At 36.2% G+C, this 63,624-nt stretch overlaps 1 protein-coding gene and 1 pseudogene across 2 annotated transcripts; both read right to left on the bottom strand.

Moving 5' to 3' along the window:
* Window positions 1-3,376: 3,376 nt before the first annotated feature.
* Window positions 3,377-3,848, bottom strand: LOC308344540 (centrosomal protein of 19 kDa-like; annotated as a pseudogene). The gene has a single exon. The product of its transcript is annotated as a centrosomal protein of 19 kDa-like (transcript).
* An 8,105-nt stretch (window positions 3,849-11,953) lies between these two features.
* Window positions 11,954-53,874, bottom strand: TTK (TTK protein kinase). The gene is made up of 22 exons (XM_080806140.1): window positions 53,786-53,874; window positions 52,204-52,344; window positions 47,322-47,544; window positions 46,861-46,967; window positions 44,473-44,616; window positions 43,381-43,495; window positions 43,153-43,219; window positions 42,973-43,064; window positions 41,465-41,555; window positions 40,436-40,556; window positions 36,183-36,331; window positions 31,774-31,910; window positions 30,317-30,443; window positions 26,565-26,657; window positions 22,151-22,308; window positions 21,877-22,028; window positions 20,256-20,380; window positions 18,351-18,431; window positions 14,719-14,895; window positions 14,279-14,363; window positions 13,873-13,970; window positions 11,954-12,452 (listed from the first exon to the last, which is right to left on the bottom strand). The coding sequence occupies exons 2-22, from the start codon at window positions 52,340-52,342 to the stop codon at window positions 12,369-12,371; spliced, it is 2,565 nt and encodes an 854-aa protein (XP_080662266.1). The 5' UTR covers window positions 52,343-52,344; window positions 53,786-53,874; the 3' UTR covers window positions 11,954-12,368.
* Window positions 53,875-63,624: the final 9,750 nt, after the last annotated feature.

A 63,624-nucleotide genomic window follows, 5' to 3' on the forward strand; every position in this document is an offset into this window, starting at 1 on the left:
CCAGGAATGATCCCAAATTGCCAAAGAATTGTTAAAAAAGAAAAACAAAGCTGGGGGCATTACATTGCCTGATTTCAAGCTATATTACAAAGCTGTGATGACCAAAACAGCATGGTACTGGCACAAAAACAGACACATAGACCAGTGGAACAGAATAGAGAGCCCAGATGTGGACCCTCAACTCTGTGGTCAACTAATCTTCAATAAAGGAGGAAAAAAATATCCAATGGAAAAAAAGACAATGAATGTTACTGGAAAAATTGGATAGCTACAAACAGAAGAATGAAACTTGACCATTCTCTTACACCATACACAAAGATAAACTCTAAATGGATGAAAGACCTCAATGAAAGACAGGAATCCATCAAAATCCTAGAGGAAAACACAGGCAGTAACCTCTTCAACGTTGGCCACAGCAACTTCTTTCAAGACATCTCCAAAAGCAAGGAAAACAAAAGCAAAAATGAACTTTTGGGACTTTATCAAGATAAAAATATTTTGCACAGCAAAGGAAACAATCAACAAAACAAAGAGGCAACCCACGGAATGGGAGGACATATTTGCAAATGACGCTACAGATAAAGGGCTGCTATCCAAGATCCCTAAAGAACTTCTCTAACTCAACACCCATAAAACAAATAATCAAGTCAAAAAATGTGCAGAAGATGTAAGCAGACACTTCTCAAAAGAAGACATACAAATGTCTTAACAGACACATGAAAAAATGTTCAACATCATTAGCCATCAGGGAAATTCAAATCCCTATCTTTTGTTCTTACCACAAGCGGGCCCTTTCCGGCCCTACAGAGAATATGGGCCAGCCTCAGAGTATGAGGAAGGAGCTTCCAGCCTGGGGTGGGGAGAATATCTGGTTATGACAGTCAGCCTGTGGGAAGTCTTCACCAGGCAAGGAAGCCAGGGATCCCCTCAGAGATAGCAACAAAGTAGCGAAAGAGGACAGCACTCTGCATCCTGCCCTCACCAGCCTCCCAGAGCCTGGTTATACATGGGCACACTGCTTGCCCCTTGTGTTCTGTCAACACTTCCATATACTTGCTCTAAAATGGTATCAGTTAGAACTAGAAAGTCAATGCAAGGTCATCTGGGCTACAGCCCCCAAAAAAAATTTTTCACAAGAAGAGTAGAAATAAACACCTGGAGGACAGGAACTTCAGTTTCCTTCATTTATTTGAACAAAGACATACTTCATCTAGGACCATGTATCATGTGACACCTCTGTGGAAAGGCAAACCCCTAATTCTGCATGAAATCCTGTCAGGGGCTCCTGGGTGGCTCAGTCTGTTAAGTGTCTGCTTTTGGCTCAGGTCATGATCCCAGGATCCCAGGATGGAGCTATGCTTCAGGCTCCCTGCTCAGCGGGGAGTCTGCTTCTCCCTCTCCCACTGCCCCTCGCCTGCACTCATTCTCTCTCAAATAAATAAATACAATCTTAAAATCAATCAATCAATCAATCAATCCTGTCAGTCAAGGGCATGTCTAGAAAAAATCTGCCTGCATGAACAACCTTCATTCCTAAAATCCAAGTGTTGCAAAGTAGGTAACTTGGAACGGGTGGTAGCTATAAAGGACATCTTTTTTTGAAAGAGTGAATAATATTTAGTTTTATTTAATGAGTATTAATCTCCCGGCTGAAAACATCGAATATCTGCCAATTAAACAATATTCTAATAAGAAGAAAGATGTTTTCTGTACACATACAACCTAACTGGTTCAATGAAGATCTCTTTGTAGATCCAAATTGACGAATAGGCCTCAACTGGCAGTGCCTATTACTCATTCATTTCGGCTACATTTCCCATTTTACAAACAAACATCTTTATTTATGGGAAGAGCTTCAGGGTTTCAGAATATCTTTATTACCGGTTTCCTGATCCTGGAGCAGCAGAGTTCCCTTGTGTCCGTCAAATGACATCTACTTGCAGCTGCAGGGCATTCTGTATGGCTGGTCTCCCACTCCATAGTTAAATACATATAAAGACATAACGCACACAGGATAATCCATCCCCTAGGAACCATATATGCCCTCCAATCTTACCAAACTATAATTTCTTACTGTTCCTCAAATAAAGTATTCTAATCCCTATCTCTGTTCCCACTACCCTCCCCCTCTTTTTTTCTCTTAGTTTCTCTCATCTGGAATTCTATATACACTTCTATCCAAACATTTCAAGGGCCAGGCAAAGTCCCATCTCTCTACTAAAGGACAAAATCTTCCTGACTATTCTACCCTATGGTCATCTAGGCACTGACCCTCTTTAACCTTTATCAAGCATATGGCTCTAACTTTTTGCTGCCTAATTCTGTTAATTAGCTTTTCACAAGTTTTTGAGCTATCTTCCAATTAGACTATAAGTTCCTTAAAGGCACATTCTTATATTCTGGTTTCATATATTCCTCATGCATCCACCTAGTAGACACTCTACCTGCCCTTGCTTTGAAAAGTAACAGTTAGGGACACCTGGGTGACTCAGTTGGTTAAGTGGCTGCCTTCAGCTCGGGTCATGATCCCAGCGTCCTGGGATCGAGTCCCACATCGGGCTCCTTGCTCCGCAGGGAGCCTGCTTCTCCCTCTGCCACTCTGTCTGCCTGTGCTCACTCTCTCTCTCTCTGACAAATAAATAAATAAAATCTTAAAAAAAAAAAAAGTAACAGTTGACCCAACATGTATATTTAATGTTCTTTACAGATTTTTCTAGAACAATGTTTATACATCCTTTGTATAAACATGGATTTTTTAAAATTATTAGTCACCATACAATACATCATTAGTTTTTGATGTAGTGTTCCATGATTCATTGTTTGTGTATAACACCCAGTGCTCCATGTAAGACGTGCCCTCCTTAATACCCATCACCAGGCTCACCCATCTGAAACCCTCAGTTTGTTTCCCAGAGTCCCTAGTCTTTCATGGTTCATCTCCCACTCTGATTTCCATCCCCCCTCCTTTTTCCCTTTCTTCTCCTAATGTCCTCCATGCTATTCCTTATGTTCCACAAATAAGTGAAACCATATAATTGTCTTTCTCTGCTTAACTTATTTCACTCAGCATAATCTCCTCCAGTCCCAACCATGTTGATGCAAAAGTTGGGTATTCATCCTTTCTGATAGCTGAGTAATATTCCATTGTGCATATGGACCATATCTTCTTTATCTGTTTGTTGAAGGGCATCTCGGCTCTTTCCACCATTTGGCTATTGAGGACATTGCTGCTATGAACACTGGGGTGCATGTGGCCCTTCTTTTCACTACATCCATATCTTTGGGGTAAATGTCCAGTAATGCAAATGTTGGGTCATAGGGTAGCTCTATTTTTAACTTTTCCTGCTAGCCCAATCAAGTCTTTGAGATTTTGATATCAGAACTCATCAGCTGACTGTGTCCCAGCCGCAAGACTACAGTTGTTCATCCTGTAGGAGCTCAACTTCAACATCATTAATGCAATTTGGATCATCTCTCTTCTGATTTTTCACAAAACGTTCATCCACGATGCTCTTTCTTTAGCAAGTTCCTTTTCATCTAGTTTGTTCAGGTCTTCCTCAGCATCAGTTGTTGTTCCCTGTTGAATTTGTTCTATAGTTTGTGCTGAACTTTGTCTCCACAAATAACCTTGTAAAAAACTGAGTAACTTCTCTAGCTCCCTCAGGGACACTTGTTCCAGGTAATTCTTGTGTCGTAAGTTATTCTTTAATTGTTCAGCAGCTCTGTTGTAATCTGAAGACTTTGAAGTTTTCAGATTGGCATGATGCGTCGGCGACTTTTCCCCTTCATTTCATTCTCATGGATAGGAGCTGGAGGCTGGAATTCCATTTCTTGGTAGTGCACATCATTCTCACATACGCTTTAGGATAAATCAGTGGAAATCTGATGAAAATGTGTTAGTCACATAATGATTTTCTGCTGGGAGTGGACGTAGAGACAGGAAGCTCCCCGATACGGCTTGCAGGACTGAATCTGGGGTCGGGTCTCCATAAAGGACGTTTTATTTTGTCTACCACTCTAGGGCTTACATCAGTCCACTGGGCTAGCCAGTTTGCTGATATAGCTAATACTGTTTCTCTATAAGAAACCTAAGTCCTTCTTTCCAGGAAGATAACTTTTATTCATGCATTCAGACAATATTTAACAAGTGTCAGCTATAGACCAGGCATTACATTATGCACTGGGAATACAGTAGTGAACAAAACTAATAAATGGCTTTGCATTCTGGCAACTGGTATTGGAGAGAGAGGGAGATAAGTAGTAAAAAAAAGCAAACAAAACAAAAACATACCTAACTCAATTATAGAGAATGTTAGAAGGATAAATCCTACAAAAAATAATAAAGCAACAAGGAAGAGGATTATGATATAGAGGGGCAGGGGGATTATGATTTTAAATATGTTATTTAAAGAAGGCCTTACTAGGAAAATGACTATTTGAACAAACATAAGAAGATAAGGAAACAAGCCTAGTGACTACTGAGGAAAAAGCATTCTGGAAGAGGGAACAGCAGCCCAAGGGCCATAAGGTAGGAATGTGCCTACTGCCTTCAAGATATGGCTGCATACAGCAGGTAACCTATTCTCCAAGGACTTGGGCATTTCCTCTGAATTAGATGGGAATCAGTTGGAAGGTATCAAACAGAGGAGCAGAGTGCCCTAACTCATACTGGAGCAAATCGCTCTCGCTATCCTATAAAGAGCAAAATATGTAAGGACAAGAGTGGAAGCAGAGAGAACAGTGAGGAAATTATTGCAGTGATCCAAGGTGATGTAAGTGCTGGTGGTGAGGACCGAAGTCTAGCTATATCTTGAAAGTGGAATCAACAGTACTTTCCGGTTAGATAGTCTTCATCTCCTCCCTAAAATATTGTTTGATGCCGCCACACAATAGGGGTATCTTAAATGTAAACTTAAATTTCAATTGCCAAATCTAATTGTTGATAATTTTAAAAAATCCTATGATGGTATCATGATATCTATTTATCTGTGGATTTATGTTATTAGCTACATTTTAGGACAACTATTAACTTCCATTTCCATTAATTCCAGATTATATACAAAATTTTAAAAATTGGGAAATATTCTTGTACATTCATATCATAGGATATTACTAAAAAAATTTTGATTTTTATTTATGAAGGGTTTAAATGACTTAGGAAAATGCCTGAGAAAGGTAGGTGGGAAAAAAAGAGTACTAAATTATAAATATGTTATCTCAGTGATACAAATATGCCAAATGATAATAGTAATTAACTTGTTATACTTTTCAAATAGATTAAAGTGAGACTATTATCTTTCTTCAATAGTAAGAAAGATTCACAAGATGTGGCAAGATTCACAAGCAAAAGCCTCCATCTATGGTTGCTTTTCATTTATCCAACAAGATGAGATGGAGGAGGCAACGTGCTAGGTTTACTGAGGCAGATCAGAGTCCCACCAAAGGCAACATGCGAGTCTCCACAAATATGCTGCCCCAGCATCCCTAACTCTTCTCCAAAGGTGTCTCTTCACAACACCCCATTCCCCACCACCAAACTCCTATTCTTCTCCAGAGCAGGGCTAACTAGTCCATGCCAGTGCTCCATGACTGATTATTGTTTCCCTCATTTGCACATGCTTTTTTTTTTTTTTTTAACTAAATAGAGACTCTGGAACAGAGCTTCTGTTGGATCCTCTGCTCCACTTGATGGAAATCCAACTGTGTTCTTGCCTCTTGCAGTAGCAAGAATGTGAACAACCATCCATAACCCCCTTCTCATTTCACCTGTGACTACAGGGCCTTTCTGACCTTATTCTCTCAAATATTATCTATCTAATTTAGTAGATTTCTAATAACAGCGAAATATTAATTCCATATATAGATACACATCTCTATGAACAGCCAATAAACATTACTTTACTAAAAAACTAAGTAATGTAATTGCTAATACATTTCGCTCTTCAATACAATATATTCTCTTTCTGGCAGTAAAAGGGGACAAGTAGAGCAGAATGGAAGAAAAGAAGAAAGAGGAAGGGTGAAGAACCATGGAGAGCATCCCAAAGTTATTTGTAACTACTCTGGGAAGAGAGCATCAGTTAAAAATCCTCCAAAATGTCATGGCAAGAAAAACAGAATACTTTTGTTCCCTGTGTCGTTCAACACCTAGTAGTCCTAGGAGGCCCTGAACTATAGGGTAAGAATCCCTGATTGAAGAAAAGTAAGAAAGAGTATTGCTGTGTCTTCTTAATTTTAATTAGTGCCATTCATCATGTATTTTTAGCCCTCTTTCTAGCACAATCATTACATTAAACCACACAACTTCTTTAGCCAATGAATTGTGAGATGTCATTTCCAAGTGCTAACTTTTAAGAAACTCTATCATGCTTTCCCTTTCTGTCTGTCTCAGCAAACAGATTGTGAGGCACCAGATAGCCTGGGTCCAAGAGTGATGGCAAGGCAGAGCTACAATCTCCTCCTTCCTCCACAGGCATTAGTGAGAACTAAAATTTCATTGTTTAGGGACACCTGGGTGGCTTGGTTGGTTTAACATCTGCCTTTGGCTCAGGTCATAATCCCAGAGTCTTGGGATCAAGTCCTGCACAGGGCTCCTTGCTCAGGGGGGAGCCTGCTTCTCCCTCTGCCTGCCTTTCCCCCTGCTTGTGCATACTCTCTCTCTCTCTCTGACAAATTAACAACAAATCTTAAAAAAAAAAAAAAAGCAAAAAAAAAAAAAACCCAAATAAAATTTCATTGTTTAAAGCTACTGATATCTTTCAGGGTTACTTGTTACCATGGCAAAACCTAACCTGATTGATACTGATACTGGTTTAATGTAATAACATATGCTAATGTGAAAATTAAAAGGAAATCCCATTTAGAATGGAGTCAGGAGATTCCCAGTGGGAGCTCTTATACTCTAACACTGTTGTCAAATACAGATCCAACAGGAAGAGATGGACCTTGCACGTAGGCACTATTTTGCTATCCTAGTAGGAAAAAAAGCTTTCTTCCTTTCCGGCAACAGCTCAGCCAATGAAAAGTCACTATACTTCAAACTCCACTTAAACAGAATGGATTTGTTGTTTATATCAGACTTCCTAATGTCCCCCTTTCCTCTTTAAGTGTTCCTCTGCTCTGTTCTGTGGACTTGCCTACAGTTCTGCTGTAACTTGCTTGTTTCAGATTGCAATTCTCTGATATTCTCAAATAAACCCAGCTTTGCTAGTAAAACAACTGGCAGTTTTATTTTTTAAGGTTAAATTAGGTTAGCTAATTTTAGATACAAGGAATATATAACATGGTAAAGGTTTCTGTGAATCTAAATAAGTATTTCTGTATATAATGATAATAATAATCTGTGGGATTATAATAGGATAAAACTAAAATACACCATAGGTGTCAGACAAGTTGTGGTAATATAGTTAAAATACATTAAAATCTTTCCGGTTTGGTTGAGTTACTTATTTAACTTGATTCTTTGTCAAGCTAAATAACTTTGTAAAATTTAAGACTAATTACTAAAAACAAACCAAAAAACCTCCAAGACTCTAAACCTTCTAAGCCAAAGAAAAGAAAAACAAACACAAAACCAAAAGAAGAAAAAAAAAAAGAGAGAAAGAGGGGAGGAGCAAGCAAAGAATAAAAGAAGAATATAAGTGGATTAAATAGAAATCCAAATATATGATGGTAGAAACAAATTTACTATAATCATAACAGATATTAATAGATTAAACTTGTCAAGCAAAAGAGACAAATTACAAGTGGCTGGATATAAAGTAAAATTCAGGTATGTTATTTACAGGGGATATTCCTAAAAGGCCATAAAAATGTTGAATTGTAATTACACTCACATACCAGGGACTATTAACCAAAACCAGAAAGCTGCACATTTAGAAGAAATAAATACCTATTCTGAAATTAAAGAAGATCCCTATGAAATGGTAAATGGTAAACATGATACTTAACCATGAAGATAAAAAAAATTCTAAGCTTGCATGCACCTAGTGAAACAGCCTTAAAATACATAAGACAAAAATAAACAATTTAGCAAGCAAAAAGTGGTATTTTAAACATATTTATATACTGTCATGTTAACTTGATAGCTTGTCCCTTACCTAAGAGTGTTTTTATTGTTTTAGGAAACATGAAATACATTGTAGTGTTTCCATTTAACATAACAGTTAGGAGTTATTTTTGCACAGAATATCAGATTTGTAAAAAACTGACTAAATACAAGACACCAACATTTTGTTCAAAAACACAAATTATTTTTATCACATGAACAAAGGAAAGGTAATTTAGATCAACCATCCTAAGGATAAACTTTAAAAAACAGGAAAAAAATAAAAAAAAATAATCATAAAAAGAGCTAATATTTAGTCGCAGGGAGTCTCAAAGATAGCCCGTTATGATTTCTGTCTTCTGGTAGTCATACCCTCAAGAGAAATTAAAAAGTACTTTGAATAATAAACTTTGAATAAATAAAAAGGAAAACACAACTTAACTAAATTTGTGGGATGCAGCAAAAGCAGTACATGGAGAAAACTTTATAGCTTTATAGCTCTGAATGCATATATTAGAAAAGAAGTTCTATAATCAATTATTATCAATTATCTAAGTTTCCACTTTAAGAAACTAAAAAAAGAAGAGCAAACTAAATCCAAAGTAAGAAGAAAGGAATAACAGAATTAGAGAAGTCAAGCAGAGAGAGTCAATTATCATATGGTTTCACTTACTTGTAGAGCATAAGGAATAACACGGAGGACATTGGGAGAAGGAGAGGAGAAGTGAGTTGGGAGAAATTGGATGGGGGAGATAAACCATGAGAGACTGTGGACTCTGAGAAACAAATAGGGTTTTGGAGGGGAGGCGGGTAGGGGGGTTGGGTGAGCCTGGTGGTGGGTATTAAAGGCGGTATGTATTGCATGGAGCACTGGGTGTGGTGCATAAACAATGAATTTTGGATCACTGAAAAAAAAATTTTTTTAAGTAAGTAATAAACATGAAAAAAAAAAGAATTAGAACAGAAATAGATGAAACTGAAAACAGTTAATCAAGACAGAAAAATCATGGAACCCAAAACTGACTCTTTGAAAAGATAAAATCAGTAAGCTTCTAGTCAGACTAAGGAAAAAAAGAGAGGACACAAATTACTATAGTAGGAAAAAAAGAAAGGACATAACTATAGATTCTATAGACATTAAAAGGGTACTAAAGAACTACTATGAACATCTCTATGCTCATGAATTTGATAAACTAGGTGAAATAGGCCAATTTCTTAAAAAACACAATTTGCCAAAACTTACACAAGAATAAACAGGGTGCCTGGGTGGGTTAGCCGGTTAAGCATCTGCCTTCAGCTCAGATCACGATTCTAGGATCCTGGGATAGAGCCCCGCGTTGGGTTCCCTGCTCAGTGGGGAGTCTGCTTCTCCCTCTGCCTTCCCTAGCTGTCATGCTCTCTCTTTCTCTCTCTCTCCCTCTCTCAAAGTAAAACCTTTAAAAAAAAAAAAAAAAGAATAAACAACCTGAATAGGTTTCTATCTATTAAAGAAATTGAATCAAGGGGCGCCTGGGTGGCTCAGTGGGTTAAGCCTCTGCTTTTGGCTCGGGTCATGATCTCAGGGTTCTGGGATCGAGTCCCGCATCGGGCTCTCTGCTCAGCAGTGAGCCTGCTTCCCCTCTTTCTCTGCCTGTCTCTCTGCCTACTTGTGATCTCTCTCTCTCTCTGTCAATAAATAAATAAAATCTTTAAAAAAAAAAAAAAGAAATTGAATCAATAATTCATTACCTTCCAAATGGGTTCCCAGGCCCACAGGGGTTCACTGGTGAATTCTACCAAATATTTAAGGAAGAAATTATATGAATTCTCTACAAGCTCTTTCAGAGGAGAGAAGCAGAAGGAATACTTCCTAACTCATGCTATGAGGCCAACATTACCCTAATATCAAAACCAAAGATATTTCAGGAAAACAAATATCTCTCATGAATATAGATATGAAAATCTTCAGTAAAATAATAGCAAATCAAATTCAACAATGTATTAAAGGAATTGTACACCACCACTAAGTGAGCTTTATCGCAAGTAGTCAAGGCTGGTGCAACATTCAAAAATCAATGTAATCAATCACATCAACAGGCTAAAAAAGAAAATTCACATGAGCATTATTAATAGATCCAGAGAAAGCAACTGACAAAATCTAACATCTATTCATGATAAAAACTCTCAGGAAACTAAGAATAAAGGGGAACTTCCTCAACTTAGAGTATCTGTAAAAAAACATACAGTAAGTCACCTGGGTGGCAGAGTAGGTTGAGATGAAAAACTTCTGCACTATGAAAGACAGTATCAAGAAAATTAGAAGACAAGACACAGACTGAGAAAAATAATTTGCAAAAGACATCTGATAAAGGACTGCTATCCAAAATATATGAGGAATTCTTAAAACTAACTTAAGAAAACAAACAACCCAATTTAAAAAATAAGCCAAAGACATCTCATCAAAGATGGTATCAGCTCACAAATAAGCATATGAAAAGATATTACACATCATGTGTCATCATGGAAATGTAAACAAAAAGAACAATTACATACTACTCCATACCTATTAGAATGGTCAAAATCTGGAACACTGACAACTCCAAACTCTGGTAAGGAAGTGGAGCAACAGAACTTTCATTTACTGCTGAAAGGAATGCAAAATGGTATAGCCACTTTGGAAGACAGTTTGGCAGTTTCTTACAAAACTCAATATACTCTTACCATCAATACATCAAACATGCTCCTTGGGAAGTTGAAACCTCTATACAGATTAGAGCAGCTTTATTCATAATTGCCAAAATCTGGAAGCAATCAAGATGACCTACAGCAGGTAATGGATAAACTGTGGTACTTCCATACAATAGAATATTACTAGGCACTGAAAAGAATTGGAGGAATTTTTCTAAGTGAAAGAAACTAATCTGAAAAGGCTACCTACTTTATAACTCCAACTATATAATGTTCTGGAAGAGGCAAAACGATTGAGACAATTAGATCAGTGATAGCCAGGGATTATGGGGTAGGGGACAGATGAATAGGAGGAGTACAGAAGATTTTTAGGGCAATGAATATACTCTACGATAGTATTATGATGGATACTTGTCATCATACATTTGTCCAAACATATAGAATGTATACCACCAAGACTGAACTGTATGTAAACTACAGACTTTGGGTGATTATTATGGTGTGTCAGTGTAGGTTCATTATTTTTAACAAATGTACCAGTTTTGTGGGGGATGCTGATGATGAAGGAGACTGTGCATGTATGGGGGCGAGGGCTATATAGGAAATCTCTATACATTCTCCTCAATTTTGCTGTGAACCTAAACCACATCTAAAAGGCTTAATTTTTAAAAAGGTCTATTGAAATCTAAAAAAAGAAAAGAAAAGGGGTTGGGAGCAAAGTCTACTAGACTCAGTCCTGAAGACTCCAAGACTACATTTGTAATTACCAAGCAAGTCACATAGTGAGGACATGTCCTATATAACTTATACCACAGAAGCCAGCATGATAGGGGTGCCTGGGTGGCTCACTTGTTAAACGTCTGCCTTTGGCTCAGGTCATGATCCCAGGGTCCTGGGGTCAAGCCCCACATCAGGCTCCCTTCTCTTCGGGAAGCCTCTCTCTCCCTCTTCCACTCCCCCTGCTTGCGTTCCCTCTCTCACTGTGTCTCTCTCTGTCAAATAAGTAAATAAAATCTTTAAAAATAAATAAATAAAATTAAAGAAATAAAAAGCCAGTATGATACTCTAAACACCAAGCAATAGATATCATGAAGAATCAGAGAGAATTAAAAGAATCATCAAAGTACAGCCCTAAAACTCTGGACTGTATCAGTACCATAAAGCAATTAGGAAATCTATTTTAGAATTCAAACCCTTTGGAATTTTCTTCTTGAAGTTCATTTACTAAATTCTACTCTTGTGTCTTCCCTTAATTCAATTTTTATTAAGAATTAGGCTGCCACACCAGCAATACATTTGCTTAAAGAAAATAATTATACAATTTTTACATTTTAGTGTCATTTTATGCTACAAAGCTTTATTTACATAGTTCTTCAGAGTATATTTCAGTTGTTCACCCACTATTCTAAATGTGAAATGGTGTCAAATAGAGTAGATTTACAGGAAAGAATAAGAGAAAACAACTTAATATATACAGTATCATTAGTGGTTATTATTTTTACAGTTTTCTTTTGAAGTTAATGCACTGAATTTTTCTGCCATTGACATCTTAGGGTGAAGTTGTCTTTAAAAGCAGATTTCCACAGAGAATCAAGAGTACAATAGTCCAGTATATTTTATAGGTGATATCTGACAATTTATGAGTAGCTGCAAATCATTTTTTCTCCCATTTTTTTTCAAAAGTCTTGGATGAAGAGGAATCATGACTTTCACCACTACTATAGCGGTCATATAAAGTCTGAAATGAAAAACACACACCTGTTTTGTAACTTCTAAAATTCAATGTATTATCAGATGAGTAAAGATAACTACATATATTCTAACATGTAATGAATTTCTCTCTTATTCTTAAAACTAGAAAATTATTTTATAAATGATTGAAGATAATTAAGAATAGTAAACACCTAGCTTAACCTAAGAATCCACTATCATGAGATACAGCTCCATCATTCTATGAAAGAAATGTAACATAGTCATTAATAAGCATATATATACATCCTAAAGGCCTTACTCTCCCATATTTTTTCTTAAATAAAGCCAGTCTTAGATAAATTGCTATACCTTAAAATACACTCATCAGATGTATATCAGATGATATTTCAACTAATAAACAGTTGACCTTAAAAAAAATAGTTATATAAATAAACAGAATTAGCTATATTAAAATCTACATATTTTAAAAGATTTAAGACTAAGCCAACCTTTATAAAGATAACACACATCTCTACCCTGAAGGAACACATAACATAACCTTAGTAGTAAAGGTAATTCATTTCAATTTTATTTACAAAAGGCTCTAAATAATGTAATGGTAAGAAATTTAAAACATGGAGATATGAAATGGAGTAAAATTATAAAACAAATTTTATCCAATTTGAATTGGTAAAGACACTGATTTAACCACAAGCATGTAAGAAAATTTAAGAAAAAATTGACCTTAATGCCATGAATGCAAATATAATAGTGAATATATAGTAAATTCCTCCAGAATGTGTCAAAAGTTTTTGACATCTTAGATTGGCTTTAGAGAGCTAAGAGTGTTTTTAAGCTACCATAATTTTATAGTAACACTATAACGGAAATAAATAATTAGTAACTGCTTGGTAACTAACCAGTTGGTCAGTAAGCATATATAGGGTTCTAGGGGTGTGATGGCAATGAGATTAAAAAATGGTGGTGTAAATAGAAATAAACACTGGGAGGCTGAACGGAAGGTCTGAGACATTTGCTTTGAGAAATGTTCTGACTGCTATATATAGCTTTAAGCCATTACATATAACAAATACAGAAATTCTCCAAGATGCCTTCTGGAAAAAAAAAATGACTAGAAGAAATTAATTCAAAAGCTGTGTTAAGAATGTTGTTGATTTAAATGACAAATTCCTTATGAAATTTATTCCAGTTGAGATCTGACAGCAATTTTAGGAATATACCTAATATGACAAAATACTTTCAATTATGCTGTCTGCAGAATAAGAATGTAAATCAACTAAGTCTGTATTTGTCAAAAAGCACACATTAAGTATTTAAATGTAGAAATATGTTTCATAGTTGATGTGATGATTAGACCAACTTTTCTTTGGATTACCTAAGTGTCTTATTCACTGAACTATACAAAACATTTAAAAGCAATGTAGGAAGAGAATAGACATTCTTACTTTAGCAGCTTTCAAAATGGAGTTAGGAGAATTCAGACCAACGAGTTGGCCCAGAACATATTTCATTTCTTCAGTGGTGCCCTTAGCCATCTGGTTACCTGCCAAAAAATATAATCAGTAACATGCCCATACCAATAAAAAATATAAAATCAGATACAAACACATACTGTTTAACAGCACAGTTAACTGGCTTCTAATCACAGCACTTACCTAGGATAAGTAAATGTGAATGCCAGCAAGTAAAAAAAAAGGAATTTCATTTATGTTAGTATTTTAGCATAAAAGGAACTTCCTTATGGAAGGAGGCAGGCTGGGAATGAGAAGCCAATTCATATTCTGTTTTTTGTTATAGCTAGACATCTCTTTGTATTAGTAGTTACTAATAAACTGATTTTCAAAGAAGTACCTGGGTGAGTTTGAATTTGAACATATGGATGTGTCAGAAGCTCAGGAATGGATATCCTCTGCTTAGGGTCCCTTATTAGACAACACTATAAAAATAAGAATTAAAAAACAATCAAGTTTCTTATGTAATATTGATATAAAGTGTTATTCAAGATTGTATCATACCACAGAAGTTGCTTTCTAGATAGCCTACTCAGAAGTAACAAGATTATTTCACAAGTCATTTTTGCAGAATCCCCAAGTACTCGTAAGTTTTAAAACACCTTCAAAGTGAACTTATCATGACTTAAAAAGTAATTCATTCAGGAATTCCTTTCAATAGACCAGATATATCTATTGAAGCCAGTTACATAATTCCAGTGAGTTCAACTATTTCTTCTAAGCAAATAATTTGAGTATATGAAATATTGTTCTTCTATAGTCGTATACTATTAATGTTACCTTTAATACATCTTGAAGATCTTTCTCTGGAATATCAGGAAATTCGATTTCATGATTAGGGTCGATTATGGCATGTAATTTAGAAATCTGATTAATTATATGCTGAAATGGTGTCTTCCCATAAGTCATATAGTACAAAATGCAACCTAAGGACCAAACATCACTTTTGGGGCTTATCTAGTTAGGAGGAGAAAAAAAAAAAAAAAAAGAATACTAAGTTGCTATAATCTTAATATAAAATTATATGTAAGAATATTTCATACACACATGTACACATAAAATCCCTAACATTTAAAATCATAACTAAACCTCAATGAATGGGCAAGTACTAGATCAGATTTAAATGAAAAAAATATCTTTTTCTAGTTTTATATAGTTGTTATATTTGGTTAGTATATATATCTAGTTGTTATATTTGGTTATTTTATTAAGAGATGAGCTTTCCTTTACATCTCTTAACAAACTCATAATTAAAATATTTCAACTGAAACATATTATGTTCTTGTCAGCTTGTGAAAATATTAAAAACTAAAGAGCTGCAAGTTTTAAATTTACTTGTTTTCTCCAAAATTATTGGATTACAATAAATAATTTTTAATATTTTATTTATTAGAGAAAGATCAAAAAGGTGAGAGCGGAGGGAGGAGCAGAGGCAGAGAGAGTGAGAGGGAATCCCAAGGAGACTCTGTGCTAAGCACAAGGCAGGGCTTGATCTCATCACTGAGGGAGATCATGACTTGAGTCGAAATCAAGAGTCAGACGCTTACCTGATTAAGCCACCCACATGCCCCAGGATTAGGATAAATTTTTATATAAATTCATAACATATAAGTATGCATAGATTTTTTTTAAAAAAGGTTAAGTTGAGCTATCCTAAACCCAAGAATACATGTTAGAGCCAGGCTGGGCTAGATTTGATTCCTGGCCTTATTACTGGCTAGTAATTCTATGTAGATCCATTTCCTCACCTCTAAAATAGAAATAATAAAAGTACACTGTCATGGGCATTAAATGAATGATATAACCATGAGATACGTGTAGCCATAGAGAGTAATTTCTGAGTATAGTAAGTAATCAAGGAATGTTACTTCCTATTAAGTGTTCTTTGCATTAAATACTCTCATTAGAAATAATGCAATATTAAAACAATCATCATTTTGACTTTAAAAAGAACAAGATAAAACACAGAAGTGGGCATAATAAATGAGAAGGGTTAAATTCCTTTTAAAAGGTAGATACTCAAACATACATTAAAACAAAATATATATGCTGTCAAAAAAGATGCATCTAAACCAAATGAGGAAAAAAAGAAAAATTATACATATATATATACACACACATTATATATATAATATATAAATATTATATATATAATGTACACACACATTATATATATAATATATAAATATTATTTATATATATAATATATAAATATTATTTATATTTATATATATAAATATTTATATAATATATAAATATTATATATATAATGTGTGTGTATATATATATTATATATATATAGCAGAATACTTCTAAAAGCAGAAAAGCCATTTTAAAATGCCAATTTTAAAATTAAAAATTTAAAATGACCAACTAAGAGGAGAGGATAGCCACAAACATCTATGCATTGAAACTACATTAATAGAACTATATTAAGTAAAAACTATATTAAATTCTCTTGGGGGGAGTGGTAGAGAAATTTTCACATGCCTTTCAGAAAATGGCAGAAAAAACAGATCCCACTATCTGAACACAAAGAAAACTAAAAATGAATTAATAATAATTAAAAACCTTCCTCCAACTTAACCATCTGGAAATTAAATCTATTTCTAAGTAAATCATGGATTTAAAAGGATTTTAAATTATGGAAAAATGGCAGTAGCTGTGGCAACATAGTTCTTATTTATTTCTTTAATTGATGTATGGTTGACACACGTTACATTAGTTTCAGGTGTACAACATAGTGATTTGACAACTCAACATACTATGCTATGCTCACCTTAAGTGTGGCTGCCACCTGTCATCACACAACTGTTACAATACTACTGACTCTATTCTCTGTGCTGTGCCTTTCATCCCCTGACTTACTCATTCTGTAAATGAAGTCCTGTACCTCCCACTCCTCTTCTCCCATTTTGCGCAATCTCTTAGCCTCCTCCCCTCTGGCAACCATCACTGTTCTCTATATGTATGAGTGTTCTTTTTGTTTATTTGTTTTACTTTTTAAATCACAGCATTGCTTTTCAATCTGTCCAAATCCCCAGATAAAATAGAGAAGTCTGGTAGCAAAACCATATACATACAGAAAACATTTACAACAAAAATAAGTGAAAAACTACTCATGAACCCCAGAATACGAATGGACACAAACTACCAACAGCTACAAAAACTGAATGGCAGAGGTAGCTGAAACAGAAAGCAGAGGGAAATAGTGAATGTGCCTGATAGATCTCAGAACAGAAACTCCAAACAGCCAACAGATACTCAATGGAAAGTAATTTGAGAACAGCGCTAGACTGGGAGGGGTCTGAGCTCTTTACCAGGAGGGATTACCTCACACGTTGAGATAAAAAAAAATTTGTCTTCTATTCAGAATCACTAAGGCCACAGGATAGCAGGTGTTTCAAATGACTGGAGATTTACTCATAATATTAAAGCACTGAGTTGACAACTGAAAAAATCTGAACTCTACATGCAATTCAAAATAAATCTTACTTTAAAAAATCTTATTTCATAGTATTTTAAAACTAAAATTGCACATTTTAGAATTGATCTATGGCTTGAAAGCAGGTCCCTGGACAACATGTGCTTGCACACACAGTGTGACACTGCTCCAGAGGAAGAAGGATTAGTTTGGAAGCCAGAGGCATCCTGGCAGGCAAAAGGAGCCCAACAAGGGACACTAATGAGGCTAACACAAAGCTCACTGAGGTAGTGAAATAAGGTAAGTAGGAAAGTAGCCTGTGGCAAGCTGGTAAAAAAATTACAGACAAGGGGCGCCTGGGTGGCTCAGTGGGTGGCTCAGTGGGTTAAGCCTCTGCCTTCGGCCCAGGTCATGATCTCAGGGTCCTGGGATCGAGCCCCGCATCGGGCTCTCTGCTCAGCGGGGAGCCTGCTTCCTCCTCTCTCTCTGCCTGCCTCTCTGCCTACTTGTCATCTCTCTCTCTCAAATAAATAAATAAAATTTTAAAAAAAATTACAGATGAGATTTATACTTGGTAATGCAGAATTCACAAATAAATAAATGGTAAGAGATAAAAATGTAAAGAACCAAAGAAGAAACAAAAGACTTCAAACATCAATTCAATACCATTTAAGGTGTCCAAATCAGAGCTAATTTAATCTTAATTTCTACTTTTAATTTTAAAACCTATAAATATCCTGGTAACATTTCTTATTGGAGTACACTGTTGAGACATCATAAAGGCACAATAGTAAAAGAACAGTCTCAAATCAATAAATAACAGTGAAATTGAATCCCATGACAATTTGCTTAAGAAAGCAAGGTCTCTATAATGGCCTAAAAAGTTTTAGAACTTAAGCAACTTTGAGTTAGCTGTTAAGTTTAACCAGCATATAGCCCATTCCCTATTGATGGCCAATAAATGGGATGTAAATAACCTTCATAGTACCTTTGACTTGGATTTCCCATTCTCTCTTGAGGAAGACATATCTTTGATTGCTTCTGGTGGCATATAATTAACTGTACCAACCTGTATGCCAAATCATAGAAAACAGAAATCAATGAAAATACTTTATTTTGCCTTCGATTTTTTAAAACACAAATGTTAGACTCTTGGAAACGTGAATGATTACAAATGTTGCAGTAAGTTTTTAAAAACTCAAGTAACTGACAAGAATACTAGGACATAAATTTCTTCACAACTCTAGCAAATTGGATTCATAATCAGAAAAGTTATTCCTTTCAGAATGCTGAGCTTCTTCTGTGATGATGAAGAGTAACTACCATAAAAACTACTGATGCTAAAATTATATTAAAAGTCATAAACTTTGAAGGAATTAACATCAATCACTAGAATAGACCCAAAATATTTTCTTAAAAAAAAAAAAAATCAACCAACCAACTTATCAAAATTCTAGATATGTATCCAAGTATTCCCTGGACCCATGTCCAGAGTGAGATGGGGCAGGTATATAAATCACGCAAGAGCTTCCACAGTCAGATTATGTCAACCTTATAAGGCATTTGTTTTAGAATAAAACAATAGAATAACTGTTTTTAGAATAGAATAGAATAGAATAGAATAACTGTAATTTAGAATAACTGTTATTTAGTACCTTGCCATAGAGGATATCTTCAAGCTGATTTACAACTAAATGTTCAGCCATATATTTTTTAAAGATTTATTTATTTATGTTAGAGAGCGAGAGCATGCTTGCATGCATGTGAGGACATGAGCAGGGGGAGGGGCAGGAGACCAAGAGCAGCAGATTCCCCATGGAGCAGGGAGCCTGACCTAGGGCTCCATCCCGTGACCCTGAGATCACAATGTGAGCTGAAATCAAGAGTCGGACACTTAGCCAACTAAGCCACCCAGGAGCTCCGACGTTCAGCCGCATTTACAATACAAAGAGAAGTCACTGTCAAATAGAATTTTTTCAAGGACACGCTGTCCATCTATTCCTCCTAAAAAAGGTCTAGTTTTACTTCTAGAATTGTGGCAGATCCACATCAAAAATCTGCATATGCGGAACACATCATCTTGGCTCCAAGCAGGATTATATTTAGTTATTTTTTGGTGTCATCGCCTTAGTTTTTATGGGGACAAATTTATTAAGTTTGTGACTGCATATCCTATTAGAAAAATGGAGTTGGGTACAGTATTCATTATGGTGTTTCCAATATGAAGGCCCACTTGAGAAATTTTTTTCAGGGGAGCGTGAGTGGCTCAGTCAGTTAAGTGGCCATCTCTAGATTTCTGCTGTGTCATGATCTCAGGGCCCTGGGATCAAGCTTCCCACTCATCGGGGAATTTGCTTAAGGATTTTCTCTCTCTTTCTCCCTCTGCCTCTCCCCTCACCTGCACTTGCTGCTTGCTCGCTCTCTCTCTGAAATAAAAAAATAAATCTTAAAAAAGTTACTAAAAAAAGGATTTTTTCAAATGCAAGTGATAGGAAAAGCTTTACTTCTCCAGAAGAATGAAATAATCTTACCTCACAGACAATGAAAAATATGTAACTGAAATTTCCTCTTTGGTTGTTACCAGGAATTTCTGAGACGGTTTCAGGTGAACTCAAGATCATGACCAAGATGATCTCCAAGATAGGTATTAGTGCTTCTCTACCTCAACTATAGGAAAATCATTCAAAATTGTTCAGTTTATTTCTACCTGATATTGGCTTCCTATACTAAAGTGTATTAAATATGGTTTTGATTCTTAAAGTATTTATTCTTTTACAAAGGTTTCAAATCCTTTGAAGAATGAGGAGGGAAAAAATAAAATCCCTGTTAGCAAAATGCTTTACGGGTAAAAAGGAATTAAACTGTAGTGTGTGGTAACCAACCATTCACTTACCTGAGAGTCTTTAACAATACTTGTTGTATCTGGTTGCATTTGGTTTGCAATTCCAAAGTCAATTAACTTTAGCATTCCATCAACTATCAGAAAGTTAGCAGGTTTCAGATCACTGTGAACGATGCCTTCAGAATAAAAATCCATTGTAATATTAGACAATGTAAAACATTGTAAGTACCAAAAAGTTTCACAATCTACTGGCCAAGTTGATTCCTTTTAGTCAATCAAATTAAATGTTCATTTTTAATATTTCCTGAAAAGAAACAGCACCTGCTATGTGCCAGATACTCCTCTAAGTTTGCAGCTTAGATTGAATCACTTAATTTTCATACAAGCACTGGGTAATTACTGTACTATTATTATCCCCACTTTTAAGAGAGGAAGCTAAGACAAAGAGCTTGAGTAATTTGTTCAAGGTCATATAGCCTAAGTGACAGGGCCAGACTTGACCCAGGCAGTCTGGCTTCAGAGTTAATGATCTTAAAACCACTGTGATTCACCAACTACTATATAACATCGTAAATTATACTGCCAGGTGTTAAGGCCCTAATCCCTACAACCCTGACCTTAATCACTGATGAATTATCTTTTAATTTACAGGAGACATGAGGGAAAAAAATTACAATTATCTAAGTTAAATGTTATTTTTAAAAAAAGGATACAGTAAAGGCAGAGAAGTCCTAAAAAGAACCTAGTCCAAGTAAAGTAAACAAACAAACAAACAAACAAACAAAAAACCAAAAAAACCTTAGGGCTAACAATTGAAAAAGAATGAAACTAACTCCCACACAGGGTACACAATACAAAATGACCAAGAGAATGAGAGAAATAAACATCTCAGATTTTTGAGATGCCCAAACCCCAAAGTCTCAGATCTGCTATCATGAACTACTTGGAGACCCAGGATAATGGACTATGTTAATACTAAAAAAGATATGGGGGCGGGGCCCTGGGTGGCTCAGTGGGTTAAGGGGAGGGGATATATTGGGCAGAGGCTTCTGCCTTCGGCTCAGGTCATGATCTCAGGGTCCTGGGATCCAGCCCCACATTGGGCTCTCTGCTCAGCGGGGAGCCTGCTTCCCCTTCTCTCTGCCTGCCTCTCTGCCTACTTGTGATCTCTCTCTGTGTCAAATAAATAAACAAAATCTTAAAAAAAAAAGATATGGGTATATTTTGCATTATGGATACATTATGGCTGTGGGGACTTGAGTTCATGCACTATATCCTTTGGTTAAAAAATGTTTTAAAGAAATGGTTTTTTGGGGCACCTGGGTGGCTCAATGGGTTAAAGCCTCTGCCTTCAGCTCAGATCATGATCTCAGGGTCCTGGGATCGAGCCCCGCATGGGGCACTCTGCTCAGTGGGGAGCCTGCTTCCTCCACTCTCTCTCTCTGCCTGCCTGTCTGTCTACTTGTGATCTCTGTCTAATAAATAAATAAAATCTTAAAAAAAAAAAGAAAAAAGAAATGGTGTTTTGTCCCTTCATCTTTAAATGAGCTTCCAAATATTTATCTTGTCTAAAGGTGCCAATAACAAACACCTAAAAATTAATGGTGTATTTCTCTAAGATGACAATATTAATGATTATTATAACTCTGCATAAGAAGAAATTTTAAAATACCATGTTGATGAATTGTGTAAACTGCCTCCAACATATTTTTCCAGTAGCTTTTGCGTTCCCATGGATTGATGGATTTTTTCTTTTTAAGCCAACTATTTAGGTCTATATTTCCACACTCCATTACCATGTAAATGTACTGGTCCGTGATTTCACTGCCATTAAAAACAAATTAAAAATCCAAAACAATACATGGTTAGGTTATACTATTAAGATTCACTAATTCTAAAGAATTATACCAAAAATAGTTTTCTTTTCAAATTAAAAAAATTCTTACTAATCATAAAGTCGGATGATCTTATCACTGTGTTGTTGTAGTTTATTTAAGTAAGCGATTTCATTCCGGTAACTCTCAATTGTTTGATTATCTGCTTCTTCTAAGTTCACATATTTTATGGCATGTATCTGTTTCTTTTCATTCAATACCTGGAATACCTATATAGTAGAACAAAAGAAAAAGTTTAGAATGTACTACATTTACATTATCATAATACTTCTAAATTTATTAGAATTTTAGGTTAAGGAATACTGATATGAATAATTAAACATATCTGGGCTTATTTTGAATACTGAAGGGAAAAAAATGTTAGAAGAGTTAAAAGACCATTCTCAGCTACCTATGACAATGGGCTAAGATTTTATTTATTTATTTGATAGACAGAGATCACAAGTAGGCAGAGAGGCAGGCAGAGAGAGAGAGGAGGAAGCAGGCTCCCCGCTGAGCAGAGAGCCCGATGCGGGGCTCGATCCCAGGACCCTGGGATCATGACCTGAGCTGAAGGCAGAGGCTTTAACCCACTGAGCCACCCAGGCACCCCAACAATGGGCATTCTATAATGCAAAGGGGTAAACCTAAAAAGTTTTTATATTAACATATAAAAAAGATAATTGCAATTTCATATATATTCGTAACACTCTATCAGATGCCTTAACCAGGAAAATAACCTAAAGAAGAAGACATTCAAATATGTTAAGAACATCTAAGGGCTGTCATAAAGAGTCAATTCATTTCACAGATGGTGTTTTTTCCACTGTGCCTGGAACTGACATTTCATTCACGTGGTACAGAGTATTTTAAAATGTGTAGTAATCGTAAGCTATCTGTATATTCAGTTGTGAAAAGTGGATTAGGTCCAATTTTCAAAGTCAAGTTGATAGGAACAAGATGTTCCTATAAGCCCACTGTCAGGATCTCTGAGGTCCAGGTCAAACTGCTCTGGCTATAATGATGGTAACTTTTAACCAATATTGATGGGGCAGATAATACATTTTGAAAAATAGAAAACCCTGTTAATGTGTCTAACTTTCAACAAATATGCAACAGGGTTGAGGCTTCTGAAATGCATGAATATAAATACAAATGCCAGGGTAAGCAAGAAAAATTACATTCATTTATCCCTTTGGACACAATGAAATAAAATATCATTTACTCAAAAGCCATTTAACCTTGACTACCCAGCAGGTTGGGGCAAGGAATAAGAAAAGAAGTGTTATGAGAATCATGCATTGTAACTGCACTAATAAGCTTAGTTACTTTAAAATTTTAAACACAAAACTCTAACAAAGTATTACCAGTTTTACTTGCACACATAGCAAATTAGACAGGGACAGGCATTAAAACAGTGATAGGGAAAGAGACAGCAGAAAATAACAAGAGAAGAGATAAAAGGAATTTTAAAACATATAAAGGCACTTTGTATAAGGTAAACAGCCTTACAAACCTCAGAGAATTGAAAGTATTTACTACTCTAATACAATTAAAATGTTGTTACTAGTATCTACCACACAGGTTTGGAAGGATGACCAAGATGATATATTTGGAGTGCAGCAAAGTTACCTACTATCTTTAGGGACTATTAAGACAGAATATTAAGACAGTGGACATTTTAGAACCTATTAAAGTTGTCGGGTTTAACAGAGAGAGGATTTGCAGGATATTAAAACAACATAATAAGATCTCAAAGTTTTAGAGGAAATGAAAACTTTTAAATCAACTTTTTCATGTATGTGCTTTCACTCCCCTATTGCCCCTGCTCTGGCAAAACTCTTACAATAACTAATGATTAGGTAGCCCTTATTTTCATTTCATAGAGATATTATCAGTTATCATTTTCAGTTTCATGGAAAGTTAAAGAAATAGAAAGGCCAGTGTCATGACCATTCCTAATTGCCCCCATCACCTTTCTAAATGCTCTTTATACAGTATATGTTGGTCACTGTCTAAACTCTAGAATAGAACATAAACTGTTTCATAAAGCGTGTTACTCTCTTTCTCTGAGGCATGGTGATTTTTTCAACTCCACTGTAACAATTAAATTAAATAATGATAAGGTAATCGTACTAAAAAAAAATATGGGCCAGTCAAGGCTTTATCACCTGGCTCTTGACTTAAGCTAGCATCTTCAATATGCTCCAAGGAAAAAATGTTTAAAACATCAGCAAGATCATTTTATATCCTCTGAAAACATGCCACTAATATCACACCTTGACACTATTCAAATATAACTAAAGAATAAATAATAAATATTAACCAAAGAATTCCTATTAAAGCAACTAAATCAGGTAATTCTAATATATTGATAAAAATCAATTGTATTGTCCCTTTGTTCTCATGCCTAAAATTTGAGGCAATGGAAAGAAGAAAATGTATACAAAAAGAAACTAATATTATTGAACAATTGTTACACATCATAATATACATACTTTATTTATAATAAGCGAACAAGGCAGTCTTAAATAAATCTAGTTACTGTTAGCTGGCTTAGAAAATACATAAAACTTAAACCCAACAGGTTTTGTTTCATAGATCATCCTTAACAATTTAAAACAGCAAAAGAGGGGCGCCTGGGTGGCTCAGTGGGTTAAGCCTCTGCCTTCGGCTCAGGTCATGATCTCAGGGTCCTGGGATCGAGCCCCGCATCGGGCTCTCTGCTCGGCAGGGAGCCTGTTTCCCTCTCTCTCTGCCTGCCTCTCTGCCTACTTGTGATCTCTGTCTGTCAAAAAAAAAAAAAAATTAAAACAGCAAAAGAGGTGAGTAAGGACATTCATCCAACAAATTACTTTAATCTGTTACATTCTAGGCACTGTTCTAGGTTACAGAGCAAACACTGTTGAGGAAATCAGACAAACATCCCTACTTTGATGCAACTCACATTCAAATGCAGGAAGACACAAACAACAAACCAAATAAGGAAATTACAGAGCACACTAGAAGATGAGCTACAGAGCAAAATAAAGAAGGAAATGGAGCTCACCAGCAATTGGAAGGTGGGAGGTGTGGTCAAGGAAGGCCTGACTGAGAAGACATTTGAGCAAAGAGGATGAGTATGAGCAAAGAGGTGAGGATGAGCAAAGAGACGAGGATGTCTGGAGGAAAACTGACTCTTATGTGAAAATACACCAGGAGAGCAAGGATTGAATCAATGAGATTAAGAAGGCTATTATAATAAACCAGGTGAAAATATGGCAGCTGATTTGACCAAAATGTTAACAGTAGAGGTGGTGAGAAATAGTCACATGCTGGATATCCTCTGAGGTAAAACCAACAAGATTTGCTGATTGGCTGGATGTATGTGTGAGAGAAAGTGAAGTCAATGATTCCAGAGTTTTTGGCCTAACTAGTGGAAGAACGAAGTTGCCATTTACTGAACTGGGAAAGACTAGAGCCAGAGTAATGTTTGGGACATATTAAGTTTTAAATACCTAGTAGACACCCGAGAAGAGATAGAGAGCAGTCATACTGGATATACAAGTCTGGAATTCAAGGGAGAGGTCTGAGCTAGAAATATGTTTGGGAATTATCAGCATATACGTGATACTTAAATTTAAGAGACTGAACAACACCAAAGGAATGAAGTGAGTTTAGAAAGAGAAGAGATCAAGGGCTGAGTCCTGGGGCATTGTGCCACTAAGATAAGGGACATGAAGAAGACTGGAAAGGAAAGGCCAGTTGGAGAAGAGGAAAACAGAGAGGCCAAATGGGGGCAAAAAAAGTTTCAACAAGGCAAGAACAATCAACTGCCTCAAATGCTGAGTAACCCACAATTAAAGCTAAGAATTAGATTTGGCAAAAAATATGGAGATCATTGGTGATCCTGATAACTGTTTTGGTCAAGGATGAAGATAAAAATCAGACTTAAGTAGATTTGAGAACAGAATAAGAACTAAAGATGGTACAAGTATAGATAACTCTTTTGAGGTGCTTTCCACCCAGAGAATTAGAACTGTATTAATTTAGAACTCAGATAAATTTAGCAAATGATCTATTCCAATTCCAGAAATTTCACATTACTAACTCTGTTTTTGAAAAGAAAAACTCAAAAAACTCAAAAAATTAATCAAATATCTTGCCGAATTAGCCCAAAATGTTATTCAAAATATTATTCACACAAGACAGTTTGTGATAATACATAGCTTCCTTTGCCATCCTGAAGTCAATACTAATGTCATTTAGAGAAGAAATTTGGAAGCAAAAGACATCAGAGGGAAAAACAAAGAACTGAAATTAAGAAATAGACCTAAAGAGATATGTCACTTGGAGAGAGGGAATGGGAGCAGGGGATGAGAAGTGTTTTTTGGCTCAAAAAGCAATACAGGCCCCTAGGTGCTAAGAAAAAAGAGCCCTAAAAGGTAAAAAGACAAAGAAAGGAAGTTTAAAACATTTTTCTCTCTTAAACATTTAAGATACTTACCTTACTTGAGCCTCCACTTCCTATCTGCTTCAATATAGAATACATTCTTCCTTTAACTGAAATGCATTCATTTGTTGAAGAGGATGCTGAGATCTAAATAATTAAAAAAATATAAAGATTCAAAGGTGCAAAGAATATGCCTGAGAAATTAGCTTGCATTTAGTACAGTGAAATGCTTCCAATTTTGAAATTATCTTAAATTTTAAGTAATTAGGTATCAGTCACAATATTTTAAGGAGGAAATTTACTCTATTTGTCAAAGAAATAAATTTATTAATGTGTAAACTTCCTAGGTGTCCCCCTCTAACTTGCTTTTACTTTTTAATTAATTAATTTATTTTAAAAGATTTTATTTATTTACTTGACAGAGAGAGTGCCTGCAGAAGCAGGGGGAGCTGCAGAGAGAGAGGAAGAAACAGGCTTCCCACTGAGTAGGGAGATCAACTCAGGGCTTGATCCCAGGACGGGATGTTCAACTGACTATGCCACCCAGATGCCCCTACTTCTTTTATTAAAAAACTGTTTTAAATTTAAGTGCAGTTGACATACAATGTTACATTAGTTCACCTGTACTTTTTAGAAACATAAATAGATTTAAGATCTCTTCCCATATACAAACTCACAAGCTATTACTTTTCACCTTATTCTTTTTTCTTTTTTTTTTAATTTATTCGACAGACAGATCACAAGTAGGCAGAGAGGGAGGCAGAGAGAAAGGGGGAAGCACGCTCCCTGGCGAGCAGAGAGCCTGATGCGGGCTCAATCCCAGGACCATGGATCATGACCTGAGCTGAAGGCAGAGGCTTTAACCCACTGAGCCACCCAGGCGCCCCATTATTCTTTTTTCTTATAAAAACCTCTTTACTTACATAAAAAACAATTATATCTATATTCTTTCTCCTCATTTAGCATTACATTATAAAGAAAGCATTATACTAAGGTGCTTAAAGCGCCAGAGTCAATCAGACAAATGCAAATTTCAGCAATGCCCTTTTTCTGCTGGGTGATCTTCAACAAGTAAGTTAATCTGAACTTCAGCATCCACTTCAGCAAACTTCTTGCTCCTGCCCTAGTGCACCATTCCCCTTCTTTCCTTCCTATACACTAGAGCTCTCTGCAGACCTATAAATGCTTTGCACCAATGGAGTGCAATGAAAGGAGTCCTTCCAAGCTGACAAGGAAGCTGAAGACGCAAGAGCATGTTATTAGCTGATTAAGTTGAAACAATTTCTGAAAAAAACCTCAATTTAACCAAGTCCTGCTTTAGATCCCCAAATGTTAGCATTCCCCTGTAATCTCCTACATATTATAAAAGATAAGGATATTAATTTCTTTAACCTCTAGGGTTAAAAAACATTGTTGAGTCATGAAGTATGTTTTCTTTTCCCTTTTACTCTCTTTTTTTAAAAAAAGATTTACTTGTCAGAGAGAGAGAAAGAGCACAAGCAAGGGCAGCAGCAGGCAGAAGGAGAAGCAGGAGCAAGGAGCCTGATATAGAACTCGATCCCAGGACCTTGGGATCATGACCTGGGTGAAGGCACATGCTTAGCTGACTGAGCCACCCAGGCATCCCTGAAATATGTTTTCTATAAGAAGGTATTAGGCTTTGAAATATGTACCTGTTATTTTCCATTAAGTTACAATTTCACCAAGGTTTTTCACTACTTGCTCCTGCCCCTCATCCTTTTTGGAAAATCCTCTCATAGCTAAACTGAGAATTTCTGAAAGGGAAGAAGGTAGTTCAGTGTTTCTTCCCCCTAACTGCTGAAACTGCTGACAGTTCTTAGAGTAAAGTAATTCTGACTTATTTGATTCAATACATGTGAAGCTCAGTTTCCTACATAGGTCATTCCATATCTCCCTTAGTCCATCCTCCTCACTGTGGCCAGAGTAATTTTTTCAAAATGCAAATAAGATCACTTCACTTCCCTGCTACCAACTATTGCACAGCTTCGTATCCCTCTCAGAGTAAAATTTAAAGAGCCCAGCAGAGGAGTATCTGGGTGACTCAGTCGATTAAGCATCAGACTCTTGATCTCAGGGTTGCAAGTTTGAGCCCCAGGTTGGGCTCCACACTGGGCGAAGTGCCTACCCACTTACATACTACACACACAAATAAATAAAAATAAAGGTCCCAGCAGAACCCTAAGGATCACCTCGCCCCCGCCTGAGCTCTAGCCACACTCTAGCCCCTTTTCAGTTTCCTCCTGACACTGGTCTTTTCTAAAAGGCTCTTGGCAACTTCACTTGACCATAATTTGACTTGTAGATATCAACTCAAACAGGATCTGACATGAGTAATAGCTCAATATATGTATTTTGAATCAATGTATATAGGCAAACCTGATCATCTTTCTTTCTTCGTAATTTATTATTTTGCATCAATCCCCAGAAAACTATTCCTCTTGGGGCACCTGGGTGGCTCAGTCGGTTAAGTCAATTTAACTGACTGAGCCTCCCAAGTGCCCCTCCCTTAAAAAAAAAAAAAAGATTTAATTATTTATTTAATAGAGAGAGAGAGAGAGAGAGAGAGAGACAGTAAGAGAGGGAACAGGAGCAGGGGGAGTGGGAGAGGGAGAAGCAGGCTTCCCGCTGAGCACAGACCCAGGATCCTGGGATCATGACCTGAGCTGAAGGCAGATGCGCTTAACAACTGAGCCACGGAAGCACCCCCCCAAGTGCCCCTTTTTTGTTCTGTTTAAATTGTAAAATACACATAACAAAGAATCTGCATCTTAACCATTTCTAATATACAACTCAGTGTCATTAAGATTAAGTATATGCACACTGTTGTGCAAACATTACCATCATCCATCATCTCATAATTGGAACTCTATACCCATTAAACAGTAACTCCCCATTCCTGCCTCTCTCTAGACACTGGTAACCACTGTTCTACTTTCTGTCAGCTAAATTTTTTATCTCTTAATTTGAAATAGCTAATTACCTGTGTGGTTTTTTTGGTGGTTGTTCTTTTTGGCTGTTTATTTAAATAACAATTGCTACTAACTTTTATTATTTACTAAGTAGCAGATGCTTTTGTAAGTTACATATATATTAATTAATTCAATCTTCAAAATTATCCTATAGGGTAGGTGGCTTTGTAATTCCCACTTTATAGATGACGAAATGGCCACGGAAAATTTAAGTAACTTACAAAAGTTTACACAGCTGGTAAGTAGTGAGACCAAGATTCATGGCCAGAAAGTCTCCCTTCAGAGTTCATGCTTTCTACCAGTATTAAGCTGCCTCTCAGTTATTAGAAATTAATTTTAGTATTGATATCAGGAGAGTGTTTTTTCTTTAGATGGCAGTACATTTGCTTCACTAACAAAAATTTTCCTTTTTTTAATAATTACTTTATATTTTAGTAGCATCTTATATTGCTATTTTGATATTCTTGAAAACTTACCTATACATCAATCAGCCAATGATAAGGCTGCTCAGTAATAGCAGACTGAAATAGTGAAATGGAATACAAAGTAACCTCAAATACAAGAGAAATTTTGTCTAGCTCTTCAAGCTGGATCTTTTGGCCTAGTTAATGAAAAAACTTCATTCGTTTCTTTAATAACTAACCTCTTAAAGTCACAAGGCATCCTTAGGAGGATATTAGAAAAGAGTTCTACCTCATAGAACTAAGAATGGAAAAGTTCTTAAGGCTATTCCTAACAACTAGCTGCTGTGAAAATATAATCTTTGGACTTGATCATACATTAATCATATACCATCATAAATAAAGCTTATCAAACCTGTAAAGTTTGAAGTGGAGTAACAGGTATTTGTTGCTGTTGCTGCTGGAAATAGGCAAGTTGGCTATAAGGTGTTGACAACTGACAAGCAGGTGGAAAATCATTCTTTACAACTGGGGTTCTAAAACTAGGAAAGATATGGTTTTAGTTTAAAACATTTAAATTGTAAAAAACAAGATTCTGATTCAGTTTTTGTATGATTTCAAAAGATACACATAAACTTAAGTGTATTACATCAAACAGAATCCAGGTCTGTTTTCATAATATAGTTAATTATTCTAGGTACACCATCACTAGAAATTTCATTTGGGGGTAATTCCTTCTGAAAGTAATTTTTTACCCTAGACAAGAAATTCTTACTAGTAAAATTAGTCAGATGATATTTAAAATATGGAGTTGGGGTTATTTTACAAGAATTTAGCCAAGGCAAACATTAGCGTATGGATGGTCATAGAGTTTATGAGTGCGTTTTAATAATCATGTTCTATTAACAGCTTGCTAGAAATAAAAGCCAATAACATCAGAGGAGTTTGGTTTTTGAGCTTAAAGCTGTTGAGTTCACATTTGTGCTCACTATTCACTGTCACATCCTCAACAACTAGAATGGTGCTTTGCACAAAGGAATTCTACAAAAATTTGTAGACAATAAATAACCTAACTTCATAAAAAATAACTACATCAAGATTCTAGTTAGCAACCATTTATAAAATATTCCAAAGTACAATAAAATGAGGTAATATATAGCAAAACTATATTAAATTGGTAAGACACCAGGCTATAAAACCTCATTTATAAGGCCAGTTCTAATTAAGATCAAAGAGTACATTATGAAAATGAAAAGCAAAAGGCATCATGGACTTAAGTTATTCTCTAAGACATTAAAAATATATTAAAAATATGCCCACAAGCTGAATGATATGATGTATGATATTGAAATATCATTAATTTGCTTTTGCAGTATAGTTATTTCCTGTCAATCACCACTGACCATCCAATTTCTTCACTCATCCCTCATTCCAATCTGCCCAAGTCTTTTACTTTAGAACACCCTCAGTACTGAGTGAGCTACACAAACAATTTCTTTCAGAAACTATCACATACCAATGAACATGTCCTTTGCTATAAAATGTACCTACCCTTTATCCAGTCTAAGAATGCTAATCTTTAAAATATCTCTCTCAGTAACAGAAAGCTATCCATGTGGCAATGCAAATTATCAAGAAGTTTTACATATTTAGAGTATTTATAGACTGTAGGTACAGATTATAACAGACTTTCAGAACAATCCTTAAAAATGTATTGTAGTCATCTTCCCCTCCCCTTTTACAGATGAAAAAATGGATACTCAGAAAAATAACAGAAGTTTGGAAACTTTAACAGAGCAGGATTCAACTATAGATTTGGCCCTGAAGCCCAGGTTACTTCTATTGTGCCAAACCAAGCACCAAAGGCATTACCAGCTCATGTAATCATCCAACGCACTGCTACTGGGTGTTTTACAAACAGATTTTGGATCAATCCATTTAGGTGCTGATATTGGTGGTGACTGCTTTGAAACTGAAAATGCAGGTTGCTCAAAAGTTGTTTGTTTCTGCTAAACCAAAATAAAAGAACATCACAACTTAGAGTTTTTAGTCACCTGTTGAATTGTTTTACAAACATTATAACTTCTAAAGGAAAAAATAAAAATATGAAATATACAAGGTTGCTAAAATAAGTAAAACAAATGTATTCCAGAATTCCAGTAACTTTTCAGTATAGCTCTCTTACTCTAAATTCCAAAGCCTATTATATTTTCCGCAAAGGGATTACAAGTAGAGGGAAGGCACACAGTATTGTTTAACAAAACAGGATCTAATATCCTCTGCCATCAGGGCTACTGTAACCGTTACTGAACTTTTATCATCTAAATAAGTACTCTGTACTTCTGAAAACTAGTCTTTCTGTAACCAATAAAACCACAGTGTATGGGAATGGGTAGCTGAGGTGAAATTAAAGAAATGGTCATGAGAGAGGGCAGAGTTATGAATTTGAAGTAGATGAAGTGATCCAGAGGCTAATATCTTCAAGGAATGATGGGGAGTCACTAGGATGTTCAGAGATGATAGCAATGAGCAAGGAACAGATTGGTATATCCAGAAAGCAGAAACAGTCTGGACATAGCTATGGGGAGTTTCTAGCTATAAGGTCAGATGTGAGACAAAAACACTCTACCTGAGAGGGCTTCTGGAGAAGTAGGGACCTCAGGAAACCACCTAGTTTCTTTTGCTTCTTTTCCTAAGCATGCTTTTCATTGGTTTTCAATATGTTCACAAGAGTATACAATCATTAGCACTATTTAATTACAGAACATTTTCATCATTCTAAGAAATTCTGTATCCATTAGTGGTCACCCTCCATTCCCCTCTTCCCAGTCTCTGGCAAATACTAATCTACTTTCTGCCTCTACAGATTTGCCTATTCTGGACATTTCTTATAAATGGGATCACTCAATAGGTGGCCTTTTGTGATAGGGTTTCTTTCACTTAGTGTCCTTTTAAAGTTCATCCATGTTGTAGCATTTATTAGTACTTCATTATCTTTCATTATTGAATAATAAAATGAAGTAATTAACTTAGAGTACCACATTTTGTTTATTCACTCACCAGTTGATGGATATTCAGGGTTATTTTCAACTTAAGTAATTATGAATAATGCTGCTATGAATACTCATGTACAAGTTTTTGTGTGGATCTAGATTTTTCAGTTTTCTTGAGTATATACTTAGAATTGCTAGATCATATGGCAACTCTATGTTTAGACTTTTGAGAAACTTCCATACCATTTTCCAAGTTATTGCACCATTTTACATTCTCACCAGCAATGTATGAAGGTTCTAATTTATCTACTTCCTCGGCAACATTTGTTATTGTCTCTTTTTAATTATAGCCATCTTTGTGGGTATGAAGTGGTACCTCATTGTGGTTTTGATTTGCATTTCCCTAACAACAAATAAATGGTTTTGAGTCTTTTTACCATGCTATTGCCTTTAAATTTCAAAAAGAAAGAAAAGGTGTTATTTCAGATGATCCGTGATTTAAACTGTCACGATCTTTCCCATTTAACATCATCTATTTCAGTACTTAGATCTTTAATAAAGTAAGATAAAGATGGTGTTGGGAAAACTGGACAGCAACAAGCAAAAGAATTAAACAACCACTTTCTTTCACCATATAAAAAAAATTAACTCAAAATGGATTGAACACATAAATGTAAGACCTGAAACCATAAAACTTCCATAAGAAAACATAGGCAGTAAGCTCCTCGATGTCAGTCATGGCAAGGATTTTTTTGGATCTGACACCAAAAGCAAAAGCAAAAAACCCGGGGCGCCTGGGTGGCTCAGTGGGTTAAAGCCGCTGCCTTCGGCTCAGGTCATGATCCCAAGGTCCTGGGATCGAGCCCCGTATCGGGCTCTCTGCTCAGCAGGGAGCCTGCTTCCTCCCTTCTCTCTCTGCCTGTCTCTCTGCCTACTTGTGATCTGTCTGTTAAATAAATAAAAAATCTTTAAAAAAAAAAAAAAAAAAAAAAAAGCAAAAAACCCAAAAATAAGTAAGTGGGACTATATCAAACTAAAAAGCTTCTGCATAGTGAAGGAAATCATTAACAAAATGAAAGGCAAATCGTCAGAATGGGAGAAAATATATGTAAATCATATATCTGATAGGGGGTTAATATCTAAGAAATATAATGAACCCCTATAACTCAAAAGCAAAAAAAGAAAACAGTCCAATTAAAAAATGGGCAAAAGATGTAAATAGATATATAGACATATTTTTCCAAAGCCACATAGATAGCCACTAAGTAAGTAAAAAGATTATTATTATTATTTTTTAAGATGTTATTTATTTATTTGACAGACAGAGATCACAAGCAGGAAGAGAGGCAGGCAGAGAGAGGAGGAAGCAGGCTCCCCGCTGAGCAGAGAGCCCGATGCGGGGCTTGATCCCAGGAACCTGGGATCATGACCCGAGCTGAAGGCAGAGGCTTTAACCCACTGAGCCACCCAGGCGCCCCAAGTAAAAAGATTATTAACACCACTAATCATCAGGGAAATACAAATCAAACTACCTCACACCTGTTAGAATGACAATTATCAAAAAGACAAGAAATAACGAGTATTCGCAAAGATGTGGAGAAAAGAGAATTCTTGTGCACTATTTGTAGGAATGTAAATCAATGTAGCCACTATGGAAAACAGTAGAGAGGTTCCTCAAAAAATTAAAAATAGAACTATCTTACTCCCAGCAATTGCACTTCTGGGTATTTATCCAAAGAAAATGAGAACACTAACTTGAAAAGATACATGCCTCCCTATGTTCACTGCAGCATTATTTACTATAGCCATGATATGGGAACAACCTAAGTGTCCATCAATGGGTGAATGGATAAAGAAAACGTCTCTCTGTCTCACACACACACACACATACGGAGGAGTATTATTAGCCATTAAAGAGTGAAATTTTGCCATTTGTGACAACATGGATGGATACTGATGGCATTATGTTAAGTGAAATAAGCCAGACAGAGATAGACAAATACTGTATAGTAACACTTATACATGAAATCTAAAACAAATAAACAAAAAAAACCAACCTCATAGAGAGCAAATTAATGGTTGCCAGAAGTGGGAGTGGGTGGCAGACAAAATAGGTGAATGGGGTCAAAAGATACAAAGGTATCTCCAGTTACAAAATAAATGTTATGAAAATGTTAGGTATAGCATGTTGACTATGGTTATTAGTACTATATGCATCCTTGAAAATTGCTAAGAGAGTAAATCTTGTAAGTTTTGACAAGAAAAAAAACTGTATAGCTGTATGGCTACAGATATTAACTGAACTTATGGGGATCACTTCATAATACAAATCATTAGGTTATATACCTGAAACAAATGTTGTATGTCAATTATATCTCAATGAAAGAAAATATAAAATACTTATTTTTCATAAAAGTATATCTACAGTCACATGTGATGGATTTATTGTTATTTTTAATAAGTTAATAAATATTTTAAAAATGTCTCAGTTTTATTTTCTAATACAGTAAAAACAGATGAATATAACCTACACAAACAAAAGCTCTTTAGGGGTCTTGTATAAAGAGGACCCCAAGACCAAAACATGTTTGAGAAACACTGAGTTGGAATGTAACTGAAAATAAAGAGGAAAGTATAGCCATGGACTATATATAGGTATGGCTCTCTAGTAACCTACCAGATCATTCTTTCTGAAATGACCTCTGGCCTTTGGGAATGATCATTCAACCTGTTATAAATTCACATACATTGTCTAGTCTATATTTTCCTATTTTATCCCTGGGGATGAGGATGGGAAATTGTCAAATACTTTGGCATAGCATTGCAAGAGTTCAGGGATCAGCATACTGTGTTCTTTAAAGCACAAGAAAGTAAACATTTGAGGCTTTCTAAGACAGATGGCTTCTGATACAATGACTCAACTTGGTTTTCATGGTTTAAAAGAAGTCAGATAGTAATGAATGGCATGGCTGTGTTCCAATAAAAGGTTTTTTACAGACAGGCAGGAACCAGATTTGACCCGTAGGCTGTAGTTTGCTGACCCCTTGCACCAGTTTAGCAGAAATCTAGAAACACCACTGAAAATAAGACTTCAGCTTGCCATACACTTTTATTGCATCTGTGACTATGAATCATCATTGTTTAGTGAATAATAATAAAAAAATCCTCTAAGTAAATTATTCCACCAACTATGGCACATAAGGATTTAATGAAATAAGAAAACATTTCACCTGATCATCCACATTATAAATAATAGCAATGCTACACTTGAGAGGAAAAGAAAGTTACCTCTGTATCAACTTTTCGGGCTATCTCCTGAATCTGCCACTGATTTGAAGATGCGGCAGCATTGTGGTTTACACATTCTGGCTTTCTCATAGACTGCCACTGTTTCTGGTTACTCTCTGGAACCTTTGGTTCATGATGTTCCTTAGCTTCTGAAATTGCATTTATGGTTATTATCAATAAAAGGAAAAGGTTTCTGATAATAACAAGATTAAATCTGAGCTACAAAAGAACATGTTACAAACTGTATTAGCACTTTGCTCTTATTAACAAGGAGAGAAACCAAAAACTTAAAACTAGCTGCTGACAATTTGCTTTTAGCAAATCAATTTTATTAAATGCCACACAACCATCTTCCTAAGCTGCTATCTAGAGCTTTAACAGAAACGATTCTGAATTTAAATACTTCTGGTCTTCACCAGAAAACACCAAATAAATAAGTAAAAATTTAAAAACACATAAACATCATAAGGTCTCACTAATAAAGAGAAGCTAACCCACTCTTTTAACAGACCTCTAGTTTTTTTTTTTTAATTTTAGGGGCGCCTGGGTGGCTCAGTCGTTAAGCGTCTGCCTTCGGCTCAGGTCATGATCCCAGGGTTTTGGGATCGAGCCTGGCATCAGGCTCCCTGCTCAGCGGGAAGCTTGCTTCTCCCTCTCCCATTCCCTGTGCTTGTGTTCCCTCTCTCACAGTCTCTCTCTATCTCTGTCAAAAAAAAAAAAAAAATCTTAATTAAAAAAAAATTTTACCTTAAACTAGCCTGTTATCTTATTTTCTTAATCGTCTCCAAACAATAGAGCCTCAACAATATATTTACTATTCTATGATTATCAATATTCATTCTTACCATGATAATAAATGCAAAAATTCTAAACTAATATTTGCAACAGATATACAAAAGGGATAATGAATTATGACCAAGTTATGTTTATTCCTAAATGTAAAGTTTGCATAACACTTAAAATCAATTTAATTTGCCATAATAACAGGACTAAGAAGAAAAATACATGATCAACTCAAATGCAGAAAAAGTATTTGATAAAATTCAACACTCAGTCACAAAAAACTAATGATAATCTAAGTAAAAAGCAAAATTCACTCTGTTTTGATATTTGATAGAGTAGGCACAAAAATCTACAGCAATTATCATGAAAGTAAAATATTGAAAGCTGCCCTCTAAAATAAGAAATGAGTTAAGATAGCCACCTAACATCCTTCCTATTCATTGTTCTGGTGTTAAGTGCAATACAGCACACACACACACACACACACAAATATGTTAAAAGAATTAGAAGGAAAAAATGTTATATTATTTTCAAACAGCATGAAAGAATCCATAGAAAAATATTAGAATTATTCTGTAAATTTAGCAAACATCACTGTATCTGAAATCAATAACTAAAACCAGTTACATTTTTATATAACAGCAACAATGAAGTAGAGGATAAAAAATTTTTAAAAAGATCTTATCCATCAACACAGCATCAAAAAAATGTCAGCTATCTAGCAATAACTCTAGCAAAAGAAAAATCTCTACACAGAAAATGATTCTCGATGATATTTTAAACACTACTTGAATGAAAGAAGGAATATGTCATCTTAGTAGATGAGAAAACTTATCTGTTAAGATGTCAACCTGTCCTGTTAGGGTCTTAGTTAAAAATCCCCTTTTTTACAAAATGGCATCTGTTAGATTCTAACATTATTATACAGAAATCTAAAAGGCCTAAATAGTTGATACAGCCTCAAAGATGAATGAAGTTGGAAGAATTTGCAACTGACAGATATACTTATTGCAGTAATTAAGATAACACTGGCACAAAAATAGATAAAAAGAACTATGAAACAAAGAAGAATCCAAAGCCAGATATCACACACAAGATCACCTAATTTATAATTCTCTGAGGGAAAAGAGGGTCTTTTCAATAAATGATGCTGGACCGACTGGATATTCACATGGGAAAAAATACAATAGAATCCTGATACTTCACCTTACACATACACAAATATTAAGTTCAGGTAGAATATAAAATTTCTATATAAATAGAAATATGTGAAAAGAAAAATGATAAATATATGATATTTAAATGATAAATATATGAATTTAAATGATGAAAAATGATAATTTGTAAAATATATGGAAATATAACTACGATCTTAGAGTAGAAACAAATTTGTTTAAAGACAGGAAACACCACATAGAAAATGACTGATAAATTAAAATGCATGATATTTAAGAATTCCTTTTCTTAAAAAGTCTTCACTACATAATGGGAGAAGTTACTTGTAACACATCCATCCAACAAAGAATATGTATCTAGATGATATAAATATCTCTTAGAAATCAATGAGAAAAAGAAAGAAAACCCCAACAGAAAGATTGGCAAGAGATTCAAACAAGAACTTCACAAGAGGATATCAAAATGGCCAATAAACAGAAAAATATGTTCAACATCATAAGCCATCAGAGAAGTACAAATTAAAACCACAATAAGCTACCACCTAGCAGCATACAAATGTCTAAAATTAAAAACCAATAATAAAACAATTGGGACTAATATGGAGCAAGAGCAAAATAGTTGCTGGTCAAAGGTACAACCATTCTAGAATATGGTTTGGCACTATCTGCCACAGGTGAATGTATGCACATCCTGTGATCCTACAACCCCACTCTTTGAATACACTCATAAGAAATATATAGGAATGAAATGCTATTTCACTGGGTTACCATTTGGACAATTTTGTGACTATAAGTTTTACTATATAATAAAGTACTACTGGCACTGTGTAGGTAGGTACTCAACAAGCTTTTATTGAAAAACATTAAATTAGGTGTCTGATTGGTACTATTAAGCATATTTGGTCAAAATGATTTTTCAGTAATACTAGTTTATAATAGATGTCATGAAAATTTCTTCCAAATATTAGAAATAGGAATCTCTTCTGAGTCAAAATAACGGCAAAAGAGACTATTCTAGGGTGATTAATAGTCCCAGTTTGTTGGGGACTGAGGGTTAATCCGATTTAGGAAATTTCCAGGGCTAACACCAGGAAAGTCTCAGTCTGGAAACCAAAGAGTCTCAGCAAGCCTAATTTGTCCCAGTTTTCCTCCTCAGTCCAATTAAAAACATTCAGTCAATCTGTCAGCCTTTGTTTGGACAAGAATCATCCAATTTGTGATCTTGTTCAAAAATCTTTATCAGTATTCTGATGTCTAAAAAAAAAACAAAAACAAAAACAAAAATAAAAAACCACTTTAAGCCTGGTATTCAGTCTACCTAGTCTTATCTCCCACTTCTATATGACCTGTTACAGTTTTTCACACAACTAGACTGATTTTGATTCCTAAAATATTTTATTCTTTTGCTTTTGCTATTCCTTCCATCTGAAATATTCTATCACTGCTATTTCTTCCTATTTAAGCCCAAAGACTTCTTCATGTTTCTTTTCCTCCACAAAACATTTTATCTATCCTAAATCAATTGGTTCTCCAGGTTTTTCCCTCTTCTGAATTCTCATAATATTTATTTATGTGTTTCTCATGACACTCTCTAAACTCTATACAGCATTATATTTATCAGTCTCTCTCCCGTGCTGGATGGCAATCTCCTTGAGACCCTGTCTCATTCATTTATATACCCTTAGAACATTTATCATAGTACTCATATAGTGGAAAATCAAATGTCTGATAAAAGAGAAAAGAGAGAACTGTCCTATAGATAATACAGCTTCTGTGTTTTTTCCAGAAAGTATTTGTCAAGCCAGCTGAGAAACCTAACCCAGCCCAATTGTACTTAGGTTAGAAACCTAACCCAGTACCAATTGTACTCCATTCTTCTTTCTATGCATCTTTTAGGCAAATAAACTTATGTTGCTACAGAATTTAATACTTTTTCATACATTCTATATAACTCAACTGGCATACAAGATAAAGGGATTTAGATACAGTCTTACATTGCAATTCTTAGATGGCTGGTCAACTTTCCCAAGCAACAAAGTGGTGCTCTTCTCCTTTTATTTTTTTTCCCTTTTTTAAACATTTTATTTACTTATTTGTCTGAGAGAGAGAGAGAGAGAGGGAACACAAGCAGGAAGAAGGGGAAGCAGGCTCCTTGAAGACCAGGAAGCTCGATGCAGGACTCGATCCCAAGACCCTAGGATCATGACCTGAGCTGAAGACAGGCACTTAACTGACTGAGCCAGCCAGGTGCCCCTAAAGTGGCATTCTCAAGGAAGCTTAGTTTGTTTCTCTTACCTCCTAATTTTGTTAGAAGACTTGATTCAGTTTTATTCTTCAGGGTTACTGAATCAGTAATAAGTTCAGAACTCTTCTCATCTGACATCAGAGTTTCCTTGGAATGGATATTTTGAATAGACTACATGAAAAGAATAAGATATCAAAAAATAAAGTCTCATAAACAATAATACCACTAATTTGCCTTAGTTTCGAAATACTGAAGTCTCATCTATGTGAAAATGTTGCTCACTAAATTATCTACTATCATCAGATGTAGACTCACAAACTAAGAAAAGATTAATTTCTTTAATTATTGACTAGAGCATCAGGAATGGCCATAACCATAAATCTGGGCAATGTGTTTTCAATGGACATAATCAATTGCTAAAATACTCTCACTTAAAAAGAGAGATTGAAATTTTGAATCCAACATAAAACACGCCTCATTATTTTGTTACTATGATTGTATTTTATCCCAAAAATGTTAGTGAAAATTAAGATTTGTATAAGTCCAAGACTCTAAATCCAAAAAGTAAACTTTGGTAAAATAAGAATAGATCATGAAATAGAGGAATCACAAAAAATACAAATTGAAAAGACCTACACTGAGGTCAAGTAAAATAAGAATAGTATAACCCCTAAAAATCAGTGCACCAGAGACTAAAGTTTTATCTTTGAATTTACAAAGATACATCACATTTACTCTCATTGCTGTATGAGATGCCTTGTCAGATCGTATGATTAAAGACACCAAGAAACAAAAGTTGGGGGGAATGACTCCCCCACCTATTCCCAAACCAGGCCAACTAACCAGCTTAAACATACACGTAATAACTGTTACTTCAAAGTTACCTGAGGAGATCATTGATCATTTTGCTACCACCTCAGTTTTGGAAGAACAGTTTAGGACTTCTGTATCACTTCCCATTAGTAGTCCTATATCTCTTGGGCCTGGAGGAACACTGTTGGACCCTTTCCCCAGAAAAAATTCCATGGATCCTGGATCAGTAACCCTTGCTCCATGTTAAGATCTTAAAATTCAAATACCTTTAAGTTTCTCAATTCACTGGAATCATTTCCACTTGATTTAGATCCAGGCACAATCATATCTCGGCGTTCTGATCCAGAGGTCTGTCTACTACACACAACAGAATAGTTTTAATACTTAACATGAAATTAATCTTTTCAGTGTTGTTTTATTTTTCAATTTTGAAGTTGACTTTTTAACAATATGTACACTTCCTAAATGGAAAGATCTCTTGAAAAAAAATTTTTTTTTTAAAATAGTATGATTATAATACAAATATAACGAAATTAGGTGCTGGGTTACGACAAAAGGGATAAAGGTAAGTAGTACATCATTATGTGTTAAGTAACAGTTATAGCTAAGTATGACTGTGGTAAAGGAGAATGGGATAGCAGTATGTAGGTCAAACTACACTCATATTGCAAATAGCCTAAGGACTCAAGTATAACCTTCCCACAGGCTTCCACAGTGCCGAGCCTATAGTCCAACATAACAAACACCAAGAAAATGATTGGTTTGTTTTTGTTCTTATTTTTCTATAGTGAGAGAAATTCTCCTTTATTCTTCAGCTATGTGTTTGAAACAGAGACGACAAAAGTCATCACCTAAGATTTTAGACAACCAAAATGCTCTCTTAATATCTATCTTTAGTCAAGCCCTAAGCATGACAGGATTTTAATTAAAGAGAATGCCAACTAAAAATAAGAGTTGTTCTTCTGAAGTTTATTTGCAAAATGGTTCTTTGGAATCCAAGGAGACTTTTCTAACAGAAATAAGAAATCAAGAATGATTAGAGTCAAGAACAGACCAGAAAAATTTCCTTAGCTAAGCTGGGTTACTAGATTTCCACTTCTTTTTAGGAGATAAACACTCAATTTGAAGGAAGGAGAACACACTGAATGGAATGAACAATATTTCATCAGTACCCGCCCTTCTTTACCTCTTGATACCCTGGGCTCTGAAACAAATGAGTGAATCTGTCATCTTTCCCACTGATAGCAGCCCTTCTCCTTGAACTAGCTAGCAAAGAAATTGTTCCCGCCCTTGCTAAGACTTTCATACGCATGAGAAGAGATTCTTACCAGAGAGGCTATCCATAAGCAAATGTCCAGTCATTAGATTTTTTACCCCAGGGACATCTGCATAAACTTTTCAGCTTAATATTGACTTAATATTTTTTCTTCTGTGTTTCCTAATTTGTTAATCATTTCTTTAACTTTTTTTTTTTTAGATTTTATTTTAAAGTAATCTCTACACCCAACATGGGGCTCATACAACCCTAAGATCAAGAGTCACATGCTCCACCGACTGAGTCAGCCAGGCACTCCCATTCTTTTAATTTTTAATGAGTGAAAAAGCAAAATAAAGTCATTCCTTTGTCCCTAGTAGCATTTAGAGACTTGGTAACCTTTAATACTAAATAAAAATTAAATCATAATTACTATTAGGCAATAAAAGACTTTGTGTCCATTCGGTCATCAATCTTTAAGTATTGAAAACAAATTACAATATTAAAATTCAAACATACCTTTTTGTAAAACTTGGTACAACCGAACCATCTGTCTTCCCATAATCCGGGCTACTTAGAAGGTTAACTGGGACTCTTCCAAATGGGCATGACTAAAAATGTTTTGAAAGATTAAGTAACCAACTAGAAAATAAACATATACCTTACTACTTAATCAAGGCAAATTAAAAATTAACTTACCCGTTTGTTTGTTTGTTTCAAGGGATTTCGATGACCTATCTCTGCATCTTGAGGGGGCAGGTTCTCTCTATACAGAAAGAAAATACCCCAATTTTTTAAAAGAATAATATTAACATAGGTATTTCTATTAATTGCTAATGTTACCACTGTAACATTAAAATACATATGCAGGTGTATAAATAACGTAAATATATGGTGAATATTTAAAAAAAGATTCAGTTTCCTTACCCATACAAAAACCGGGCTTTCGTAGTCTGTCCTCTGGAATCACAACTGACATTCCTATTCTGTAAATGTCCAAGTGAACTGGGGAATGATTCTTGAGCAGTCAATACCACAGATGCTGTAAAAAATTTTAAATTGTAATTAAATTCATAAAGATATAAGGAATACACAAAAAAAGTAATCTCACAAATAAGAATATTTAAAAGGATAATTCATGGTAAACATCTGTCCCCAAGTAAGATACGCACACATGAAGATGTTATGAAGATAATTCTCTAACTATACTTTGCAACTGATTTTTTTTTAAAAGATTTTATTTATTTATATGACAGAGAGAGACACAGTGAAAGAGGGAACACAAGCATCAGAAGAGGGAGAGGAAGAGGAAGAAGCAGAACCGCCCCCCCACCCCAGCAGGGAGCCCAACACAGGGCCCAATCCCAGGACCCCCGGATCATGACCCAAAGTGAAAGGCAGACGCTCAACCATCTGAGCCACCCAGGCACCCCACTTTGCAACTGATTCTTAATGACATACCTGTTTCCCCAGAATAAAGGCACATTCCCTATTTCTAAAAATAGTCATTCTTTTGCTTAGATTGAATTGTTTTTAATGTATTACTAATGAGTTTGATTAGGGGAAAAAAATTCCAAAAGGGTTAATATTTTGTTACTTCTAAAAGTCCTACCTCCTTTACATCTAAAATTTAATCTTAGATTTTGATCATTCAAAAATACCAAATACAGGGGCACCTGGGTGGCTCAGTGGTTTAAAAATACCAAATACAAAGATGGCATTTAAAAAAAAATATTATCCTGGGGACACCTGGGTGGCTCAGTTGGTGAAGAATCTGCCCTCAGCTCAGGTCATGATCCTGGGGTTCTGGGATGGAGCCCTGCCTTAGGCTCCCTGCTCCCTGGGGAGTCTGTTTCTCCCTCTCCCTCTACTTCCCCCTCTTCCCCCACCCCACTTGTATGTGCACTTTTTCTCAAGTAAATAAAAAATCTTTAAAACTAAATAAATAAAACACTATCCTGTATTCTTTTTGCAGACAATCTACCACAGAAAAGTAATAGCACACATTAAAACATTTACCTAATAAACTCTTCTTTTCCTCCTCTGAAAGTAGCTGCTTCTTTTGAAGGTTTAAATTCCGAATGGCGATTTCCAGCATTTCCAGTGGTACTGCTCCACATTCTACAGCTTTATGAAGAAGTTGTTTACTTTTTTTGAAATTACCTAACAAAGTAAAAAATAATTGTCATTTTAATGCAGCAATCTTTATTCCCCAAGTACTTATTCATCAGGACCTAGGGAAAAATTTAAAAGGCCTAGGCAAAAATATTTATTCCAAGATTCATGTACCTTATTTCATAAGCAAATAATAGCAATTTCTCTTTTGATAATAATTCCTGTCAAATAGTTTACTTATAGAATATGTAATTAACATAATTATGCATTAGCTTTACCACCATTTTCCACTTTCGAAAGTAAAAGAAATATAACAAAGCAATATAAAGTGGGGGCAGCAAAAACCAAATAAAACAGGAACTTAAGGAACTTTGTAAAAGGGAAAACTAAGTCATAGATATTACTATAGTCCCAAGAACACCAATCTATTCCAATAGAGTATAATAATTATGATTCATCACAACCTTTAGTTATTAAGGTCGACATCTTTTGCTAAAGGGAATCCTCTATCAAAAGGATTCACATTTTAAAAATAGCAAAGATTAGTCTTTAAGCTACCAGACTTAGCTATACCAACCCCAAAATGCAAAATAATTGAGACTACTATAATTATCTGACTACAAACAAATCAACAAACTTCCTTTCAATTGCAAACTTACTAATATATTTTGTCTAGAATTTGATTTATAAATATCAAATGTATACATCATGGATCATATGGAATGTGTTATCAGAACTTATGAGAGCCACTCAGCTATGCTACACACTTGGCACTTTGGATATAAAAATGATTAAGAGATGGCCTCTAGTTTCTGAGAGTTTACAAATTTCAAGACTATAAATATATCTGATAGTGGCTAAGTATACATTTATTCAGAGTTGTGGTATTTCAGGATTTGAACATTTTAGGGCAGCAAAAGAAGAAAGGCAGGCTTAGATAAGAACTAGTAATTAGGGAGCTTAATAAGGTCATAGACCCCTTTGAGAGTTTGATAAAAACTATGGAATGTCCTCCAACATTACAAAAATATACATACACACCAAACTACACATAGGATTTCAGAGATGTGCGTATTTCCTGAAAGCCTATTCATAACCTTGTTCAAAATAATCACAATTTGACCTTGAGGCCACTACTACATTGCAATGATAAAGTTTCCTTTTTACAGATAAGTTGAGATTTTCAATATTTATATATTCTAAAGATATAAAATTTATAGTTGCTGTTGATAGGCCATAATACTTCAACAAATGTTTTAAGTAAAATGAAGAAAAGAAAGAGGGTATTAAAGGTTTGGCCAAACTTACTCTAATAAGCAAGAATTAATCAATTTTCCTAGGCAAAAAGGGAATGATTGTTTTTTAAAAGTCACCTGACAATACACAGGATGGATTAGAGATAATTCAGATAACTAGGACTCAGAAATACTGCAAATAAGTAAAAGTTCAGGGTTTCAAACGATTTCCTGAAGTTTTTTTTTGTTTTGTTTTGTTTTCTGAGTTTTTACTAAGGCTTTTCTCTAACCTCAGTCCTGGGAAATACACTCCAGTGACTGAGCCCTGCTTTGAGCACCATGATGGGGATTCTGGCTGAGCCAAACCAACAGTGATGTGTGTATTACTGGTAGTAAATGGGATCAGGGTTGGAGCAGAGGGAAAATCAGGAACATGTGGCTAGAGGGCTGGCTGAGCCTGGATCCAAAAGCCCCAGAAAATGAGAAAAAAAAAAAAAAAAAAAGACAAAAGAATAGTTAGGCTAAAAATGTCTGAAGAAGAGATTGCCATGGTTCTATCCAAAAGTCCAAGACTACACAAGAATCAAATGAACAAGAAATAAAAGCTTCTACAGCAGTTTGCTTTTCTTTTTAATTAAAAAGGGGAAGTACCAATTAATGCCACAGTTTTATTTTGCTATATGTTTTGATAGTATGAAACCATAGTATAAGGAAATTTTATCTAAGTGCTAACTTAAGTATCTGATACCCTTTTATCACACAAGTATTCAGTGAAAAAGTCACTTTCTTTTGGACATTTCCTGAATCTAATTAATTGCACAAATACGATGTTCATACTTATTTCCCTGGATTATGCCTTACAAGTAGAAAAGCTAGTATAACAAATATTCTCTGCATTTACACTTTGGTGGCATTCTTCCCTCATATTCTCATCTGACCAACTTCAATGACTTTTGTCTCAAATTTCCACTTCATATGTATTATTTAACATTACAATGTGAGTTATAGCAGGAAGTTATCTGTTACTTAAAATTTGGACTTGACGTTTTCAAATTACCTTGTGATAGTTCAAATTGTGCAAAAGATATATGCACAAAAGCAAATTTCTTGCAGTTTGCTTTGGCCATCTGAAAGTAGTCACGGGCATCATCCGGCTCCTGAATACTATAATAAAGATTTTAGAGTCAAATATTAAGAAAAAGGACAGAGCTACTTAAGTTTGATATTCCTCATTCAATTTTCCAAGGGACATGGGATATTGTTTTTTTCTGTGTGTAAAATTAAATACTAATAAGTTAGTTTTTATAATCTTTTTAGGCAGATACCAGAATATTTAACTTTTGTGGGAATATGTACATAGTAAATAGCTTACAATACTCACTTGTTAATTACAAACAAAAGCATTTGGTTAAAAAATACTAATTTTCTTACAATTGATCCTGACATATTTCTTTTATAATGTAGTTATGTGCTATGTAATTTAGTTAGTTAAATGTAGTTTAAAAAGTGAATACTTACGCTTTTAATTCAGCAAATCTCACTTGAATTTGAGCAAAACTCTCATTTTGGCCATATTTATCTGGAGGAAGTGCTTCAATTGCCTGACTGTAACGACCAATCAATTTATTTAAAAGAGCATCATTTAGGGGGACACTGTTTTTCTCTAGTTTCAGCAACAAATTCAACCAGTCCTCTGGGTTGTTGGCCATCATCATAATTTGGTTAACAGTTCCCGAGTTATCTGAGTAAAAGGAACAAAATATACCACAACAAATGCCAAATTGCACTTTCCTTTCTTTCTATTTTTTTTTTTTAAGATTTTATTTATTTATTTGACAGACAGAGATCACAAGTCGGCAGAGAGGCAGGCAGAGAGGCAGGCAGAGAGAGTAGGGGAAGCAGGCTCCCTGCACTTTCCTTTCAAATGAGTTAATAATTTACATTCTCAGTATTAATGTACATAAGCTCCTTAAAACACTTTAAAACTTTAATAACTCATATAAATATAAGCAACTTATTTACTGCATGTATGTCATTATAAGAGTTTATTTTACTACTAAAGTTACATGTTTTGAAGGAAAGAGAAACTTTGGAAGTAAGCTCTTTTATAAGTTTATTTTAAAAGACCGTATGTAGTCCAAGAAATTTTTATGCTCTAGCAGCATAATTCTATTTCAGCCCCCTAACTATCCAAAGAAAACCTAAGCCTCTCCTACAACCACCTGTAACAACTTTGTTAGAAAATTCTTCCTCAGTGACTTACTCATTAAAAATTTAAAAAATTTATTGCCCCATTCCTACCATAATCTTCCTTACAACCTCATCCATCAAACATTATCTCCATATACCTCAAACTTACCTTTAACCCAATTAAACCCAATTAAACCCAATTAAAATTTTAAAATTAAAACCAATTTATAAAAGTTAAGTAACTGGTATGGTTATTTTCTTCTCCATTATTTATCTTTCTCCATTATTTTCATGTTGTAATTTTTTTTTTACTTTCTTTACTGTCAATTTTTTTTTTAAGATTTTATTTATTTGACTGAGAGAGAGAGAAATCACAGAGCACAAGTAGGCAGAGAGGCAGGCAGAGAGAGAGAGAGAAGCAGGCTCCCTGCCGAGCAGAGAGCCCGATGTGGGGCTCAATCCCAGAACTCCAGGATCATGACCTAAGCCAAAGGCAGAGGCTTAACCCATTGAGCCACCCAGGTGCCCCATGTCAATTGTTTTAAAAAGACAAACTGAATTAATGTCAGTCTCTTGTTCAGGATATTTTAGTCATTACTAAACATTATTAAATTCAGATTTCCCAAAGAAACTATCATTCCTTCTATAAGTTTCAGTTGCCTTCCATAAGGGCAAAATCTTTGCTTTTACAAACAAAATTAGTGTTTCTGCTTTTTACTAAAACATAACATACTCATTACTTTGCTTTATTTTATATTTAATCTGGCCTGATATTAATTTCATTTTCCCTGTTGCCTGCAACAGGTCTAAAGAAACCACTCTGTATTGGAACCAGAAAAGACTGAATAGCCAAAGGAATGTTAAAAAAGAAAACCAGAGCTGGTGGCATCACAATTCTGGATGTCAAGCTCTTTCACAAAGCTGTAATCATCAAGACAGTATGGTACTGGCATAAAAACAGACACAGAGATCAATGGAACAGAATAGAGAACCCAGAAATGGACCTTCAATTCTATGATTAACTAATCCTACTCAACAAAGTAGGAACGAATATCCAAGAAAAAAATTCTCTTCAACAAATAGTGTTGGGAAAATTGGACATGCAGAAGAATGAATGGTTTCTTTTCTTTTTTTTTTTTTTTAATTTTATTTATTTATTTGTCAGAGAGTGAGCACAGGCAGAAGAGAGGCAGGCAGAGGCAGAGGGAGAAGCAGGCTCCCTGCTGAGCAAGGAGCCCGATGCAGGACTTGATCCCAGGACGCTGGGATCATGACCTGAGCCGAAGGCAGCCGTTTAACCAACTGAGCCACCCAGGCGTCCCGAATGAATGGTTTCTTATACCATACATAAAGATAGACTAAAAAAAAAAAAAAAAAAAAAAAAAACACAACCCCAAAAGTGGATGAGAGACCTAAATGTGAGAAAGAAATCCCATCAAAATCCTAGAGAACACAGGCACCAACCTCTGTGCCCTCGGCCATCGCAACTTCTTGCTAGACTTGTCTCCAAAGCCAAGGGAAACAAAGGCAAAAAGGAACTACAGGAACTTCATGAAGTTAAGAAGCTTTTGCACAGCAAAGGATGCAGTCAACAAAATCAAATGACAATGGGCAGACTGCGAGAAGGTATTTGCAAATGTCTTACCAGATAAAGGGCTAGTCTCCAAAATCTATAAAGAACTTATCAAACTCAAAACCCAAAGAACAAATAATCCAACCAAGAAATGCACAGATGACACAAACAGCCATGTCTTCAAAGAAGACATACAAATGGCCAAAAGACCCAAGAAAAAATGCCCCACATCCCTCGGCATCAGGGAAATACAAATCAAAACCATGATGAGATACTACCTCACACCTGTCAGAATGGCTAAAATGCACAAGTCAAGAAACAACATATGTTGGCGAGGATGCGGAGAAAGGGGAACTCTCTTACACAGTTGGTGGGAATGCAAGCTGGCGCAGCCACTCTGGAAAACAGTGTGGAGGTTTCTCAAACAGTTGAAAATAGAGCTACCCCATGACCCAGCAATTGCACTACTGGGTATTTACCCCAAAGATAAAAGTGTGATCCAAAGGGGCACCTGCACCCCAATGTTTATAGCAGCAATGTCCACAATAACCGAACTATGGGAAGAGCCTGGATGTCCATCAACACACGAATGGATAAAGAAGATGTGGTATAGATATACAATGGAATATTACTCAGCCATCAAAAAATGAAATCTTGCCATTTGCAACAATGTGGATGAAACTAGAGGGTATTAATGCTAAGCAAAATAAGTCAATCAGACAAAGACAATCTCACTCATATGTGGAATTTAAGAAAGAATACAGGATCATAGGGGAAGAGAGGAAAAAATAAAACAAGACGAATCAGAGGAGACAAACCATAAGAGACCCTTAATCATAGGAAACAAACTGAGAGTTGCTGGAGGCTGGGGAGATAGGGTAACTGGGTGATGGACATTAAGGAGGGCATGTGAAGTAATGAGCACTGGGTATTACAGAAGACTGATGCATCACTGACCTCTACCTCTGAAACTAATTATACATTATATGTTAATTAATTGAACTTAAATAAAATTTAAAAAACAAAAACACTGTTTGCAAATGAATCCCTCAGGCCTAAGCGTACTCCATTCTCCCTCTACTCAGAACTTAAAATTGCGCCTTTATTGTGTTAGTATTTATTTGATGCCAAACATATTTTACAGTGTAGTGTAGTGATTATATGAATTCTTGTCACCTAGAAACCATGGTTTTAATCTTTGGATTTCCCTCAATACTTATGAGAATGTCTTATATCCTAGTTATCAATATATGTTAAGTATTTACAGTTTTGAGTGAACTAAGAATTTTTTTTTTTTTTAAAGATTTTTATTTACTTACTTGAAAGAGAGAGAAAGCGTAAAAGAAAACACAAGCAGGGCGAGCGGCAGAGGAGGGAGAAGCAGGCTCCCTGCTTGGGGCTTGATCCCAGGACCCTGGGATCATGACCTGAGCCCAAGGCAGACGCTTAACCAACTGAGGCACCCAGGTGTCCTGAGCTAAGAATTTTAAATAAGGACCCATCTTGGTGCGCAAGATTTAACAGTATTTAAGTACACATAATAAAATACAGTAATATTCTACTAAGATTTTGTTTAACACCAAAATGATCATTTTCTAGGTTGTTTCAGTTGAATATGATCTACCATCATGACTAGATCTCAGGTTCTTCCACTTATTGTCAATCCCTCATTCATTTATCATTCATTTAATAGTACAGATACAACAAATTTATCCAAAGGTCACTTCTCAAACAACCTCAATAATTAGAAATATAGAGAGAATTACGCTCCGAGCTAACTGCTCATAAAGCTAGGGTATCAAACTTTGGGCAGTTTTGCTCATTCATCAGCCAATAAAAACTTAAGTATCTATGACATCCCAGGCACCATTCCAAGCCCTGTAGATATAACAAAACAGATAAAAATCATGGCTTCATGAAACTCACATTCTAGTGGAGGAGACAGACAACAAATTCATGAGTGAATTAGATGTAAGGTGATTAATGCAATGGAGAAAAATAATACAGGGAAAGGATACACATGCTCACACCAGCAGGTTGCTATTTTAAATAAGTTGAGTTAGGAAAAGCCTCACTAAGAGGACCTGTGAACAGACCTGGAAAAACTAAGAGTAAGTAGAGATCTCAGAAGTGGTGTTCAAGGCAGAGAGCAAAAACAAAGGAATTGGGATAGAAGCTGGTCTAGCAGTATAGTACAAGAGATAACAAGGAAGCTACTGTCGCTGGAACAGATTAATAAGCAAGGGAGAATACAATTAAAAGGGAAGTAATAAGATTCTCCACTGTCAAAAATCAAGTGTTTGACTTTAAGTTTATACCATAATTTCATTAAGATTCATAACATTTTCTCAGTTTGTAGCAAAAAAAAAGAACGGAAAAAAACAGCATATCTACTGATGGTGGGCGTATCAACAGAAATAACAGCTGACAAAATGGAAGAGTTAAGAGCACACTAAAAGAAGCTTCCGTTTTTAAGAAAGCAGAAAATTGTGGGAACATTTCCACACAGAAGGGTTAAAATATAAAGTATTTGTAGTCTAATCAGCAACAATTACTGAGAAAATTACATTTATGAAATACAAGTGGTTAATACTTCATTCCTTTACCTTAGCAGGCACTCAAAGAAAAGGAACTTACCTGTAGTATCAGCAGAGACTTTATTCAAGCTTAACTCATCAGTAAGGTCTTCATTTTTAAATTTATTTTTAATATCTCTCACTTTGTTCATTATTGAATCAATTGTCAATTCTCTGCCACTTAAATCCTCAGCCTCCATTTCTAAGGCCAAAAAAAAAAAATTGAACTGGTCATCATTCCTTTCTACTAGCATTAAAGAAAAAAGTGTTTCAACTAGCCTTTTAGAACCCAGAACACGAAAGCTTCAGTTATGCAAACCCATCTAAAAGCAGATATTATGAGTAGCATTTGTGAAACTATGTGCGTGACAACAACAGCACATCCTTGTAATTTGTCCAGCAAGGTTTCCAATAGGTCCGATACACCTTTTCTACCCAACAGAATTTCAATGAAACCATTGCACAGCACAGAAATTGCTGCCTCTCCTTGCTTTCAAACTTTACATTTTTTTCCCCACGCTTTCCTTTCACTTTTTTTCCGGATTTATTTCCTCTGGGCCATCTGCAAATTCAGTCATTTTTTTTTTAAATGTGAGGGAATGTTTGCTTGGATTCTGGTAGTGACATATAGCCATAAAGAATATTTTTGAGGGGCGCCTGGGTGGCTCAGTGGGCTAAAGCTTCTGCCTTCAGCTCAGGTCATGATCTCAGGGTTCTGGGATCTAGCCCCGCAGCGGGCTCTCTGCTCAGCAGGGAGCCTGCCTCTCTGCCTACTTGTGATCTCTGTCTTTCAAATAAATAAATAAAATCTTGAAAAAAAAAATAGTTCCCTTGCACTTTAAAAAAAAAAAGAAAAGAGAATATTTTTGATAATGAAAACCATTCCTTTATTCACTTACTGTATGTAAGCCTCCACATTGCAAGTGTTTTCAAAGCAGAAAATATACACGTTATTGCCTTTTATTGATGCATGGGATATCAGAAGGCTTGTTCTTATGCCTTTCTGGCAGAATTTTGATTTGTTATCTTAATCATTTTAAAACCAAAAACCTACTGTATTCTTACAGCACTGAGCACTTGCTCATCTGCACGGTGGTGATGTTGCTAAGTGTCTGCAGTCATTCTTCCTGTCAATCTCAGGTTTGTGATTCGCAGACATTAACCCATTAGCCCAGGGTAACTGATATCAAAGCCGCCCCTGACCTCGAGTTTGGCAATGAAAAGGGGCGATGAAGTCGGCACCTAGATACCGCTACTTGAAGTCAGGTTCAAAAGGTAACCGTCAGAACGAGGTCACTGTCTCCTCTCCCTGTTCTAAAACACCAGGCAAGAGGGCGTGTCTTTTGCGAGAAGACTTCACGTCCCCCAGTCTCTCCCCAGGTGCCGCTAGGCCCTCTCTTCAGCGAGGTACACACCCACCTCTTGTTTCCCGGGTCCTCAACAAAATCTCCCTCACCACCCGCTGGATTGGCGGAAGCAGCGAGACCTCCCCTCCCCCTTCAGTTCGTTTAGCCGCGCCCTACGTCTTCTACCAGGCTCTGCATGCTCTCCGCCTCGCCCTAACCACTCACCAACCCTCGCGGCTAAAGAGCCCACACGCGGGCTGCCGCCGTTCCTCGGTGTCCCCGCGAGGGAGAACTCACCGCCAGAAAGCGGAGTTGGGAAGAAAAGATGGAATCCAGATTTCTCGTCTCAAACACGTTTGAATCTCCCCGCCGCTATCGTCGCGACTGCCTATTGGTCAGTTCTAGTCACGTGGAAGCGTCTGTCGTAAGAGGCTTGTGTGCGTCGGCACGGCCCCGCCCACTGCGGTCAGCCAATTCCGCCATGGAGGTTCCTGCGCTAGGATTCCACCCGGTCGGGAAGGGCGGTACTAGGGCGCCTGTATTTGGTGGGCGTTCCTGGGCGTGTCCCGGGGCGTTCCCAGGCCGGTTTTCCTGCACTTTATGGTTTAACCAGGCGAAGCTTTTGCTGGGGAGGGAGCCGCCCCTGGACAGAGCTACCTCGTGAGAGGAAATAGTGACGGGGACCGCTGCTCCCGGCATCAGGACCTAAAAGATGCCGTGCGAGTCGGTCCTTCCCGCCGCACCGCCACCGGATTCCGTCCTTCGCTCTCCCCACTGCCCGCCTTAGAGAGGATATGGCAAGATCTTAAGTTTCGATCGCAGAACTACCTTCAACTCTGCGGCCTGCGCAAGAATCTCAGTCCATTTTGTCCTTGAACTGCCACTTGCGCCTTTCCGCTATCCTAAAATAAATAACTCCGCGCTTTCTCTTCAAGCCAAGGCCCTCCCTTTTGTCAGAATTTTGTGCAGAATTCACAAGCCCGTCTGGATTGCAGCGAGTCTGATCAGCCTCCTCCCTCGGAATTCGTCCCATTCTGGAGCTCACGGAAAGGGTACCTCCCTAGTAATCCACCCTTGCTGGGCCTCTGCTGTTAAAGTGGCTTTGTGGTTCAAGGCAACACTCTTCTCTCCCAACAGAAGAGAAGTCTTTGTTGTACCAGCATTAGGACATATGCTGTATGGTCCCACAGGCTGATTCGTTTTGTGTATGTGTAGGAAAGGAGCTACAGCTGTCACTCGTTTACTCCAAAGCTGTCCTTGGAGTCCTCCCACTTCCAGCTCTGGCTAGCCACTTAGCCAGCAAGAAAGCCCTTCCCCACTTACTGCATCTTTCTATATCCACTGGCTATGTATTTTTATCTCAGCAGGACAGAATCGTCTTGTAGCATGGTTGGGTGATCGCCACCTTTACACCGTTTTGTCTAACACTGCTTTTACTTGGAAGGAATTGACTATTCCCCCGATTCTGTTGGTCTCTTGGAGCCTGATTTCAAAACTTGCATTTTCCTAAAAAGACATCCGCTGAATAACCTCACCCTAACATTTCTTTCTATATACTCATTCCTTTGGTGATCTCCAGTCTTAATTTTTAAATATCAACTATATGCTAATGACTCCCAAATTTATATGTCCAGCTGAGCTCTCTCCTCCGAACTCCTGAATCATATATTCACTGCCTACTTAACATCTCCACTCCCTGTCTCATAGGCACCTAAAAACTGAAAATGTCCAAAACTGAGTCCCGGATCTTCTCCCTTAACCCCCAAACGTGTTTCTTACAAAATCTTCTCCGTAAGTGACAGTTTCATTGTTATAATTTTTAGGCGAAAAGCTTTGGTGTCATCGATGACACCACATCCAATCTATAAGCAGATTGTATTAGGTCCATCAAGGTATTCGTGGAATCCTACCACTTCTCCGCACCTTCACTGCTACCAACCTAGTTCTTCCTCACTTAGATTATTAGTACCGTAGCCTCCTGGCTCGTCTCCTTGCTGCCTCCTTGGCCTCACTTCAATTTATTTTCCAGCACAGCAGAGTATTCTTCAAACACATCACCTCACTCCTTTGCTCTAAAACCCTTCAGAGCTCCCTGTCTCACCCAGAATAAAAGCCAAAAGTCCTTACAATGGTCTAGAGCTTACTGTTCAATATGGTAACTACTAGCTACATAGGCTATTGAGCACTTAAAATGTGGCTAGTGCAACAGAGGAACTGGATTTTTAAATTAATGAGGTTCACTAAAACCTGATATTTTAGGCAATTATTAGGAATTTTTTAAGTATGTTTAGAACCTGAATATGTGACGTTACTTTTTCAAGTGTAAATCCTGTGAAATCTAAATGCAGATTAAGTACTTTCTGTGCAAGTACTTATATGTTGTGTATAAATACACACTGGATTTTGAAGACTTAGTATGAAAAGATAATGTAAAATATATTATGGATAGTGTAAATATTGATCACAGTTTGAAATGATATTTTTATATATTGTATTAAATAAGATATATTATTAAAATTAATATCCCCTGTCAACTAACCATGTAAGCTTCCTATAAGTGCTTGAAGAACCATTTTACTGTGTCCTGCACAATTCTCAGCAACTATTTTTTGACAGGTTATCATTACAAGCTGTTCAGAAACAAAAGTAGGTACAATTCTTGGCTAAATGCTTTATCGATTGTTTTCATGGGAGATATGTAACAATGCGCCTTATTGGGATGAATAGTTCCATTGCAGTGTGTAGACATCTACATATGAGGTGTCCACGGCTCTCCTGCTTTACCCAGAATCAATGCTTCTGACTTACCTATCCAAATAGATTTTGATCCTTAACTGTTGTTCAATCAGAAATTTAGCTTCACCACATTTAGAAACTGTTGGCAGTTTCTAAAAGGTCATGATAAACAAGACCAATGATGGAAAATCAGAAATGGACAAATGGCAGGAAGCCTGCTTCTCCCTCCCCCACTCCCTCTGCTTGTGTTCCCTCTCTTGCTGTGTCTCACTCTGTCAAATAAATAAATAAATAAATAAATAAATAAATAAATCTATCTTTAAAAAAAATAGAAAAAGCCATATAGAATAAACCAAACTCTCATTGTGACAGTTTCTAAATTTAGGGAGGGCAATAAACATAGAATAACTTCATTTTTACAAAGAAAGTGATGAAGACTCCCTTACTGTTTTTGTGGATAGGAGATGGGTATGTAAGCTCCATGCAATTAATGTGAGATGATCCTGCAACTCTATGGGCCATTATTCTCAAAGAACACTGCCTAATGGTTTGAGGAGAACTTCAGTCTGGTCCCTAGTGGAAGGCCTCAGACCTCTATCACTGGTCTTACTCTAAACTACATATTTTACCCATGTGACAAACATATAGAAATAATGCTTATTCATTTTTCACATACTAATTAAAACAAAAAAATGCAAAATATCAGAAGATAATTAAAAAGGATAAAATTAAAATATGAAATTTATAGGGATAGATGTAATTAACGTTTATAAAAATAAAGTTCTTAAATATACAATTAGAGCCCAGCCAAGATGGAGAAACACAGTCCAGATTTATTCTCTGGAAACAACAAAAGCTGCACAAAATAAATGAAACAAACATTTTCAAGCATTAGATACCAGACAGAATAGGAAAGTGATCCCTGAGGTTGTGCAAGGAAACAAACAAATGAGCCCTGAGATTGTCTGTACATTAGTACCTGGAGAGAGTTTCCAAGACGCAGTATAGGGAGAGGGAAAGCCAGGCGTTGCCTGGCATTCCCCATAAGTTAAGGAGATGGAGTTTGGGATGGCCAAGGCAGCTGAAGTTCACAGAAAAAAAGTGAACAGGACAGAGAGAATTCTGGAAATCTACAGAAAGGCCTCTTGAGGCTCTGGCTGAGTACCAATGAGTGCATGTATCTTATTTTCCCCCAAGGCCAGGGGAAAATAATAGCTGAAAGGATCAGAGGGAATAATCTCTAGAGCCATAAAAAACAAGAGATAGTTCATGTTCACAAAACATCAAACAAAGGACTTAAATATTGCCTCAGTACTGGAGCAAAACTAGCCCTAAACTAAAGACTGCACTGGTCCAGCCTGACAAAACTTAGGAGCAAGCCTTAAAAGGATGAAGTTGTTTCCACATGATTTAACTGTATCCCAAAACAAAGCTTAAGGATGTGTGTAGAAATCCAAGAAAATCCAATCAGGTCAAATTTACAATGTCTGGCATATAACTGAAAACATTACCCATTATTCAAAGAAGCAGGAAAATGAGTGGATTAAACAACAGAAATTTATTTCCCCACAGTTCTGGAGGCTGGAAGTCCAAGATCAAGGTTCTAGCAGGGTCAGTGTCCAGTGAATCCTTCTTTCTCAGCTTGGAGATAACCACCTTCTCATCATGTCTCTCAAATGGCCTTCCTCTGTGTACAGACTGAGAGAGAGAGAGAGGAGAGTCTCTTCTTCTAAGAGCACATTCCATTGGGGTTGTCCTAGTGTGATGACCATATTCATTTTGGATTTTAATATAAGAATTTCAGGGGGACACACATTTAGTCCATATATAATATATATATCAGCATATATAGTAACTAATATAGTTAAAACTATATACATAAATGTAATTATACAATCATAGATATGTGTGTATATACATATATATACATGTATATACGTATATATGTATGTATATACATATATACATATACACACACACATACATTTCTTTAATGGTGGGTGAATGGATGAAAGAAAATAAATGAAAAAAATCCCATCAGGAAGCCCAAATATTTTCAAAATGTTTAGAAAATATTTTGAAGATGGAGTTATGTTCCATATTTTAGCCTATTGGTGATTCCATGTTTCCTACCTGCTATCAGCCTTCTGTTTCTTTGAACAATCCACATTCCTCCACTATTTCTGAGAGTCTCTTGGGTTTTGCACATGTGTTTATATACAAGAGCCAGGGTGCCTCGGTGGCTCAGTCAGTTAAATGTCTGCCTTTGGCTCAGGTCATGGTCTGGGGTCCTGGGATTGAGCCCCACGTCAGGCTCCCTCCTCAGTGGGGAGTCTGCTTCTCCCTCTCCATCTCTATCTGCCCCACCTCACCCTGCTCATGGTCTCTCTCTCTCTCTCTCTCTCTCTCTCAAATAAATAAATAAATAAAATCTTAAAACAAAAGCAAAAACAAAAAACAGGGAGCCACTACATAGTATTTGAATTGTCTTCCTTTGGCTGCTTCAGTTACTCTTCTCAGGGTCCTAGCAGGTCTGTAGGACATCTCTGCCATTTTCCCTGTGATGCTACTATTATTAAGACTTTTAGGTCACAAGGTTTATGTCTATGTTGTCAAATTCCTCAACATAGGTCTGTTTTTTTGTGGGTTTTGTTCTGTTTTTGTTTTGTTTTGTCTTAATTTTTAGTGGATTCCATGCTGGGGCTCAAACTCACAACCATGAGATCACGACTTGAGCTGATATCAAGAGTTGAATACTTAACTGAAAGAGCCACCCAGGCACCCCCCAACACAGGGCTATTCTAAAGTCAAAGGTAGGCCTATAACAGTTTTACTGCCATGAACCTCCTGGGAGGGGCAGTTGCTAGATAGTCTTGGTATGGAAATCCTCCAGTGAAGAGGAGAAAACCTAAGCTCCGTTTTACATCCCCCTGGTGCTCCATTTTACATCCCCCAAGGGATGAAGCAGAAGTTCAGATATTTGAATCAGTGTAGAGACACCATACATTAGTGTGAAGAATGAGCTTGGTGGTAAGTCCCTGAATAGTGCCAGCTGACATTTTCTCAGGACCAGCACATAAGAATTTAATTTTCTTGAGAATTGAGGGAGAGTACTGTTAGAAAATGGAAATGAAAAATCTCAGCACCTGTTACTCTAATTTCTAAGATTATGACTGTCCCTTGCTTATAATATCCATAGCCTTCTTAGTAACCAAAGCAAGAAGCCAGTCTCCTGACCAAAGTCTAAGGCCCCGTATTATTTGGCCCTTTCTGATTCTCTAAGCTCATCTCATCACACTTTCTCCTCTCACTAAGTTCTAGCTCCTTGGCTTCCTCTCAGTTCCTTGAACACACTGAATTTTCTCTTACCTAAGGGGCTGCCTCTTAATGTTGCTTTGACCTAGAACACTCATCTGCAGATCTCCGGTGGCTGGCTCTTTTCCATCTTTTAAAGATTTTTATTTATTTATTTGACAGAGAGAGCAATCACAAGTAGGCAGAGAGGCAGGCAGAGAGTGGGAAGCAGGCTCCCTGCTGAGCAGAGAGCCTGATGTGGAACTCGATCCCAGGACCCTGAGATCATGACCTGAGCCGAAGGCAGAGGTTTTACCCACTGAGCCACCTAGGCGCCCCTCTTTTCCATCTTTTAGATTCCTGTTCAAATACTACTTCTTCAGCGAGGCCTTTCAGTTGTTTGTCTTTATATCACTATGCTTATTCCCTTGCCTCTACTTAGCCCTATCTGTAGTTATTTATCTTTTATTGATCTTTGTTTTGTTATAACTTATTATCCTTGTGTTTATTATCTTCTCCTACTAAGTATTTTGAAACTAAAATCCTTCCCAGCTTACTTGTTCATTATTATGCCAATACATTGAATGATACCTAGCATATTGTAGGTAGTTAATAAAAATTGTTCAATGAATAAATAAATGAATCTGTGTTGCCCACCAGGCTACGAGGTCTGTAAGGACTTGATTAAAATATGTTTTGTACACTATGTACTCTATCCCCCTGCACAAAGGATATACTTAATAAATATGTGAATAAAAATGAAAGAAAAATAATAAGTCAAGGGGAACTGTGAAAAACCTAAGAGGCTAAGACATTTTGACTATATAGTAGTTATATATACTATATATACTAGTTATATATATATATAACATATATAGTGTATATATATATACATATACTAGTTATATATACTATATAGTAGCTGCATCTTCCATCTTTGGTTATTGCGAGCCTGCATCTAGCTCTGAAGGGACCTCGCCAGCCTGTAGGTGCATTCGGGGTCATTTGAAGATGACTCAGGTTTCAGCTCTTATTATCCCTAGTTGCATAAAGTTCGGTCTTCAACCCCTAAGATGCTCCCTTTAGCATTTCTGAGAGTCATAGGGGATGTCTTACTTGTGATCAGAAAGACAGATACCTTACTAGATACCACATTTCTCCTCCAACGGTCACCATGCCTTCCCCAGATCCTAGTCCCCTAAGCATCTCATTCTTCACTCTGTTGCTACTCTACTGAGCGCAAAGGATGTCACCACACGCTGCCGTTCTTAAAAGTTCGCAGAACCAAAACATGGTGATCTGTGGCAATTTGTGTTTATCTGTCTCTGGCCAATCTGAGGGGTCCAAAACAATGCAATGTATCTGTGTGTATGCCTTCATGTTTTATGAAGTGTTCAGTGAATGTTCTTCTAATTTTTACTTACCATCCTCATTTGACCTAGGACCCAGACAAGAATGTATGGGACAGGGCTAAGAACAGATGTGTTGGGTCACAAAGGTATACTCAGAATCTCTTTTCTTCTCTGATGACTAGGGGTTTGATACTGGGGGGTTCATTAGGTCTCGCTTCTTCTACCCTAAGGATGAATTCTTTTCCAGGAGACTCTGTAAAGCCCCCCCCCATTTGATTTCTGTCAGAATACCTCACAATTTACCCCAAATGCCTAGTAGTCGAGCAGGAGACAAAATTCAAGCTTTTTCCATAGACTGGCTCTTCAGGCCCCAGGAAAATAGGCTGGTCACAAGATGCCCAGACATGTTAGGACAGGTATGAGCCTACAGGAGCTGCACTTTGGGGTTGTTATCCTGATGCACAAGAAAATCTTCAAATAAACTCAGCTGTGACAAGCTTTCAAATCCCACACCCTGGGTAAGAAAGCAGCCAGCAACAACGGAAGCCATGAGGTGCCAGCAAGAGCGATTTAAAGGCCACCAAAAGGAACACAGAAGTCAATCACACCAAGGATATTCTATTAAGGTCTGGAAGAAATTTGGGCTTTCAGTAATTCTGCTGGAAATCCTCCATGATAATCCTCAAATTGGAGACATGGGTTACTTGTCAACATATATTGACTGGAAGGATATATGCAGCATTAAAATAGTTGCTTTATTTGGATGATGGAATCATGGTGCTTTATCAACATAATTTTAGTTTTTATACTTCGTTATGCTGTTTTCACAATTGAAGGGCCAAGGAGTAAGTGAAGATTACCGTTATATACCTGTGAGCCTAAATATTATTCTAAGATCATCAGCTCAACAATAACATCTCGTTCAAAGAATTATTAATTAATTAAAATCAATTAATAATTCATTAATAATTAATTCTCTCTAATCCCTTGTCCAGTTTGTGAATGTGTACGTTAAAAGCCATAATGTAATTTAAATTCACAAATTCAAAAGTGCAAGAACTACCATATTTGTTTATAACCTATAAATCACTTGAAATGAAAGTCAACTCCATGCCCCATTCTTATAGGCTTGTGGGAAATTCAGTAATAACTGGGGCTCCACCCACCCAGGGCTCTACCTGTGCCTTGTGTTTGATTAAAACTTTGAGGGTGTCCAGTCATCAATCTGTGTTACACAGCTTTGTAACACACAGCTGTGCGGATGAACATAATAAACAGTATTTGAAATTCTAAAATAATTTCTGCAAATTAAATATAAGGCACAGAGTGGGTAAAGTCTTTTCTTATTTATTTATTTATTTATCCTATTTAGAATTATCTTCTAATTGTGTTGCCTGGGAGGGGTTTGAATTAACTTATTATCTTAATACATAAAATAACTCAATGCCTTTCCTCAGTTAGGAAAAGAATTTAATACATTATTTTATCCTAATACTTAGGCACCTGAAATTTTCTTCTTGCATAATTAAATGTGCAACTTTTAGTGATGGGAGCAATGTCTTAGTGTTTTCACGTTGTTCTCTTTTATTTCAAATCCTAAGAAAGGATTTCACTGACTCGGCACACAGATGTGGCAAGGCATTTACCTGGGGCGAGGAAAAAGTCACCCACCCATAGCCTCTTGCATAACCACGTGTGCACATAGTCTGATTACGTGCCACTTGCGCCATGGACATCCCAGATAGTGACAGCAGCACCTGTCAGAGGCTCACTCCCTGATTTATCTGATAGGGCAAGGTTGCACAGGGAGTGTCCAACAGCCCAACTAGTCCTGTCGAGTGGAACCACAGATGGCTTTGGGGATGAAGAAGGGAGCAACAAGGGTCCCTTTCTGTAAAAACTATCAAGATGAGAAAATTAAGAGACACCTTGTCTATAAACTGTAGATGAGTGCAGGAAGGAGAGACAGAAGAAAAGCAGACATCGGCAGATGATAATTTTTTTTGACAAGTATCTTATAGAAGATAAGTCATCTGATTTTTTAAAATGAAAGGAGAGGGAAAGAGAAATAGGAATTCAGGGGGGAAATATAACTCTCTTAGTGAGTGAAACTGAGGTCTAAAAAAAGTAAGTTTCTCTGGAATAGTACTTTAATAAAGTGGATATTTAATAACTGGTGATTTAGAGTTCTGAATTGCAGTCATTTGGGAAAGAAATACATCTCACAATATAATCGCATCAGACAAACCCATATCAATATGTTATGGTAATAGCAATTATAGGAAATTGGTCATAAGTTTCTGAAGGAAATATCAAGAGTGCAACAAAAAATTGTAATGTTTTCTATTTGTAAGTAACCTTCTAATTTTCAAAAGTACTTTACTTTGATCCTCATATCAATTTATGAAATAGGCATAACATTTTTTTTTATCATTTTGCAGGTAGGAGATTGAAGGCTACACCAATTTACTAACTCGCCCTGGGTTATATGTCTGGAAAATAGCAAAACTAGGATGAGAACTCTGGACTTCTGCTTTCAAGTCCATTTTTATTTCTGCCATAATGATCACTCATAATTCTATAGTTCTAGTCTGTGAAAATAGCCATTAATTTTCAGAGTGGAGTAAACAGTCTCGTTGACTGTTTAAGCAATATGTGAATCAACTTAATAAACCACTCTGCTCACAACTTTCCCTTGGGTTCTTCAAGAGCCTTCCTCCTCAATCAGCTTAGTCAACAGGTGGCTGAGTATAC

The sequence above is a fragment of the Martes martes genome (assembly GCF_963455335.1).
Source record: "Martes martes genome assembly, chromosome: 6".
Taxonomy (NCBI): Eukaryota; Metazoa; Chordata; class Mammalia; order Carnivora; family Mustelidae; genus Martes; species Martes martes.

Coding starts and splice junctions, on each gene's coding strand:
- TTK (XM_080806140.1), bottom strand. CDS start 52,342: ATGGAGGCTGAGGATTTAAGTGGCAGAGAATTGACAATTGATTCAATA. Junction 26,658..30,316: donor CTCCACTTCAAACTTTACAG/GTTTGATAAGCT, acceptor TTAATTATTTAG/ATCTCAGCATCCTCTTCAAC. Junction 22,309..26,564: donor GAAGTGGAGGCTCAAGTAAG/GTAAGTATCTTA, acceptor TCTACTATATAG/GTATTCCAGGTATTGAATGA.